The sequence below is a fragment of the Marmota marmota genome, unplaced genomic scaffold (genome assembly GCF_001458135.2).
Source record: "Marmota marmota marmota unplaced genomic scaffold, marMar, whole genome shotgun sequence".
In the NCBI taxonomy this organism is placed as follows: domain Eukaryota; kingdom Metazoa; phylum Chordata; class Mammalia; order Rodentia; family Sciuridae; genus Marmota; species Marmota marmota.
The window spans coordinates 17589706-17651231 of NW_026000101.1; the positions used below are offsets into that span (position 1 = coordinate 17589706).

The window sequence follows — 61526 nt, forward strand, 5'->3', positions numbered from 1 at the left end:
TTTTAATTTGCATTTCCCTAATTGCTAACAATGTTAAACATTTTTTCACTTATTTGTTGGCCATTTGTATTTCTTCTTTTGAGAAGTGTCTGTTTAGTTTGTTTAGTACTGAATCCTAGTTTTTTATTCAACTGTTTTTCATTCCTAACACTTTCCTTTTTCCTTCTTCCTTCAGAACACTCTCGGATCTTGTTCTTTAGAAAAACCTCACTTTGTGTCTGAATGAAGCATTTATCTGGCCCCACTGTCTCTCAGGATATCAACCTCTTACCTTTTTATTATTTTTAAAATATTTATTTAAAGAATCAAGATAAAATTCTCATACCATAGAATTCAGCCCTTTACATAGTAGTTTTTAGTATATTTTACTGTTGTAGCAATCATTACCAAAAAGCAACTAGGCCACAAAGTTAGGCCACAAAGCAACTATTAGCAAATACAAAAACATAGAGATAATACCTTTCATTCTGTCAGATCATGATGGAATGAAATTAGAAATCAAAGATAAAATAAAAAGTAGAAGCTATTCTAAAACCTGGAGACTAAATAATATGCTACTGAGTGAGCAATGAATAGCAGAAGAAATCAGGGTTGATTTTTAAAAAATACTTAGAGGTATTTTTTTTATAAATGAGAATAGTGATACAACATCAAAATCTCTGGAACATTATGAAGGCAGTACTAAGAGGAAAGTTCATTGCATTGAGCTCATTCATTAAAATAATACAAAGTCAAAAAATAAATAGCATTACATGTCAAAGCCCTAGAAAGAGAAAACCAATCAACAAACACCAAAAGCAGAAGACGGGAAAGAATTAAAATCAGAACTGAAATCAAGGAAATTGAATGTAACAATGAAAAAAAATTGACAAGACAAAAAGTTGGTTCTTTGAAAAAATAAAAATAATAAACCCTTGGCTGGAATTGTGGCTCAGTGGTAGAAAGCTTGCCTAGCACAGGTGAGGCCCTGGGTTCAATCTCCAACACCATATAAAAAAATAAATAAATAAAGATAATTGTGTCCAACTATAACTAAAAAAATAAATATTTTAAAAAATTAATAAACCCTTAGCTAAGCTAACAAAACGAAATTTCAAATTACTAAAATTCATGATGAAAAAGGAAATAATAACAATCTTGAAGACATCAACTGTTAGGGTCTGTAAACAAGTCAAGATGGTGCCTGGCATTTTGCCAGGGGGAGTGGTTTGTGAAGTAACGCCAGCGAGCCATTAAGTGTGGAGATTCCTTATTGGTTGACTGCTGTATCTAGTTTATGTTAATTAAGATAAGCTGTGTGTAATGTATATATACCCCTCCTGTCCTACAATAAACGGCTCCCACTCCTGCTGTATCAATGTACACAAGTTGTTCGTCACTCCCCGGTTAGTTTGCTGCAGCTGGACTGCGGCAATCAACAAATTTCTAGAGACATATCACCTCTCCAAATTGCATCAGGAGGACATAGAAAATTTAAACATATAAATTTCAAGCAATGAAATTGAAGACACCTTCCAAAGCCTGCAGAGAAAGAAAAGCCCAGGACCAGGTAGATTTTTTTTTTTTTGGTCTCAAAAAATGAAATTTTATTTTGAAATATTTCCTTTAGAAATCATTAGTATCTTCTAGCTAATCATCCAAAAAGCTTTGCAATTATCACCAGTATTATAATCATCATCCACAGAATTATTATTTCTCCATTGTAGATCTGCAAAAATAGCCCCAATGATCAATTTTGGCTTCATTATGTTGCATTTTCCTTTCTCTTTTCCAAACCCCTGTAAGTTTCTCAAATTATAGGGAAACATAATAAGTAAAACTTGACTCAGAAATTTATTAAATACCATGTCTACTTAACACAATACATCAATTTTAATATATTCAGGCTTCTGAATAGTCCATATGAACAGCAATCTGGCTGTATTCCTTTTACTTCATTTGTAAAGCCTAGATTATAAATGGCAAAAAGAATTAAAACAGCACTTGGTCTGCTGATAGAAAAATCATCTAATCTGCTATCCTTGTGGTCTAGTTTAGAGTGAAAGGACAAGGAAGTTAGAATTTCTAGCTTTGTTAGTATAACTCCCACCATAGAATACTCTCAAGATCTGCAAGGAACTCATAAAACATTTTCCCTTTATAAGCACTATACAATTAGTGACCATTTTTTTTATAATTTCTTTTTTATTGGTTGTTCAAAACATTACAAAGCTCTTGACATATCATATTTCATACATTAGATTCAAGTGGGTTATGAACTCCCATTTTTACCCCAAATACAGATTGCAGAATCACATCGGTTACACATCCACATTTTTACATGATGTCATATTAGTGACTGTTGTATTCTGCTACCTTTCCTATCCTCTACTATCCCCCCTCCCCTCCCCTCCCATCTTCTCTCTCTTCCCCATCTACTGTAATTCATTTCTCTCCTTGTTTTTTTTCCCATTCCCCTCACAACCTCTTATATGTAATTTTGTATAACAATGAGGGTCTCCTTCCATTTCCATGCAATTTCCCTTTTCTCTCCCTTTCCCTCCCACCTCATGTCTGTTTAATGTTAATCTTCCTGCTCTTCCTCCCTGCTCTGTTCTTAGTTGCTCTCATTATATCAAAGAAGACATTTGGCATTTGTTTTTTAGGGATTGGCTAGCTTCACTTAGCATAATCTGCTCTAATGCCATCCATTTCCCTGCAAATTCCATGATTTTGTCATTTTTTAGTGCTTCGTAATACTCCATTGTGTATAAATGCCACATTTTTTAATCCATTCATCTATTGAAGGCATCTGGGTTGGTTCCACAGTCTAGCTATTGTGAATTGTGCTGCTATGAACATTGATGTGGCAGTATCCCTGTAGTACGCTCTTTTAAGGTCTTCAGGGAATAGTCCGAGAAGGGCAATAGCTGGGTCAAATGGTGGTTCCATTCCCAGCTTTCCCAGGAATCTCCATACTGCTTTCCAAATTGGCCGCACCAATTTGCAGTCCCACCAGCAATGTACAAGAGTACCCTTTTCCCCACATCCTCTCCAGCACTTGTTGTTGTTTAACTTCATAATGGCTGCCAATCTTACTGGAGTGAGATGGTATCTTAGGGTGGTTTTGATTTGCATTTCTCTGACTGCTAGAGATGGTGAGCATTTTTTCATGTACTTGTTGATTGATTGTATAGGACCAGGTAGATTGTCAGCTGAATTCTACCAGGCCTTCAAAAAAGAACTAACACCAGTCGTCCTCAAATTATTCCATGAAATAAAAAAGGAGGGAACCCTTACCAACTCATTCTATGAAGCTAGTATCAACCTTGATTCTAAAACCAGACAAAGACACATCAAAGAAAGAAAATTTCGGAGCAATATCCCTGATGAATATTGATGCAAAAATTCTTAATAAGATACTGGCAAATCACATACAAAAACATATTTAAAAGATAATGTACAATGATCCAGTAAGGTTCATCCCAAAAATGCAAGGTTGGTTCAGCATATGGAAATCAATAAACATAATTCATCATATCAATAGACTTAAAGATAAGAATCACATGATTATCTCAATAGATGCAGAAAAAGCATTTGACAAAATACAGCATTCATTCATGTTCAAAACACTAGAAAAATTAGGGATTGTAGGAATATACCTCAACATTATAAAAGCTATACATTTTAAACCCAAGGTCAACATCATTCTAAATGGAGAAAAATTGAAAGCATTTCCTCTAAAAACTGGAACAAGACAGGGATGCCCTCTTTCACCACTTCTATTCAACATAGTACTGAAAATTATAGCCAGAAAAATTAGAAGAAAGAAATTAACGGGATACTAGTAGGAAAAGAACTCTGATGATCCCCATTTGCTAACAACATTATTCTATATTTAGAAGACCCAAAAACTCCACTAGGAAACTTCTAGAACTCATAAATGAATTAAGCAAAGTAGAAGGATTTAAAATAAACACCCATAAATCAATTGTGTTCCTTTACATCAGTGATGAGTCAACTGAAAGAGAAATTAGGAAAACTATCCCATTCATAATAGCCTCAAAAAGAATAAAATGCTTGGGAATCAATCTAACGAGTGTTGAAAGACCTCTACAATGAAAACTACAGCACTCTAAAGAAAGAAATTGAAGATCTTTAGAAGATGGAAATATCTCCCATTTTCTTGGATAGGCAGAATTAATATTGTCAAAATGACTATACTACCAAATGCACTATACAGATTTAATATAATTACTATTAAGGTTTCATTGATGTTCTCCATAGAAATAAAAGCAGCCATGAAATTCATTTGGAAAATAAAAGGCCCAGAATAGTCAAATCAATCCTCAATGAGAAAAGTGAAGCAGATCACTTACTAGACTTTAAGTTATACTACAGAGCTATAGTAACAAAAATGGCATTGGCACCAAAACAGACATGAAGACCAGTGGAACAGAATAGAAGATACAGAGACAAACCTACATAAATACAGTTTTCTCTTACTAGACAAGGCACCATAAACATATAGTGGAGAAAAGATAACCTCTTCAACAAATGTTGCTTGGAAAACTGAAACTCCACATGAAACAAAATGAAATTAGACCCCTATCTCTCACCCTGCACAAAATTCAAAGTGGATCAAGGACCTAGGCATTAGACCAGAGATGGTTGAGCCTACTAGAAGAAAAGTAGACCCAATCTCCATCATGAATTCCTCAACAAGACTCCTAAAGAGCAAGAGGTAAAATTGCACTCCTGTGGGCTGGGGATGTGGCTCAAGCGGTAGCACGCTCACCTGGCATGCGTGGGGCATTGGGTTCGATCCTCAGCACCACATAAAAATAAAATAAAGATGTTGTGTCCACCGAAAACTAAAAATAACTATTAAAAAATTCTTTCTTTCTCTCTTAAAAAACAAACAAATAAATAAATAAATTGCACACCTGTAATCCCAGTGGCTCAGGATTGTGAGTTCAAAGCCAGCTTCAGCAATGGCAATGTGCTAAGCAACTCAGTGAGACTGTCTCTAAACAAAATGAAATTTAAAAAAAAAAGTAAAATCAAGAATCATTAAATGGGATGGTATCAAACTAAAAAGCTTCTTCACAGCAAAGGAAACAAGAACATGAAGAGTGAGTCTGCAGAATGGGAGAAAATCTTTGCCACCTGTACCTCTGAGAGAGCATTTATCTCTAAATTATATAAAGAAGTAAAAAAACAAAAACCAAACCAAACCAAACCAAAACAAAACAAAAAACCCAACCCAACTCAAACAACAAATGAGCAAAGGAACTGAGCAGACACTTCACAGAAGAAGAAATACGATCAGTCAATAAATACATGATGAAAATATTCAACATCTCTAGCAATTAGAGAAATGCAAATTAAAACTACAATGAGGGGCTGGGAATATAGCTCAGTTGGCAGAGTACTTGCCTCACATGCATAAAGTCCTGGGTTCAATCCCCAGCAACGCACACACACACACACACACACACACACACACAGACCTACAATGAGATTTCATCTCACTGCAGTCAGAATGGCAATTATCAATAATATAAGTAACAATAAATGTTGGTGACAATGTGGGGGAAAATGTACACTAATACATTGCTGAAGCAAATCGGTACAACCACTCTGGAAAGCAGTATGAAGATTCTTCAGAAAAGTTAGAATAGAAACACCATTTGACCCCAGTATCCCATCCCACTCCTTGGCGTATACACAAAAGACTTAAAATAAGCATACTATAGTGATGCAACCACATCAATGTTAATAGCATCTCAATTCACAATAGCTAAACTAAGGAACCAACCTAGGTGCCCTTCAACAGATGAATGGATAAAGAAAATATGGTGTATATATACACAATTGAATACTACTACTAGCTTTAAGGAAGAATGATTTTATGGCATTTGCCAGTAAATGAAAAGAACTGGAGACTATCATGCTAAATGAAATAAGCCAATTCCAAAAACCCAAATGTTGAATGTTCTCCTGATATGCAGATGCTGACTCACANATTCTCAGCATTGCATATAAATAAATGAATAAAATAAAGATCCATCAATAACTTATACACACACACACACACACACATATATATATATATAAATTTTAAAAAAATTATTTGTTGTTGAGTTGTAAGAATTCCTATGTGTTCTGGATATTAGTCCTTACAGATGTATGATTTATAAACATACTTTCACTGAGCTACATCCTCAGCCCTTCTTCTTCCTCTTTTGATAGTGTCCTTTGAAGCCCAAAAGTTTAAAAATTTTAAAAAATTTTTGCATAACTGAGATTGAACCTAGTAGTGCGTAACGATTGAGCCACACTCCTAGCCCCTTTTATTTTTTATTTTGAGACAGGGTCTTGCAACATTGCTAGGGTCTTGATAAGTTGCTTAGTCTGGCTTAGCTCATGATCTTCCTGCCTGAGACTTCCTAGTTTCTGGGATTACAGGAGTGTGCTACCACACCTGGCTACAAAAGTTTTAAATTTTGATGAAGTCCAATTTGTCTATTTTTCCTTTAGTCATTCTTCTTTTTTTATCATATATAAAAATCTATTACAAAATCCAAAATCATGAAGCTTTATCCCTCTTCTAAAAGTATTATGGTTTTAGTTTTTTTTTGGTCCATTTTGAGTTAATTATTTTCATCATGATAATATATACATAATATTTATCATTTAAAATATTTGTGGTTTTATAATCCACTGGAATTAAATACATTCACAATGATGAAGTAACCACTACATCTATACCCCAAATCTTCATTATCCTGTACAGAAACTATCCATTAAATAAAACTTTCAATTTCCCCTTTGCTCTGACCCTGGTAACCTCTATTTTACTTTTTATCTCTATGGATTTGCCTATTGTAGGTACTTCATATAAGTGGAATCATGCAGCATTTAGCATATGTCTGGTTTATTTTATTTACTTTTTGGCTATGGTGAATAATGCTACTATAAATATTGGTGTACAAATATCTAGTCAAGTCTCTGCTTTTCGTTCTCCTGGATATAGACCCATTACTAAACTTTTCAACATGGCTGCATCATTTTATATCCAACCAGAAATATATAAAAGTTTCAATTTTTCTACAATTATAAGAAATTCTTATTTTTAAAAAAGGATTGCTAGAATTTAAAAAAGACATTTAAAAATAATTTTTATAATTACATCTTAAAATTTAAATTTATTTAAAGCTATTCATAAAAACACAAGTACCATGGCATTTTGATACATGTACACTTTGTGTTATGTTTAAATCAGGCTAAACATACATGTCTCTTGAAACATTTTTCATTTCTTTATGGTGAAAAGAATTCTAGATTTTTGAGATATACAGTACATAATTGTTATCTATAGTCACCTTACTGTGCAATAGCACACCAGAACTTCTTACTCCTATTTAACTGTACTTTAGTATTCAATGATTAACTTTTCACCATCCCTCTCTCTCCCCTACTTTTTGTAGCTTCTGATAACCACTATTCTGCTTTCAACATCTGTGAGATAACTTTTTTATATTTTGCCTGAGTGAGATCATGCAGTACCTATCTTACTATGCCTGGCTTATTTCAGATTGTCCTTTCCTTGCTGAATAATATTGGAATCTTTCTGAAAGTCAATTGACCTTATATTTTAGATTTTATTTCTAGGCTTTTGTATTCAGTTGGGCTATATGTCTGTCTTATGTCAGAAAATATATATATATATATACACACATACACACACACATACATACACTCTCTGTGTGTGTGGTGCTGGGGATTGAACCCAGGACCTTGTGCACATGAGTTAAGCACTCTACCAACTGAGGTATATCCCCAGCCCTCTATATTGTTTTAATTGCTGTAGGTATGTACTGTTTCAAAGTCAGAAATTTGAGTCCTCTAACTTTACCATTTTTTGAGGCTATTGTGACTACTCAGGGCCTTTTGAAATTCTATATATGTGATTATCAGGATGGTTTTTATGTTTCTCTGAAAAAGGATGTTGGGGGCTGGGGTTGTGGCTCAGTGGGAGAGTGCTTGCCTCACACATATGAGGCACTGGGTTTGATCCTCAGCACCACATAAAAATAAATAAACAAAATAAAGATATTGTGTCCATGTATAACTAAAAAATATTCTAAAAAAGAAAAGGGATGTTGGGACCTTAAGAAATATAAATATTTCATTAAATTTGTAGTTCCATTTGGGTAATATTGATATCATTATTATGTTAAATCTTCCTATCCATGAATACAGGATATTTTCCCATTTACTTAGTGTTCTTTAATTTCCTTTAGCATTTTGTTTTGTAGTTTTCAGAGGAAGCATCTTTCACCTTTTGGTTATAATTTTTCCTTAAAAAAAAAGTGTTTCCCCCCTTTTTTAGTACCAGGAACACTTAACCACTGAGCCACATCTCCAGCCCCTTTTTTTTTTTTTGTTGTTGTTGTTTAGCCAAATTACACTAAGTTGTTTAGGGCCTTGCTAAGTTGCTGAGGATGACTTTGAACTTGCAATCCTCCTTACTCAGCCTCCTGAGCTGCTGGGATTACAGGTGTGCACCAAAGCACCCAGCAAAAGTATTCTTTTAATACCTTTATATTTGATTGTAAATGAAATTACTTTTATAATTTTCTTTTTTGTATTGCTCATTTGTGGTATATAAAAAAACACAACAGAATAGTATGAAAAAAGAACCTCTCTACAACACTTTATAATTAAAATGCCTAACATGCAAGACAAGGATAGAATTTTAAAATCCTCAAGAGAAAAATGTCAAGTCACATTCAGAAGCAAACAAATCAGATTCACTTCTAATTTCTTAGCATAAACTCTACAAGCCAGGAGGACTGGGAATGATGTGTTCCAAGTACTGAAAGAAAATAATTGTCAACCAAGACTGCTATATCCAGCAATGTTATCATTCAAAATTGAAGATGAAATAAAAACCTTTCAAGATAAGCAGAAACTAAAAGAATTCATGACTTCTGAACCAGCCTTACAGAACTTAAAGAAATACCACACAGAGAAGAAATAAAAAACTAGGGCCAGGTGCAGTGGTGCTTTCCTATAATCCCAGAGGCTTAGGAGGCAGAGGCAGGAGGATCACAAGCTCAAAGCCGGTCTTAGCAAAAGTAAGGCACTAAGCAACTCAGTGAGACCCTCTCTAAATAAAATACAAAAAGGGGCTGGGGATGTGGCTCAATTGTTGAGTGCCCCTAAGTTCAATCCCCAGTATCACCCTCCAAAAAACAAAGAAATAAAAAACAAGCTGGGCGTGGTAATGCACACCTATAATCCCAGCAGCTTGGGAGGCTGAGGCATAAGGATTGCGAGTTCAATGCCAGCCTCAGCAAAATCGAGGCACTAAGCAACTCAATGAGACTCTGTCTCTAAATAAACTACAAAATAGGGATGGGGATGTAGCTTAGTGGAGGAGTGCTCCCGAGTTCAATCCCCAGTACTCCCTCAAAACAAACAAATACCAGAGCTCACCAAAGAATAAATTTTATTTGAAGAGTAGCTTAGTAAATGAGAAACAAGACAGAATTAAACACATTAAATAAATCATAATGGCAGGAATTAATAAACAGCTCTAAAATAACATTAAATATAAATGGTCTCAATTCTTCAATTAAAAGACATAGGCTGACAGAATGGATTAAAAAACAAGACCCAACTATATGTTGTTTGCAAGAGATGTACCTTAAAAGCAAAGACAGCCACAGACTGAAAGTGAAAGGATAGAAATTGGTATACCATGCAAATGGAGCCCCAAAACAAGCAGGAGTACTTATTCTTATATCCAACAAAGAATATTTCACCCCAAAATTAATCAGAAGAGACAAAGAAGGTCACATCATATTGGTAAGGGAACAATCAAACAAGAAGATACAACAAAAATAAATATGTATGTCCCAAATGTGTGCGAAACTAATTACTTAAAAGTGATACTATTCAAATTGAAGGCCCAGAAAGACCCCAGTACAATAATACGGGTGATTTCAACACACTTCTCTCACCATTAGAAAGGTCATTCAGACATAAACTCAGTAAAGACTTCTTGGATCTGAAAAATGTTATAAATCAAATGGCCTAACAAACATCTATAGAATATTTCATCCAGCAGCAACTAAATACACTTTCTTCTCAGTGGCTCATGGAACCTTATCCAAGATAGAGCATATTTTAAGCCACAAAGCTACTCTTAGCAAATATAAAAATATTGGGCTGGGGTTGTAGTCAGTGGTAGAGTGCCTACCTAGCATGCATGAGGTATTGGGTTAAGCACAATAAATAAATCAAAATGGCAGGATACCACATAAAGGTAAATAAATAAAATGAAGGTATTGTGTCCATCTAAAACTAAAAATAAATAAATAATTTTTTAATCTTTTCATCTTATCTGATCATAATGGAATGAAATTAGAAATCAACATCAAAAAAACTCCACAGAAATTATATAAACACATGGAGATAGAACAATGGGTGATAGGAAAAAATCGAAGGACTCAAATGTGAATAATGATTCAACTTACCAGAATCTCTGGGACACTATGAAGGTAATTCTAAGAAGAAAGCTTATAGCTATGAGTGTTTACATAATAAAATCAGAAAGATCCCAAGTAAAAAACCTAATGATGCATCTTAAGGCCCTTGAAAAAAAAATCAATTCCAAAACCAGTAGAAAGAAGGACATAATTTAGATTAGAGCCTAAATCAATGAACTTGAGAATAAAGAAAATACAAAGGATTGATGGTATGAAGAGTTGGTTCTTTGAAAAGATAAATTAGGTTGATAAAACACTTAGCTGGTTTATACACAAAGAACTTAAAATCATCATACACATCAATGACACAGCCACATCAATGTTCCTAGCAGCTCAATTCACAATAGCTAAACTGTAGAACCAACCTAGATGCCCTTCAACAGATGAATGGATAAAGAAACTGTGGTACATATACACAATGTACAGCATTAAAAGAGAATAAAATTATGGCATTTGCAGGTAAATGGATGGAGTTGGAGAATATCATGCTAAGAGAAGTAAGCCAATCTCAAAAACCAAAGGCTAAATGTTTTCTTTGATAAATGGATGCTGATTCATAATGGGGGAGGGGTGTGGGGGAGAATGGAGGAACTTTGATTTGGCAAAGGGGAGGATGCGAAGGGGAGTGGACATTGGGGCAGAAATGATGGTGGAATGGATGAACATCATTACCCTAGATACATGTATGACTTCATGTGTGGTGCAACTCTACATCATGTACAACCAGAGAAATGAAAAGTTGTGCTCCATTTGTGTACAATGAATCAAAATGTATTCTTCTATCATGTATAACTAATTAGAACTAATAAAAATTTAAAAAATAAAGTTAAAAAAGAGTACAAATAATAATAAATGCTGGAGAGGATATGGGGAAAAGGAATACTTCTACACTTTGGTGGGACTGTAATTAGTGTAACCACTGTAGAAGTCAGTGTGGAGGCTCCTCAAAAGACTAGGCATGGAATCACCGTAAGTCCTAGCTATAACACTTCTTGGTATTTACGCTGAAGAATTAAAGGCATCTTATTATGGTGATACATGCATACCCATGTTTATAGCAGCACAATTCACAGTAGCCAAACTATGGAACTAGCCTAGGTGACCATCATCGGATGAATGGATAAAGAAAATGTGGTATATATATATACACAATGGAGTTTTGTTCAGTCATTAAAAAAATGAAATTATGGTATTTGCAGGAAAATGGATCAAACTAGAGACCATCATGATAAGTGAAATAAGTCAAACTCAGAAGGTTTAGGGTCATATGTTCTCTCTCATATGTGGAAGCTGGAGAGGAAAAAGGAACACAAAGGGGTGGATCTCCTAAAAATTAAAGGGAGATCAGTAGAGAAAAGGGCTCAAGGGATGAGAGGCAGGGAAGAAAGGAGGAAATACTGGGTAGTAATATTGGTCAAATTATATCGTTTCTCCATTTGTGTACAATATGTCAAAATGCCATTCCACTATTAATAAAAAATTAAAAAATATATTGTTACATATTTTGCATGTACAAAATATGTAGCAGCAAATCCTATCAATATGTACAAATACTACTATAATGCAAAAATGAGGACCTAAAAAGAAAAACACTGATTTTTGTGTGCTGATCTTGTACCCTGAAATTTCGTTCAGTTTGTTGATTTGCTCTAGTGGCTTTCTTGTGGATTTTTTTTAGGATTCTGTGTATATAGGATCATGTCATCTGTGAATAGAGATACTTTGACCTCTTCATTTCTAGTTTGGATGCCTTCTCTTTCTTTTTCTTTTTGTCTAATAGCTCTGGTTAAGGTATTCATTGTTATAATGTTGAATAGCAGTGGTGAAAGTGGGCATCCTTTATTTGCTTCTGATCTTAGGGGGAAACTTTCTGTGTTTTTTGTCTATGAGTATATTGCTAACTATGCATTTTAGAAAATAAATAGCATTTATCAGTTATGGCATGTTCTTTCTAATCCATGTTTTCTGAGTTTTTATCAGAAAAGGGTTGGATTTTGTTAAATGCTATTTCTGTGCAAAATTATCGTGTATTTTTCCCCCTTTCATTCTGTTATATGATACAATATGTGACTGTATTTTCTCTTATTCAAATAATTTTTTAGTTCTCAATGGACCTTTACTTTGCTTATTTATATGTGGTGCTGAGACTCTAACCCAGCACCTCACACATGCTAGGTAAGTGCTCTACCACTGAACTACGACCCCAGCCTTGGATTTTCTTATGTTGAACTACCCCTGCATTTCTGGAATAAATCCTATTTGCTTACGGTGAATAATATTTTTAATATGCTGCTGAGCTCAACTTGCTAATATTTTGTTGAGGATTTTTGCATATATAAAACATAAGGGATATTGATTTGTAATTTTCTTTTCTAATGAAACTTTATTTGTCTTTAGTGACAGGATAATGCTGACTGCGTTGACTAAGTTAGAAGGTTTTCTTCTTCTTTGGTTTTTTTGGAGGAGTTTGAGAAAGACTAGTGTTAAAACTTCTTTAAATGTTTGGTAGAATTCACTAGTGAAGACATCAAGCTCAGGACTTTTCTTTGTTAGAAGGCTTTTATAGTTATAAACCTGTTGAAATTTTCTATTTATTTTTGAGTCATTTTAGGTCATCACTCTCTTCTCTTTTCTTCCCTTCCCTTCCCTTCTCCTCCTCTTCCTCCTCTTCTTCTTCTTCTCCTTCTCTTTCTTCTTCTCCCTTCCTTCGTCCTCCCGCTCCCCCACCTCTCTCTGTGATTTATTATAAAGAACTGACTCACTTGATTCTGGAGCCTGAGTTGGCAAACTAGAGATCCTAGAGACCCAGGAGAGTCAATGGTTTAGTTCCAGTCTGAGTCAAAATGCCTGAGAACAAAGAGAGACTTAAATGTTAACATCATTCCAAAGCACTCAGAATAATATTTCACCAAATATCTGGGAGACTTTTGGTCCAGTCAACACCATCACAGTGTGTTTTCAGGAATTTGTCTTTCTCTTCTAGATTATATAATTTGTTGACATACAATTCTTTGTAGTATTCTTTTATAATCCTTTCTTTCACTGTAAGGCTGGTGGTATTGTCCCCACTTTCATTTCTGATTTTAATAATTTAAGTCTTCTTTTATTCTTAGTTAATATAGCTAAGTTTGTCAATGTTTTCCAAGTTTTCAAGCAACAAAATTTTGGTTTTATTGATTTTTCTATACTGTTTATTTTCTATTTTATTTATTTCTTATCTAGGCTTTATCATTTCATTCTTCTTGCTCAGGACTTAATTTTGCTCTTCTTCTTCCAGTTTTTCAGATTGCAAAGTTAAAATGCTGATTTAAGATTTTTCTTGTCTTTTAGGAAAATGTAGATAATTTCAGTTATTACAATTTCTTTTCTTTTTTCTTTTTTAGAGAGAGAGAGAGAATTTTTTAATATTTATTCTTTAGGGCTGAGGATGTGGCTCAAGCGGTAGCGCGCTCACCTGGCATGTGTGCGGCCCGGGTTCGATCCTCAGCACCACATACAAACAAAGATGTTGTGTCCGCCGAAAACTAAAAAAATAAATAAATATTAAAAAATTCTCTTTCTCTCTCTCTCTTTAAAAAAAAATTTTGTTCTTTAGTTTTTCGGCGGACACAACATCTTTACTTGTATGTGATGCTGAGGTTCGAACCCAGCGCCGCTTGCATGCCAGGCGAGCGCGCTACTGCTTGAGCCACATCCCCAGCCGTATTACAATTTCTTATAAGCACTCCTTTCATTGCATCCAATAAATTTTGGTGTGTTGTATTTACATTTTCATTTGTATCTAAGTATTTTATATTTTTTCTAATGATTTTTTATTTGATCCATTCATTATTTTATGGTATTTTCTTTAATTTCAATATTTTGGAGAATTTTCCAAATTCCCTTCTCATTTGATTTCTAATTTCATTTCATTAGGGTCAGAGAACATGCTTTGTATGATTTCAATCCTTTTATTGATACTTGTTTTCTAACTTAATGTTTGGTCTAGTTTGGAGAATATTCCATGTGTACTCGAAAAGAATGTGTATTCTTTAAAGTGGAATGTAGTATTTGTGTCTATTAGACCTAGTTAATTGAAAGTGTTGGTCAAGTATTGTACTTGATTGTTAAACTTCTGCTTAGTTTTTCCATTATTGAAAGCAACTTATTGAAGTCTCCAACTATTATTGTTGAGTTGTCTATTTCTCCCTTCAATTCTGTCAGATTTTGTTTCATATATTTTTGGGTTCTGTTGTTAGATGAATATATGTTTATACATTTTCTATCTTCTCAATGAGTTGACTCCTTTATTATAAAATATCCTTTTTTTTCTTGTAACAATTTTTGTTTTCTGATATTAGTATAGCCACTCTGTGACTTCTCTTTCACTGTTTAAATAGGTTATCTTTTCCCATTATTTATCTTTTAATCCATTTGTCTTTAAATCCAAAGTGTTTTTCTTATAAATAACATGTAGTTGGATTATTTATTTTTAATTTATTCATATTTAATGTAGTTACTGACACAGTAAGATTTATGTCAACCATTTTGCTTTTAGTTTTTTGTACATCTCATTTTTCTCAATCGCTCTCTTACTGCCTTCTTTTTTGTTTAATAAATATATTCTGGTATGTCATTTTAATTACCTTGTCATTTCTTTTACAATAATTTTTAGTTGGTATTTTATGGATTACAATAATCTTAACTTGTAAAAATTTTCTTAATTTGTTCTAATAAGTTTTATCTTTATCTTAACAAACATAAGTTAAGAAGCTAGTTTGAACTAATACTAACTCCATTTCAATAGTATAGAGAAACTTTGCTCCTATAGAGCTCTATTTTCTTCATCATCCTTTGTTCTCTTTTGGGCATAAAAATTATATCTTTATACATTCCCATTAATACATATTTGTAAATATTGCCATATTCAGGTGTCTTAAATAATATAGAAGAAATAATTACAAATAAAAATATATTTATGCTATATTTTTATTTTATTACTATAATTACATTTACCAGTGCTCTTCATTTCTTCATGTAGATTTGAGTTTCTGTCTAGTTTCCATTATTTCAACATGAAGGACTCCCTTAAATATTTTTTAATAGGGTAGATTTGCCAGCTAATGATTTAAAAATTTGTTTAGTTGTAGATGGGCACAGTATGTTTATTTATCTATCTATCTATCTATTTATTTATTTATTTATACGTGGTGCTGAGTATCGAACCCAGGGCCTCACAAGCACTCTACCACTGAGCTATAGCCCCAGCCCCAGCAAATGATTTTTTTAGCTTTTGTTTATCTGGGAATGTTTTGATTTCCTTTGCAGTTTTGATAGGTAGTTTTGTTGAATATAGAATTTTTCTGCAATTCTTTGAGTAAGTCATTCAATGCCTTCTGGTCTTCATGGCCTCTGATGACAAATAAGCTGTTAATCTTATTGGAGATCCTTTGTATGTGATGAGTCATTTTTTTTCTTGCTTTTTTTCAAGATTTTCTGTCTTTTTTTTTTTTTGGTACCATGGATTGAACCCAGGAGTGCTTAATCACTGCCACATCCCCAGTCCTTTTTATTTTTTGTTTTGAGACAGGGTCTCACTAAGTTGCTTAGGGCCTTCCTAAATTGCTGAGGCTGCCTTTGACTTGCAAACCTCCTGCTTCAACCTCCCGAGTTACTGGGATTACAGGCATGCCTCACTATGCCCAACCTGTCTTTGTCTTTTGATAGTTTGATATGATGTCTAGCTGTGGATATCTTTTTATTATCCCACTTGGAGTTCATTGAGCTTTTAGGGTGTACAAATTAATAAAAGTTTTTCACCAACTTGGAAAGTTTTCAGTTGTTATTTTTTCAAATATTTTTGCTCCTTTCTTTTTCTCCTCTCTTTCTGAAATTTTCATTATTTATACATTATTATGCTTGATAGTGCTACAGGTATTATAGACTGTTTTTCTTCTTTCTTTTTCCCTTCTGTTCCTCAAATTGAATAATCTCAATTGACCTATCTTCACATTCAGTGGTTTTTGTTCTGCTTTTCCAATTCATTCCTGTGCTTCTGCCAAATTTTGCATTTCAGATACTGTACTTTTCAACCCCAGAGTTTCTATTTGATGATTAAAAAAATTTTTTTTTGCAGTGTGGATTGCTCTTTATTGATAATCTCTATTTAGTGAGACATCATTTTCACGTTTTTCTCTAGTTTTTTAGACATGATTTTCTTCAGTTCTTTGAATAGATTTTAAATAGCTGATTTATAATCTATCTAGTAAGCCCAATTTCTGGGCTTCCTCAGAATCACTTGATTATTTCCCCACTCCACCCTATGTATATGCATAGGACATATTTTTGTTTGTTTGTTTCTCATAGTTTTGTGTTGAACACTGGACCTTCTAAATAGTATAGTGTGACTTCTATGGAAACCAGATTCTCTCCTCTTTTCAGGGTTTATTGTTGTTATTGTTTGTTTGTATAATAATTTTCTGAACTAATCCTATAAATTCTGTATTGTTTGTTGTCTGGGGCCAGTGACCAGCCAATGACTGCAGAGAGATTTCATTAAATAATTGGAGTGGATGTGTCTCCCAGTTCTTGTTGAGGGAGTGTGAATTCACAACACACTTCTGGCACTGTTTTAGAGTTACTTGCTGACATGCAGGACACCACAGGCTCTCAGCCACTGTGGAGCATTGAAGAAAAACCAGGGCAGCTACACAGTCCTTAGCTACTCCCAAGTCCCAAACCTGGGGAAGCATTATAGAAGTAATAAAGCCATATATTGTAGGGTCTCCTCTTTATGTATAGTAAATACTTGGTGATTATGTACTGGTTTCTGATTACTGTTCTACACTAGAGTGTCCATTTGTTTAATTCAGTATAATCTCTTAATGCCCATCCTCACCCCTCTCCAGTTTAAATACAGGCTAATGTTTCCCCACTGCTTCCCCAGCCCCTACTTAGGTCCACCTTCAATCTTCATTCACCTTCTTATTTTATCCACTCCAGGTTAATGCTTCTGCAGTATCTTTTCCTAAGACCCAGGATGAGATACAGTCTCTCATCCCAGCTTAAACTGAATAACTGCTTCTGCAAAAGTAGAATGAAAATTTCTGGGTTTTGCTCTCTTTGATCTAAATATCTTAGTCTTCTGGCTCCTAAGTGTTTTTGTTTGTTTGGTTGATTGGTTGGTTTTAGTTTTTGGTTTTTGGTGTAGAGTTGGGAATCAAATCCTTGGTCTCATACGTGCTAGGCAAGCACTCGACCACTTAGCTACTGAGCTAGATCCCAGATCTCAACTTACAAGTATAATCTGGCCTTACAGATCCATGTGCAATTTTCCATTCTTCCTAGATAATTTCCTACAAGCAATAATATTTGTAATCAACCAGAGTCTCACCTTTGAAAGAGCCTTATATAACACTGGTGCTTTTTGATCTGCAGGACCAAGGGTCTCTGGCACTGATGCAGTCTCAGGACACTTAATAGATAATGCTCAGCTAAGGAAAAAGCATAGGTCCTATGAATACACTCTAGGTATTTATAGGTTAAAGCAGTGAGGATCAAAGAAAGATTTGATTGGACACCCAAGAAGCTTCTATGTGAAGGGCCTAACAAAGTTTCAGTTAGGGAATGATCTAGGGAAGAGTCTGAGGCATAGATTGAAAAACGGTCCCAAAGGCATGGAGGAGTTGGTAGTGTGCAAAGTTACCCAGGTTTTAGGGACTGATTTAAGAAGAGAGAAAAAACAAAAAACCAAACAAACAAAACTTGTATGTCATTCAAGTAATGGATCATGAAAATGACATTAATGTGTTCAGGAGAGAACTAGACCAGAAGAAACAGGAAAATATCCTGAAGTTTTACTTGAGCAAGAAGATGGACAAATCTATCAGAGTAGGTCCTTATAGAGATGTATTCATGTTCATGGCTTACTGACAACCATATACTGTCCTCTCCTGGTAAGTTCTATAACTGCTTGGAAACTAGACTTTCAGTACCCTCAGTGAATCAGGAACACTGCCTGCATAACTATTGGAAGTTTATCTTCCTTGACTCAAGAATTACACACATATTAAAAGCCCAGATGTTATGGTTTTTAGTGTGGAAGAGGTAGAACTTACTTTTCAAGGTCTCTGAATCCATAAAACAGTTAAAGTGATATAAGTCCACTCATGACCCCTTTCCCAGACTACCTTTCTTTTTTAGCCCCCCCCCCCATGTTTTAAGCATAGATAAATCAAGGTTGTTTAGCTCCTTGAAAGAAAGTCTTAGGCAGGGAGATTAACACCATAAAAAACTCAGTCCCTGGGCTGGGATTGTGGCTCAGTGGTAGAGTGCTTGCTTAGCCCGTGTGAGGCACCACATATAAATAAATTAATAAAATAAAGGTTCATCAACATCTAAAATAATATTTTTTAGAAAAACTCATTCCATGCCCTGGATAGTCCTTTCCCTGTCCCCTCAGGTATGAGCCAAAAGTCTAGAGGGCTCTGAGGTACTTTACGGTCATGGGTTCACAGAGAACTCTCAGTCCAAGGAAGAGAGAAGACAAACTTTTTGGTTCATGACACTGTTATCATGGATAAACTTTGTTGGGGATAAGAGAGACAGTCAGTCCAGAGTCATTCCAAGTCAAAAAATAGCAGGAAAGGACCCAAGAGATGAGAGTGGAGTTGCATCCCATCAAAATGCAGCCATGGAGGAGCAGTGCCCAGAGGTGGAGGTCAGAGAGGAGAGGATCTGAAGGGGCTCACCACAGACAGGAACATCTTTTCAGTTTCCTCTTTAGGAGAAGGTTACAGAGACTTATGAATTCCTTCAAGGGCCAAAGATGCAAGGGAGAAATGAAGTCCAAGGAGATCCCTAATCCATGATTGGAAGATGTCTGGGAGCCAGTAAGCTGAATTTGTCTAGTAAATTGAGAGGTCAAAATCTCTAGCGACCAAGAAATGCCCTTCCTCAAGAGTGCCAGTGGTCTAAAATCCAGGATGGCCAAGTCTTAAAGAGAATATTATTGTCATCCCAAATGAGCAAATGATTTTTATAGTTCTTTCATTACAAAATTACACAAAAATATATTCAGGGGCTTGTCAAAGTGAGAAAACTTAATAAAGTGGTTTAAAGAGTAAGCACATTCCCCCATCCCATCTTTATTGTCTTGACTTCTATAAAGCTCTGTGTGTATATGTGTGTGTATGTGGGGTTGCACAAATATTAAAGGACCAGAAAATCCCACACAGCCTCTAAGAAAGGTGAAGTTCAATTTGCAGGTGAAGCTACAGAGCTGGCCTCAGGGCATTTCAATGAAGTGTCCCTTACTTCAGATAACCTGATTTCTAGGATCTTCTAATCCCATCCTCAGTGTGTGTTCCATGAAGACATGAAAATTTCCCAGGTCCTGTGTTTTTATATGAGGGCCAGAGGGAGAAGTCTAGCTTAGCAGATCCAGATCCCCAAAATTCAGCCAGGACCAGAATTTAGCCTTGTGTAAAGAGAAGGTCTTCTCTGGAGCCCCAGAGCAGGAGGGCGTGGAGTGGATATAGGATTGGGGTCTCCCTGCCCAGGCCAGGGGATTAGAAGACACTCTTGTGAGCAAGGTTCCTTACAAGGAATAGCCCCTGGCAAAAATAACTGGGGTAATAGGAAGAGGATCCTTTTCCAATGACTCCGTCCTGGGATGAAAGGTGAGGCAGCAAGGTCATGGTAAAGCCCAATCAGTGTCCACTACTGTACAGGGCCAGGCTCAGCTGGAGACAGCACTGTCTTTATGGCACTGAGAACACTTGAGCTCAGGAGCACATAACTGTCCTGGGCCTGATTCTGGAGACGAAGCCATCACACTTGGAGGAAGGATAATCCTAGGAGGAAGTCCAGGCCCAGACATCTCCTGTGGAAGGGCCTCCTGTAGCCCAAGGGCTCCTTCCCACCCAGACCCAAGGGAAAGGACAGGGACACCATCATAAAGGTCACTCAGGCCTTGAGAGCCAGAGTTGTCTCAGCAGGGACTAGCAGTTCAGATACCAGGACAGATATCTCTAGAAAATTGTGAGATGCAAGGATCGGCAAATAAATTCAGTACCTCCCATGGGGCCCATGTCCCCAACCCAGACTCTGCCAGCTCCAGCCAAGGATTCCAGGAATCTCTAGCTACCCTTTCTGTTGCCTGACCTTGGTCTCTGGGGATGTCTCTCTTTTGGTCAGCCGCAAAGTCCTCCTCCATCCCCTTCTAGGAAGAAAATTTCTCTAATTCACAGAAATTTTGGACAAGAAGAGAAAATCTATTCCATGTCATGTTGATATATCTTCCAAAGAGGATGGTCTCTGTTTCTTATGACCAGGGATTTTTTTTTTTCTTCTCAAATGGTCTGATTCTTCTAATATCTGAGTGATATCTTCTATCTTTCTTGTGTTTGGGTACATGTTTTAGAAATCCAGAGTCTGAGTTTAGAGAAAAGAAGGAGTAATCCTCAACTTATATCAAGGGCCTGCTTGGGCTTCTCAAAGGTGGCCTGGGCCTTGGAGGGAAGTTCACAGTGGCACTACACACCTGTCCCCATCTCAGGTTAGTTGCTCCTGCTCAGAGGCCATATTTTTAAAATACTTTATTTTTTCCATAATACTGTCATTACAAAAAAATACAAAAAAAAAACTACTATAAAAACATTCAGGGGCTTGTCAAAGTGAGAAAACCTAAATATCCCACCCCAGGACTGGCTAAAGCAGTCTGCTCCCAGCTCCTTCACTATTTGATTTTTATACAACGGTGGGAGTGGGGTGGGGTCACATAGGCATAAAAGGGCTGGAAGTTCCCCACACAGCCTCTAAGAAGGATAAGAAATAAGTAGCTTCACATATCATAAAAGTGGGATTTGGAAGTTTGGGGTGGCTAGACCCTGAGTTCAGAGGTGTGGGGAGAAACCTGTGACCCTGAATCTCCTGGTGAGAAATAGCTGCCACCCAAAGCCCTTACCCTTCTTGATGAAGGCTGGGAGATGGACCCTGCCCCACCTCTTAGCTTTATACCTTAGGCCCCTCTTCCTTCCCTCTGCCCTTGAACACTCTCAAAGCAGCAGTGAGGACAGAACTTCCAGCTCTGTACTGTGTAGACTGAGCAGCTGTTAGGAGGCTGCTGAGGGCCGGTTTACCTCCCTATCCCAAATGAAAAGTGTCTTGTGCTCAATGGCCCTGTTCATGGATTGCAGACTGTTCCTTCCTATCTCGTCTCCTCTCTATCTCCTGGAGAGGCACAGACAGCTCCAGGGCTTTGTGTGCATGAATATGGGTGTGATAATCTTGGACACTATGGACCTGGGAGTGGGGGAATGAAAGCAATATCCTTTCTATCCTCTTCCTCCCCCAGCAGGAGGACACCAAAGGGAAGGGAGAGGAAAGGGATTAGCAAGGCCAAGAGGGGAAAAAGGACATGCTATTTACAGGCGTGGACAAGGAATCTACATCTTCAAGTAGCTCTCAAGTCACTCTCCAGCCACTGAAGTGGGAACTGGATTCAAAGCTAGTGACATGAAAATTGACCCCTGGCCTGGGCTAGCTAGCTCTCCCCACCTCCCTCCCACTCCCCCAAAGCAGCCCAGCTCTGAAAGGGGTCAGGAATAGGAACATTGTCCTGAAAATCAGTGTTTTTTTTGCATTTTAGAAAAACTCGCCAGTGTCCAGTGGACATCAAGCTGGGTGCACATCGGGTGGGGTGAGTGTGGGGTATTGCTGTGGTAGACTCTGCACTAGCTTGGGCAGAGCCTAGGAACAGGGTAGGTGCTGCTTCAGGATCTGTCGTGTCTGTGGTGTTAATCTGTCTGGGAAGCGAACTTTGAATTCCACAATGAGGTCTCCCCGCTGAGTGGGCACCTTGGGGAAGGGAAGGCCTTCCCCACGGAGTCTCTTCACGGTGCCTGGCTTGATGACATCATTGCAGGGTAAAGGGATCACCCGGCCATCAATGGTGGGAATGTTCACGGTGCAGCCACACAGTGCCTGGGCAAAACAAAGCAGAGAAAGAGGAAAAGGTGGGGAAAAGTTAGTGAGAAGAAAGGAGAAAGACTGAAATGGGGAAGAAAGTGCCACATGCTAAGGAGGTAGGGAGTTTCCTGTTACCCACACAACACACACACACACACACACACACACAAAATCTGAGCAGGCCTCACCTCCTTAAGGCTTATCAGGGCACTGTAGAGCACATTGGTGCCATCTCGGCGGAAGTGTGCATGGGGCTTATCTTTGAGCACGAAGACAATGTCAGCAGGGATGTTGTCAGGTGTGGCATCACCCTCTTTGGGGAAGGTGATTTTGGTGCCTTCCTTCCAGCCACGCTTGATGACGATGTGCAGGATTTTGTCCTCAGTGCGCACAGTTCGCCCATCAGGGTTGAGGCGCCGTCTAGTGATCTTCATGCGTTTGGTGGAGCCGTGGTAGATCTCTTCCAGGGACACCCTCAGCTCATGCACCACAGGTGGGTCCTGAACCTTGCGTCGGGGGTATAGTGGTTCTGGGGCTCGCCTTGGACCCCTACTAAGCCCATTGAAGCCAAAACGGCCAAAGGCACCAAATGGGTCCTCATCTTCATCCACATCCATGTCATCTGGGTCAAAGCCACTAAAGGGCCGAGTGGAGCGGCTGCTGGCAAAGAAGATATCGAAGGGGTTGGAGCCACCAAAGAAGGAGGCAAAGGTGGCATGGGGGTCCCCATGAAAGGTGTAGTGAAAGGAGCCACTGGAGCCACCTGACGTACCACTGCCGGTCTTCAGGCCTAGAGGGGAGGAGAAGTTAGGGGCATTTTGGCCCATCCTGGCCCCATACCAGTCTCTTCCCTCTGCCCTCTAACTCATAGTTCCTGGGCCTAGGGAAAGAAGCAACCTTTAACTTCAGAGAGGGCCAGGCTAACAGTAATAAAACCTTCTGGCAAGATTAATTAATACTCTTAATTAATTACATATTAAATAATAATGTATATCTTGAAGTTTGAGGAGGCTGGGTTACCATTAGATGAAAAAGTCAGAAGTAGGGGACTTAGAGGATGTGACTTTCAGTTCTGTCATCTTTTCCATGTACTCATGGCCCAGAAATGTCTTATAAAGCCTTGAGTGGCTGGCCTGGTGTTACATTACAAGTCATACCTGACTCCCAAAGCTCTGCTTTTATTTCCAAAGACATGCAGGGCAAGAGGCAATCAGGCAGGATTTGACCACACAAGGGGTTAGTAAGTGATCTGCCCTAGATGAGATGGGGACACAATCTAGGAGGAAACCCACTTTTACTCTGCTTCTAGTAATGCTTCCTCTTTTCTTGACTCATGCCAAATGGGAAATTAGAAAGGCTCAAAAACTCAGGAATGATTTTTCTAGAAGTTCTCAAATATTTCATTCTCATACTCTGCTTACAGTGCTGCATAGCTACAGGGAGTGTCATTCATACATTGTTCAGACATAGACTACAATGGAAATGGAGCTCCCTCAAGTTATGCAACATCAAGCCCTAGGACCCACACCTAATGTAGACAAACCACCATGCATGAATGGCTGGCACCTTGCAGGCTGTGACCCCAGGTGCTCTCTCTGGAGTCAGGTCCTGTTTAGGGTTCAGATTCCTGGATGGCACCTTCATGGGTGTGGTGGTGATGGTTATGGAAGTCCTGGGGGCTATGGGGAGGGGATTAACATTGAGAGCTGATCCAGAATAGGTAGATGCTGAGGTGGGGCCCAGGCTAGAGGAAAGTTTCCTTCTCTTTGAGGTCTTTTATCTAGAATTTCAATTGGACATATAAACCTGAGCCTAAATTAGCCTCATTTCCTGGGACCACAAGGGTAGATTTGGGTTTCATTAGAGGGGCCAAGTGTCAGGCAGTTCAGGTACTTGTAGCAGCCACTCCTTCACTTCTCTGTCAAGACTTAGGGTCTGTTCTTTCCTCCTATTAAGTGATTATCAAGCAAGTTCAAGAAGCTTGGCAGAGCTCAGTGAGAGAGGGATGTTGAACTGATGATAACAGAAGGGGGTAATTCTCCCTGTGGGGATTCCTCCTTGACCACCACCACTCCCTTTTCAAGCTAGGAACAACTTGTCCCATCCCAGAGCTGCACACAGACTCTATGTGCACAATTGTTCTGGCTGGCTACTGTGGAGGGGGCAGGGTGGACAGAAATATAACCAACATTTCCAAGGTGGCCTCTCCCTCCCCAGCTGGGTGCAGCCTTAGGGGCCCCTGGAATGAAAATCTGCACCAGAACCTGGTGTCTGGGCTGATTCTGAGCATTGCCCTACACTTAGGCTTGGGCATGCAAGTGGTGGTAAGGTGAAGTTCAGGGTAGCTGTCCCCACTCCAGCCTGCTTCCTAAACAAAGGTGAGGCTGAGTGGAGGAATGCATGCAATTCCGAGACAGGTCACATGGTGGCATGGTGTCTGCACAGCTTCCCTCTTTCCCACCCCTACCATTCCCATTCTTCTACCCCAGAAAAAACAATTTTTTTTTTTCTTAGTTGGGAGAATGCTAGGGACTCCAGGAGGTGGCTGGCAAATTTGGGAGTTGGTAAATCTAGGAGGCAATCAGAAGAGATAAAGGGAACTAGAAGCCTGGAGAAGAAGAAGGAGTGGGAGGACTGGGACACACAAGAGGATAAGGGTAGAGAGAAATGGAACACAAAGCAAGGAGGATGGAAAAAGAAAAAAAGAACATTCCTTTGAGTCCCCGATCAGTACAGTATATACCATTAACCCATTTCAATTTGAGGATAGGGTGGGGAGGGTGAAGAGGAGGAGAATGTGAAAGAAAGGTGGGGAAGAGGGATAGTTCCTCCCAGGAAGGAGAGTCCTCAGCTGTGACAATGTCTCTTAATATAGCCTGACAGGTGCCTGTGGCTGGCGGGTGGCAGGCAGCCCTGAGGGGCAGGCCCAGAATTAGCAGCTACATCATGCCCGTGGGATGTGCTGGGAGGGGCCACCCTCTCAGAGCCTTTATTTGGGCCTTTCCTGCCACCCGCCCTGTGTTTGGCCACCAGCTGCCCCTGGGAGGGAGTAAGATGCCAGTAGCAGTTCCCCTTCCACCCTTGGATCCCTGCCACTTCCTCTGGGAGGCAAAGCTCCATTTCTGTTCTCCTGGCCTAAAGTGGGCTGGGTTGGGGGGAGGGAAGGGGATAACCATTTCTACTCTGGGCTCTCAGGGTTAATCCCCAGGCTGTTTAAGGGGCAGACTTTTATGCTGATGAATGTAAATGCTCTGTCCTCAGAGAGCCACAGGCACCCTTTCCCTCACCATTCCCATCAGCCAATGAAGCAGCAGGGACTTCAGGCAGGACTAATAAGGCTGGGAAGGAAAGAGGGAGCAGGGAGGCCTCTGGCTCCTGCTTCAGACCTCTCTAAGGCCCGAACTAGAGTAGGGTGGAGAGAGGCAGGAAGAACAACAGTAAGCTGAGGTTAGGTGGTCTCCTCTCTCCCCGGGGTGTCAGTGCTAGGAACATTTGCCACTCTCACCCCTGCTCAGTTCTCTACTATGAGAGCCAGTTCACTCAGGACTGTTCACTTCATCCAGACAAACACAGGGGTCTGGGACTGGGCTGCAGTGCAGCCCTCTTACCTTCCTCCCCATACTGGTCATACAGGCTCCGTTTCTTAGGGTCACTCAGCACATCATAGGCTTCTGCAATCTCCTTAAACTTCTCCTCAGCATTGGGTTCTTTGTTCTTGTCTGGGTGGTACTTCAAGGCCATCTTCCTATAGGCTTTCTTGATCTCATCCTCGTTGGCCCCAGATGAGATCCCAAGAATCTTGTAATAATCTTTTCCCATTACAGCCACTGGACCGGCACTGGTCTCCTTATTTCTGAAAGAAACCCAGGGCCAATCCTTGGTGCCCTTATTCTCTACTGCTCAGAGCCCTGCTCCCAGTGATCCTGCAATCCCTAAATGACTTCCTGTTTGACCTTCAGTAGGTCATGCCTGTTCTGTGGGCCTCGGTCTCCCCATCTGTAAAATGAAAGGTTTAGACTAGATGATCTCTTCCAGCTCTGACATCCTAGATTTCGTGAGTCCTTCCTCAGCTTCTGGGTTTTCCCAGCAGGAAGCTGAAGGTTATGGCCCACTTGTTGGGGCTAGGCTGAGGCCCAGGCCCTTGGGCCAGACTGAGGACCCCTGAGGTCCTTTTGAGTGAGGAGGCACCGTGGACTGACAGACCACACACAGAAGCTGGTGAAGGTCAGTGCACTGGGTGAGGTCACCTGAGCATCGTGGTCTCCTACGCCACACCTCAGGCACAGTGCCCAGGCTAAGGGCAGCTGGGGCAGTGGCACAGGCTTGGGTCTTTGGCCAGCTGTCCTGGACAGCCAGGCTGAGTCAGAGTATGGGTGTCTAGAGTCTTCTCTGCCATTGGAGACCCCAGGTCTCCCTACCCGTCCCCCAGACTATGCTAAGCTTCACGTGTGACTCAGATCACAGGGTGACTCACAGTCTTAGGAAACTGCTGTTTCCAACACCCTCATTAGCAGGGGGTGGCAATGTCCTTCCCCCAGTGAGGGCAGCAGTTGCCTTTACTCATTTCCCAGTGTCTACACACAAAGCTGTGTGTAAAGACTTGTCTGTGCGCCCGAACACCAGTGTTTGTGAATAGAATTGTCTGAGGATAGGGCCTTTTAAAACCTTAACTGCTAGGAGACAGCTGGGCACTAACCAGTAGTCCTTAGTTAACCTTCCCTGCAAGACTCTTCTTCCCACTTGCCTTGTAGTTTAGAATCTGGCCCAGAATTGGACCCACACTCCTCTGATAACCCCTTTTATGTGGGTGCAGGGGCATCTGTTACATGAAGAAGAAACATAGGGCTCTTATTCTTCTACTTGAATCCCTCCTCCCCCATACATGCATCTGTGGAGGATATGAAGGGAAGGGGGCTTTCCTATATCTAGAGCTATCTGGGGGAAGGACCAGAAGCCATTCTCTTGCCCTTCTGAGACTTGGCCAACTCATGCCAAAGCTAGGAGAACCAGAGTCTTTCTAGCAATGTCCTGGGCTGGCAGCCATAGCTGAGATCTGCTTCTCTGCCTCTGACTGCTTCAACGCAGTGAGGTACACAGGGTGTCCTGGCAGCAGTGAGGACTGTGACTTGGTAAGGGGGAGGCCTCCAAGGCCCCAGATAGGCAGGGACAATGGCCCTAGCTCTTGCCCCCACAAGGCTCACTGAAGGTGGCTGGATTGACTCACGGTGCTGGGAGTCACCTCACTCTGATGAAGAGAAGGCACCATAAAGACACTCCCCCATTTCCCCACACCAGCATGTCACGTCTGTGGGGGAGACTGGCATTGGGGGAGGCAGAGAAGAAAGAGCATCTGAGGGAGGGTGGCCATTTTCAGAAGCAGCAGTAAAAGCCATCTGAGAGGGAGCTGGGGGGTGGTCTGCCATCTCTGCCTCAGCCCATACCTTCTTTCCCCTGGGACTGGGAAGGAACCCCAGAACATCAACAGGGTGCCCCAGAAAACTATAGCAGCTTCTAGGCAGAAGGCAAGTCAGAACAGCTTACCAGTCCACCCACTCTTCTTTTGCTGTCCCTGCATTACCTTTTCACCCGGCCAGTGTCCTCTTTGGCACCCACCTGCTAGCTATTCTAGACTCATAATTCTCTTGTCTCCACAGACACAGGGCAAACTCACTCAAAACCTGCCTCTTTTTCCTTCTTCTCCTTTCTACCCTCCCTCACTCCCCCTACCCACAAGCCGCGTGGTACAATGACAAAGGAGCCCCATGGTATGGCACTGCCTTTGATGGAGAAGAATGAGGAGGATTTAATGTAGAGGCAGGAATGAAAAACGGGGAGAAATGGCAAGAGGGCCTATTGAGGTAATAAGGGAGGAAAACTGTTGATATAAATGAGGTATTGATGGAGGGAAAATAATAGGGGACAAATGGAAAATGGGTTTTGATGGGTGGAGAGCAAGAACTGTAGGAAGTTGAAGTGTTGGAGATGTTTGTGAAAAAAAGGATTTGAGAGATGAGATGAATGAGGGGGTGCAATTCATTCAAATGGACAGGTGAGATAGAAGGGGGTTCTATCATGTAGTTGAGAATGAGATGAGGAAGCAAAGAGGTGATGCTCAGGAATGGCTGATGTGGAGAATTTGACTTGGCATGGGTATGAGCGCCCTTCTCAGGAGGGACTTACCGAAACTTTACAAACCCATTCAGCGTCCACGCTCGAAGTTTTAAGGGCTCCAGCTGAATTTTAAACATCAAGCTGGCTAAGAAGTCTTCTCCCCAGAAGTGTGGGAAGCTCCGGAAAGCTCCTCGAGCCTGTAGTGGGGGTGCTGCTGGGGGTGGGCAGGAGAGCACTGTGCGCTTAAACATGCCCAGCCAAGCCCCTCACCTCTGATTGCTCCACCGGAGCCTGCTTGGAATGCTGCAGCTCTGGAAGCCACCTCCTCAGATTCGTGGAGGCCCTTGCCCAGCAAGGCCTGTCGGGTGCTTCAGGAGCTGGACCTGATCCCCAGGTGCTGAGAGTGAAGGCCGAGGGTCCAGTGGCCACCTGCTGTCAGCTGCAGCAGTGTCTGGCTGATTGTGAGTGGCTGTGTGGCAGTGTGACAGTGAGGCTGGCAGTGGCAGCGTGTGCTTGTGAGTGGCAGTGTATGTACCTGTGACAGGTGTGATAGTGAGGGCCTGAGAGACAGCGAGCTCCTCTCGCCTATCTGGGGAGGACCCAAACCCAATACCCAAGAACCTACTCAATGAAGTCACTGACGGGGAGTCTCCTCCCCCGCAGATGGGCGGGGAGGGGCGGGGCAGAACAGAGCCTGGCCAGGACAAAAGGCGCTGCGGGGAGAGGAGGGGAGGGGGTTCCGATGGGCGGAGGAGGGGGTCGGTGATGTCACCCGCGCTGGCTGGCTGGCCTGCTCAGAAACGCCTCCGCCAGATAGAACCCAATCCGACCCGATACGACCCGACCCTCTCCCGGCTCAGAATCTGGCTGGCGGGAGAACCAAGCCTGGGGTGCGGAAGCTAAGTACCTTACAGACCCCCGATTTCCCAGTCTCCGCACCCCAACAGCAGAAGAGCCGATGGGCCCTTGGTGTCCCAACCCCCGATACCAAGACCCCCGATTCCGTGACACCCCACTCCCGGGACCCCTGAGTCCTGGCTCAGCGCCCTCACCGGTGGGGAGCTGCGGGTGCCGCCGCGGTCCGTCACACAGCCGCTGCCCCCTCCCCCGGCTCCGGTTCCCGCCGCCTCCACTAGGGACAGGAGTCCCCTGCCCGCCGGCCGCAGACAGCGGGACCGGGAGCCCGCCCCCACGGCTCCGCCTCCGTGCTATCCATTGCACCGTATGCCCGTCAGTCAGCTAAGCCTTTGCTGTGATTGGGCAGCTTTCAACGAGCGGCTCAGTGTTAGCCACACCTTCTCCGCCCCTGTCACCCGGCCACACGCGCACACATTCCGGGCAGTGATTGGTGTGGGTCTGATTGGTGCCCTCTGGGATCAATCAACCACACCTCTTCGTCATCTCGTCGTGTCATTGGTGAAAAGGATAGAGGGTGACAACTCCACGCGCCCTTTGATTTTATTGGTTCGTCCGTAGGACTCAGACCCCTGCCAGGGGGCAACTATATTAGTCCAATCTCCAGTTTGAGAAGGTGGGACGTACTGGCCATCGCTCGAATCCTGGGAGAACCTTCTGGAACTCGTGCAACGTCAAAGGCAGCCTTAAAGGAAAACTGCGCCCACCAGTTGGCCGTGGCACCAGGCATTCTTTCCTTTCTTCGTTTAGGAGAGTAGGAGGGAGAGAGAGAAAGAGAGAGAATAAAGCACTCCGGGAGGTGTAGTCCCTGGACCAGGGTTAAAGAGTCACCCGGAGTTACCTGTCTTCCTTAGAACTGTGAACTGACCTCGTCCTGACCTTATTTAAGTTTACTTTACTTGGACCTGGGGTTGACCTGACATGGCCTAACTGAATCTCATGTTTGTAGAGTTTAGGTGCCCTTCCACTCTCTCCTTTATCAGTAAACTGGCCTTTTGCACCAGGAGTGACACCTCCATGATTCTCTTCCCAAGCAAACTGCCTTTCCATCCTCTCAATAATCCTTTCACCCTAGTTCCCTCCTGAGTAGCTGCTTCTCAGCAACCCCCACAGCTTCCATTTCAGGCTACTTATAATCAATCTTTCCTTTTACTTCTTCTTTGAGAGTTCCTAAATATTAACCCTTTTTACTTGCTCCTTCCTTATCCCTTATCATCTCCTGACTGTCCTCCCCCCACCCTTTCTGTCTTGGCCTCTTTCCCCCCCTTTTATTTTCTCTCTCCTTATTTTTTCTCCCCCCACCCCTCCTCTCTTTCTTGTCCTATTCTTAATCCTACCTCTTTATCTCTGGTCTCCCTTATCAGAGCTTCCCCTTTAACCTTTCATGTCAGTACCCCATGATACCCTTTCCTAACACCCTCAGACTCTCCTATCTCACCCCCCCCTTAAATAATTAAATCTCAGCTCTAGTGTCCCCCATGCTCAGAGCAGGCGGGGCTGCGGAGGCGGTCGCCAGCGGAAGCCGCCGCTCCAGCAGACACGGAGCCTGGCGCCCACGTTACTGTCTCCCAGGCCCATCTGTGCTCGAGGGAGCGGGGGTGGGTAGGGGGTAATCTGGGGGTGAAGAGGGGGAGGGGATCCTTTTGGGGGTGTCAATGACAAGGAAGGGCCTGGGAAGAAGCTCTTACCACTTTCCTGAGTTTTCCAGAGAGAGTTTAGATACCCATGAAATCATGCAAACTGGTTAGAGCTGGAAAAGCAGGCTTGGAGTACCTAGGCCCCAGAATAGAGAATGAGAAGGGTCTAGGGGTCCTGGGGTCAGGTCTCTAGTGTTCTTCATCTGGGCCTTCTTTTATGGGGCTCCCCAGTGTAAAGGGTGTGAGTTTAAAGTAAGAAAGGAAATTAGGGTGAGAAGAGTATGGAGAGGAAGTGGGGTTAAGGGATGAGGAGGGGGTGGTGAGATGGGATGATCAGTATGAGATGAGGGAGACATTGTTGAGGTAAGGAGGATGGGGGTGGGGAAGGGAGATATGGTGGGAGGCTAGGAGGGGAAAGGAATGAGGATGGAGAGGGAGGTGGGTTGGAGGATGAGGGGAAGGGATAGAGGGAGGGGATGTCATGAGCCACATAATAATGGGACAGGGACATGGGGTAAGATGGAATGAGGAAGGGGAAGGACAGTGGGCAGTGAAGAGAAAGGAAGTGTGACATGGGTATGGGAAGGTTGGCATGAGGGAACCCAGGACTGATGCTGGCTCTTCAGATCTGAGGGCTTTCACTCCCCTTCCTCCTGACTCCTGGGGGCCCAGGCTGTGGGTGGCTGTGCTTCTTCCTATTCCAGTTTTGTCTCTTTTGCCTCCCCCAGCCTTGCCTATGCCAACACGGAGGCAGAGTTTAGTCAGCAGCTCTTACCTGGCCCCAGCTAATGTTAAAATGTAGGCTTGGACCTTAAGGGCTGCAGGGTTGTGCCCTTATGTGTTGATGGCTTGAACTTTATTATCTGCCTGGATTGCTATTGCTGCCCTCTGTCCCATTGTACTGGGCATCAGGGATGTATATTAGGGTGCATAGTGGCATAGTCTGTAAGAATGTGGGCCCTAGAGTCAGACAATGACTGTGTGAGGCCACTTCCACATCTGTGCCTCACTTTGTCCTTTCTAAATGGAGACTGGCAACAGCAGTACTTCACAGTGTTGTTGTAAGGGTTAATTAAGGTAATACACGTAATGTACTCAGTTCTGAACTTAACATGTAGTTAGTGCTTAACCAAGTCAGCTATTATTCTGTGTTCACAGATATCTGAGTGTGTGAGTGTATCTATAATGTGTGAATCTGGGAGTTATTTATACTATTGTATTGGTAATTCAATTTGTGAGTGAGAGTATATCTGTATGATTATTTTTGTATGGTAGTATATCTAGCTCTGTATTCTTTGCTATGGGTATATGATTTTGTGTCAGGGTACATATGTGATTAAGTGGCTGTGGAGGCATGTGTCTCTATGACAAAGAGTGGATGAAGCATGTGGTTACCGAGACGCTGACACCATGTCTACCAGTATATGCATGTATCTGTGATCCAAACACCCCCGCTCACTCTTCCTCCCTATAGAGACGTCATAATCCTAGGTGTCCCTCATTTCCTCACCTTGAGGGAACCGGAACATGTGGGCAGGGGTGGGGGTGGGTGCCAGTGAGGAGGTGTTTAGAGAGGAGCCTATGTTCCCTCCCAGACTGTATATGGGAGGCGGAACCCCCTATTTTGCATACATTTCAAAGCCTCCAGAGGAAGTGCTCCCTTCCTTTGGTCTGTTCTCAGTTCCCTGTCTTGTCACCATGGCAGCAGTTGCCAGGGGCTGCCATGGTTGCTAAGATCTGGATGTGGGAGGCTGCCAAGTACTGTTGCCAGTAGAAACAGAGAATCCTGGGGGGGTGGGGGGAGGAAGACTATCCCCACAGTTGCCAGCTCTGTTCAGTGACAGGACTGGCCTTTGGTCCTGCTCTTTCCCCAAATTGTACCTATGATTTTTATGTGATAGTAAACTGGCTGCGGGGAGTGAGGGTGGGTTATAGGAAGCTGGAACTGGAATTCCACTATTTGAAAAGAAAGGGCCTGTTACCATCTTTAAAATTAGCAAGTCCTTAGAAATTAGTGACTGCCTCATTCTGTCCCCCTGTCCCTCATTCCTCTCCCCTGGAAAGTGTTCTTGCTTGAATTCTCTGTTGACTGGGTGCTTATCATCTGATGTTTCCTCCTGGGCATAAGAATGCTGCACTGACTCATTACCTTGGATGCAGACTGACTCCTTGTAGTGAGACTCTTAGTACCTCTCCCAATTCATACTTCATATTGACACCTGAGCCAAAGTTTTGGTCCCATACTGGTTACAGCCTGAGACATTAACTCTGATGATAGTCCAGGATGAGACAGTACCCCAAATCCAGTGTAAGTCTAAACCCTTTTCTTAGACATGCTGAAATCTAATTTTGATTCCAGGTAACTTGAACTCATTCTTAGGGTCATTCTGATCCTGCACACTGTCTGAGCACTGACCAGGGATCTGACTTCCTGGTACTTTCAGGTTCTGAAACTATACTGATCAGTACCATAGCATTTAAAGGGGCTATTTTTGGCTTTGAGATGAGATGGCAGTGCTAGGAATGACCAGCAGAGGGCGTGCAGCATCAGGTTCTAGAGGCAAGCTTCCAAGACTCCACCTGTGAACTAAAGAACAACAAAAATAAATAAAAATTTTAAAAAAGAAGTTTCAAGTTTTTGATGTCATGTGACAATGTCTGTGGGTTCTTAAAGTTATGGATATACTTCTTCCATCTCAGTTGGCTCAATCTGGGCACGTGACAAAAGTTATCTTAATGGTTCACGGGCATGTCAGGTCTCAGAAAGACTTAATACCTGGTAAGCTATCTCCCTCCTAAGTAAGCATCTTCTGTCATGTGATTACACAGCTTCACTGCCTCTTCACAGACTCTTTAGGTGCTAAGAGTCTGACTATAAGGAGTCAGTCTGCATCCAAGGTAATGAGTCAATGCAACATTCCTGGTATCCAATTATCTTTTGTCCCACTGAGGATAAATCTGCCTTTCCATAGTGTCCACCTTTTGTCTTAGTTCTTGGGACTATATCATCAACTTTATTGGCCTATCTGCCAGACATCTATCTGTCAGATATTTGCATGCCTCATGTCTGCCCCTTTCCAGGGCTTGTGTCTTCATGGGTTCCTCTTCTACCTTGTTCAGCTCTAACCACTAGGTCCATGTTCCTCTTCATACATTTTAGTTTGTAGTACCTGGCTCTGATCAGCTTTTTAAATTTTTTTTGTAGTTGTATATGGACAGCATACCTTTATTTTATTTGTTTATTTTTATGTGATGCTGAGGATTGAACCCAGTGCCTCACATATGCTAGGCAAGTGTTCTGCCATGGAGCTACAGCCCTAACCCCTCTGATTAGCTTTTTTCCGGAGTATTGATATAGTGTATAAATGAGGCAACCTGCCTCCCTTCTCTGACTCTGAACTTCTTTCTATGTAGCTTTAGATTACATTGATTCATTTTTTGGTAGCCACCTCATATGGTTGCCACCTCATTTGGTTCACTCGTATCAAGACCACAAGCTCTATTTTCCCCTGAGCTGCTAAATTACTTCCTGCCCATTTGTACCTGTTTTGATTTTGAAAAACTAAAGATACTTGAAATAAATATAACACATTTGACAATAAATTTTGTATTTTAGGCTAATCTTTGAGCTTTGAAGTCTCTGCATTTGATGTTTACTTAAAGGTGGGACAAAGAAGGATTGAAGGTCCTCAGCTGGCTTGGCTGTGACTTCAGCACTTTGGACAGAGGCCACTGGCAGTACCCCCCAGCTATGCCTGGGACTGTGGGAGGGTGGAAGATGACATACTTAGTTTCAGACGAAGCATAAATCATTGCTGCTCACTCAATGCCTTAGAATGTTTAAAGCTCTCTCCTTTTACCAATTTCACTCTGTCCTCAACTCAACTACCAACCAATTTAGGAGGCAGACAGGACAGGGATTATTTTCTGGATTTTTACAGCAAGGCCAAACTCCAAGCACCCTTGGAAAGCATGATGGGGTGTAGAGGGCACACTAGTTACTCCATGTTTATTAAATTTAGCAGCCACTGTTTTCCTTTGGGGGATGAATTTACTTAGGGATGGAAGAGTGCACCTGAGCCAGAGCAAGTGGCAGGACAAGGTGGGTAGAGGTTTGTGTGGAGCAAGTGGCAGTTGATAGGAGGAACAGTCTTGGAGGGTCTAAATCTCTAGCCAGGATTGCTGGACTGAGGATGGAGAAACCTTTTTCTGGCCCACAGATACTCAATCTTTATGCCTCCATTTCTGTCCTGATATTCAGCTTCATTGAGTCTGGAGACAAGAAGAGGTTTGTGTGATGGTATTAACTTACCTTTGAGTCTGATGGACAATTTTCTCCATGGGAAAACTGCAGGAAGAGAGATATGGGCGCCCAATGAGTGAGTGGGATGAGTTGTGCAGGTGGAGAGAAATCTGTAATGTAACTACAGCCTGGTTACCTGTTTAGGTCTATTCCCAGACACAGAAGGGGTATGTCCTAGCCCCTTCTACAGTCATTCCTTTTAGGTGTACTTTGATAGGCAGTACAATAAAGTGGCTAAGAACATGGGCACTGAGGACTGACTACTTGGTTCCTCCACTTCCTACTGTGTGATTAAACAAACTTGAGAAGTGCAAACTGTTCATATTTCTCATCTGTAACACAAACCTCACAGGGTCTGTTGTTGTTTTGTGGTTCTGGGGATGGAACCCAGGGATTTGAGCTTGCTAGGAAAGTATTGTACCACCTTACTCCCCACACAGGAGTAGTTTTGAAGATGAATGTGAAGCACTTAGGACTTCCCACTGCATAATACATATTTAAAAATGTTAGCAATTACTTGTTCCTGGGACTTCTGTGGCTTTGGAGGTAGTGTCAGCATCTTATCCACAGCGTAGAGAAGCTGAGGTACTGGCTTTTCTAACCAGGTAAAGGGATGAATGGGGATTTCATAGTCCTCCAAATGCCTCTATAAACCTTAGTTTTCCCAATTCTATCATATTACACTAAAACAGTTTGTAAAAGTGGGAAGGAATCTATCAGTCTAGGGAGGTCCCAGAAATTCAGGAGAAAACAGCCAACTAGCTTCCATATTTTGTAGTTTAGCAGGAACTGGAAGAAGTGTCTAAAATGAACCTTTGGTGAGGAGGGGGACAATATATAGCCGACAGGCTGGAAGCCTTTATTACTTCTTACTAAGGCTCTCCCCTTCAGTACTCCTGCTGCATTTCCCTTCTGTGTTTGTATGTGTGGTGCTCCTACACACACCCTCATTATTCGATTCTTGGGAAAGCCAGGGCCAGGAAATCTCTAGAAAGAGAGCCACAGTTATCTTATCCCCAGACCCAGGAATTGGTCAATGATGGGAAACCACAGAGAAATAGCCTGCCCATTTCGAGGTTCCCCAAACAACAGGAATCAGGAACTGGAATAGCATCACATTTTCTTTATTATAGTTTCCACTGTGCCCAGCTTCTAGGTGCTCCTTCTTGGAGTGCTGTGAAGGCTGAGCCATGGAAGGAACATGCAGCTATAGATGGGAAGACAGGGCTTGGGATGGTCCCCCTTAGCTTACTGTCAAGTTACCTTCTGCAGAAAAGTAAATGGGAAAGGCATGAGGGACCAGAGGGCACTGGATCCTTCACTGTTACTCAGGGGCTCTCAGAGATCCCTCTCACAGCCTATGTTTGGGAGACAGATCAAGGACATCCCTAACAGTTGGAGCTAAGCTTGAAGGCCTTTGTTCACCATGGATATGGGAAGGCCCACCCAGTGCTATGCAAACTGAAATGTGGTTGGGCTTCTTAATCATTGGTCCAAATGAGACCTGGCCCCCTCTCTATGCTGTGGATCATTGGGGAGTATAGCCCAGAGGGTAACAGTTTTTCCTTAGTGCTGATTGGGACTAGTGGAAATTCTATAAACTGATTATTTTCTTTTGAAGATTGGCAAAAATAGTGGCAGCAGGAAAACAACATCAGGGAAAATGCCCAGCTCCACTCCACCCTAGGGTTGAACTGTTGGGAACACAATGCACTGATAGGGCCCACTCAGGAAATCTCCATTGTCTGGGCTGCAGCCTGGGGCTGAGAGAGATATCCTGGGCAAATTCAAGCTAACTGGCAGGAGAAAGTAGCAATTTTATTCCACTGTAAATAGGAGAATACAAAGGGACTTCGGTTACAAATACTGCCAGGATGACCTGAAATTCTGGCAGAGATTGTCCTGCCTTTTAGTGGCAAATTCAGAAGAACAATCATGTGATGCATAATGACATTTCAACCAACAATGGACTGCATATGGTCCCGTAAGACTATATTGCCTAGTAATGCCATAGACATTTTGGTTTGTGTAAATATATGCTATGATATTTGCATTGTGAACAGATGGCCTAATGGCACAGTTCTCAGAATGGATTCCCACTGTTAAGTAACACATGACTGTGTACATCTGCCTTTACTCTGCTGCTTTGAAGGAGACATACCTGCAGGAATATTATGGCCTGCTGTCAGTTTTCAGACCTGCCTAGAGGTTACTCTTGGCTATGGGGTGGTCATGGCCTGACCTGGGCCCTGCTAGACAGATTCTTCTGAGCCTCTCTTTTGGTGTTAGGGCTTCCTGGCACCACTCTTTCCAAAGGTGTGATGCCTGCAATAGTTGAAGTTGTGCTTTGGGCTAAGAGGCCTGGGTACAACCCTGGAGCTTACTTCCCAGTGAGGTACCCTCTTCCCAGGCAGTTTGATTCTGTGCTTTCCATATTGATGAGAGGAATTGGGGAGCCCTAAGATTCAGCCATTTAAGCAAACCTGGGGTGACATCCTATAGGGAGCACCAGGGCCAGAAAGGTGGGTGTCTGCCCTGCTAGCCCATTGCTTGGGCTGAGGGTAGAAACAGGCAATGTATTCGTGGCTTCTGCTGCAGTTGTCCTCAAAGAAAGAGCACTTGAGAGTTGGATCAATATCTAGGAGTGAGGAAACTGCTCCATCCCTGGGATACCATAGGGGCCACTGCTCAAATGTTCCACTGGGGAAGGCAAAACAGCAGACCTGGACAGTCACTTCCTCAGTGACCCTCAGTATCATCCAGATGCCCTTTTATTTGAATAAAAGTGTAGAGGACAGCTGTGTGAAAAACAGGCTTAGGTTAAGTGGTCTTCAGGGGAGCATATGTGTAACTCATGCCTCCCATGGCTGGTGTCTGGGTGGGTGGTACTTGGGGAAAGCACTGGTCTCAATTTTCAGCAGCCAAGAAGAAAAGGCTGAAACATTCTCTCATTCCCTTATTAGAGCCAGACACTATTTTTTATACTTGGCAGAATTTCAGACAATCACAGTGATGGAAATCTTGAAGAGGGAATGGGCCTTACAGAGGGTCTCTAGGGATTAGGACACTCCAAAGGGAAATTCTGGACAGGGGGATTGGGATGGAGTTTCTGCAACTCTGGACTGAAGAACAATGGACCCTTCCTCTGGTACAAAGCTAGATGTTTACACAGAAGAGACCAGCCTCCCTTGTGTGATTTTTCTGCTTCCCAGAACTGTTGTGGATTTGAAACTCTATTCTTTGCTGGGGGCAGTGTTCCCTAGGCCCTCTGTAGCAGGCTCTTCACCAAGAAGCTTCCTGACTTCAGACAGGGAGAGGAGTGATTTTAAATCAGCTTTTTCCCATTTTACAAGAACTCTGGGGCATGCTATGCAGGCCCTGAGACAGAGCAGCCTGGTCCGGCCCACAGTCTCTCACCACTCACTCATGGAGAGGTAGAAGCAGCAGCTCCAGAGCAATGAGAATCACCTTCATCTCTGAAGGATCAAGAAGCAAGAAGTTGGACTTTTAGTCTCTGTATCAGATAAGGAGTCAGGAGAAAAAAAAAATGTCCAGCTCTCAAAGCCCAGAGCTTGTCTCTACTCAAAATGTCTTGTCTGTGAGACCCAGCAGCCCAGGGCCACTGGTATAGAGGATGACTTGCCAGGAAAGTAAGAGCCCTTGTGTTTAACGTGCTTTAATCTTCTCAGTGAAAATTACCAAGTCTGGCAGCTTTGGATACAGTTCTTGGGTCCAGGAGTCATGTGTTTGCTTTCCTTTTTAAAAAATAAGACTGAATAATGGCCCCTCTGACTGGATCAGTCCAGGGAGTATGGTTGATGAGTATTTACAGGGCTGTGAGTTTCAAAATGTTCAGGGCCATATATATACATTATTCTCCTGTTCATTTCAGTCCTAAAGAATCCATCCCCAGCAGTTTTTCACCCTGCGTCTAGCTCAAGCCATTCCTACAGAAGGAAACTACACAGGGCTCTTACCAAGCCCCTGGTGGCAGCTTCCTGCTTTCCTCTGAGTATCTCCACACCAAGTGGTATTCCTTCTTCTGTAAGCACCCAATTTAGTAGAAGTGCCATGGAGCTTTTGCATGATTAAACTCAATTCCCTCTAGAATAACTCTTGGTAGTCAGATCTGGCTAAGTAATTCAGTTGACAACAGAAATCTAGAACCTAGACCCCAGGCCAAGGCTGACCCACACCACACACTGACTTGAGAACTTGGGAAGAAGGGCTGAGGCTTGCAGGCCAAACTTGGTGCCCTTTTGGTAGGTTCTGCTTATCTCTCAGAGTCCTCCCATGCCCAGGCCCCAGTATGGAGAGAATGACTGTAGAGAGCAGTGGGGAGAAGCAGCAACTGAAGCCACATCTCAGTGATGGGGAAAAGGAGAAACTTCTTCCTTCTGTGAAGTTCTACTGGGACGTCCTCTGCTCGAGAGAGCTGAGACGCAAATCTTCACAGGCCCTAGTTTTCCCCTAACCTCATTGTCAGGATGGCTGAAAGAAGACCCTGCTCAGGACTACTGTAGCATTGCTCTCTCTTCGGCTGGGAAAGAGGCTGGCTCTGTTCTCCACACAAAGGCACACTTTTCTAGGGCTATGGTTGAGCTGGAACAATGGAAAAGAATGAGCCCTCTCCTTTCCTCTTCCCTGCAGACCTTGTCTTCATTGGTCTCTGTGGTAGCTGACTTGGGTGTGGCATTTAACACAGAGGGTTGTGATTCCTGCCAGCATATTTGTTCCATTCAGGTTCCTTGGGTTTTAGGCCATGTGCTAACAATCTGAAAAATGGGGGCCAGGAAGGCTCACATTGGGTTTTTACCATTCTGATAAAGACTTTTTTTGGATTTGGATGACCTGGCTGTGAGATTCCTAGAATTCTGGTCTCCAGGAGAGGCTGTCTCAGGATCTCACAAGCAGTTACCTTATCTGTCTCAAAGAATTAGAATCTAAATAAATAATGGGTTAAACTGAAGTGGTAGTTTTGAACAATTTTTTCCATCTTCACCATACTCAGGGACATAACAGATACCTACTAGTAACATCGGCTCACCACAGAAGGGGTTTTCAATGTGGGCAGAGAGGGTCTCTCAGTATCCTCAGGAGGGAATGTGAATCTGATATGCTCCTTTGTTAATAATAACTTGGCCATAGTTTTGCCTATTGGAAATCAGAACTGGACAATAGAAGAGATGAGTAGACACCTTTCATCCACACCAGGGGTTTCACAAAAGAACTCTGATCCTTTTTCAAATAAAAAGAACCAGCTTGACTGATATCCATGTGTGTGACTATATGTGCATGTGCACACTTGTATGCATATGGTGGCAAGTCCAGTCTATGATGTGAGGACAGGGGATGATCCAGGAGTGGATGCTGCCACAATTCTCAAGGATTTTCCCTGTGGCAATGTACTAACTGCCTCTGTTGTGAGGGGAATGGTGATTTCAGTGCCATAAAGCTTAATGACAAATTAAGATGCTGGCAGTGCCCAATCCCCATGAGTCTCAGAGCCAGAATTTGGTGGAAGGAAGAGGAAAAGGGAAGAAGGGAGAAGATGCCAGTGCTCCTGAACCGAAACTTCTCTGTGCCATGCTATCCTGGGGGTTTCAGGTGAATGGCTGCACTATTAGGGCGAGCAGCCAAGATGTAGACAGCATTCTCTCGCAGGAAGGTGGGCCAGTCCACAGATCTGCAGTAGACATAAATAAAGAATAGGCTCATGAGGCTTGATGCAGAACCCAAAGGCTCACAAGACCTGATCCCAATGGGAGCATGGCTTAAGCTAGACAAAATTCAGGAAAGCCAAGTCTCATGCCTCTCATGTCTGACTGCTCTACCAAATCAGCAGATGGGGTGGCTGGGTCTAGAGAACTGGGGTCAAATGTGTACTCCTGGGGTCTGATGCCTGTGGAGAAGGCATTTGCTATTCTTCAGTAACTGTGGGTGATGCTCTCTCTTACTTATATATGTGTATTAGAGAGGGGAGGGTAGAGAAAGCTAGGTAAGGAGGTTCTACTCACCTGGACTCGTGCTCTGCAGGTAGTAGGGGCTTATCCTGACTTTTGCCACTGCTGCTGGCGGGGCTGCTGTCTGCTAGGGGACCCACGTGGCTGATACTGCTAGGCATAAGCACATGTGGTTAGGAGTAGAATAGTGAAAGGCCTGACTGCTCCCAAACTCTGGTGAACCCATGGCTCTGGATATGCCTCATCATGCTTTTCTGACATATGGCAACACAGTTCACCCTGTGAACTGGCCAACAGGAATAACAATCCTCTGCCTAATGCATAGGAGGATCCTTTCCCGGCTTTTGGTAGGACTAGCAGGAAGGTACCTTTCACACCAAGGGCCACTGGCATGGGAAAAAAGAGAAGGAAGACTAAATGGGGGCAGAGATGGAAAGGAGCAGACCTCACACCACAAGAAGGAGCCTCTATTAGGCGTTTGCAGAACCAAGAGTGCTGGGCCCAGCGGCACTCTGCCTCACTGATGGTGTTCCCGCTGCCCCGTGCCAGGAAGGTGGCTCGGGCTCGTTCCCGCTCCTTGACTGTCAGAAGCCTCAACAGTGAATTCTGGGGAAGAAGAGACACATTAAGATCTTGGAGATGAAAATATCTTATAAACTGTCAAGCCACAGAGAATCCTACTCCCATTACCTAACCTTTACAACCTCCCTTGGAAGTTTCTAGAGCCTTTCTGGTAGAACAAACATTTTTAGGGGAGCTCAGTGTAAACCAATCTTTCTGGGGCAGTTTCTCCAGCCTGGGCACTTATCATCTGTCACTGGATGGAACCTGAATACATTCCTGATATTGGTTCCTGCTCAGACAGTATCCAGTATTCCCCCAACCTGCCCAGAATGCTTTCCAGACCTCTGTCACCCAATATCCCATGGAAATTCATCCCAGCTGCCCCTCACCTGGGGACGCAATTGCTGCAGGAGTAGTAGGGATTCATGGGACAAGAAGTCAGGCCACTCTATGTGGCCTCGATGTTCAGGGTCCATGGCTGCAAACTGGCGGGCTGCCTGCTCCTCTTGCTCGTCACTCAGTGCCCTGTCACTGTCCCCCCGCTTCGCTGCTTGGTGGCGGTAGCGAAGAAAGTCCTCCAGCGTCAGGGAGCAATCTGTGGGAGGCAGCTCTTTTTTTTTTTTTTTTCTGTATTTGGGATTGAATCCAGGGCCTCACACATACTAGGCAAATGCTCTACCACATCCTCAGCTTTTTTAAAATTTTGAGACAGGGTCTCACTAAGTTGTTCTGGCTGGCCTCAAACCTGCAATACTTTCTTCAGCTTCCTGAAGAGCTGGGATTACAGGTATGTACCACCATGCCTGGCCATAGGAGGCACCTCTTGCTGGTCATACCCACCCTTACTCAGCCTTGGGCATCTCCACTTATTTCTAGGATGTCCTTAGTGCCTCCCAGCCACAGGTCTTGTTAAGTCTTTGCTTCTCATAGCCAGGTTAGTTCAGGTTATGCTGGGGTGGGTGCCTCTGCTGGCCAACAACTGAGGAACAAGAACCCATTTACCTCCTATCTCCTGAATCCCAGAACACTCTATTCATGCATGGCTCATCCTAGAAAGGATGAAGAAGAAATATGGCCCTTCTTCCTCCTGGTAGCACTGGCCAGCCTTACCAGGGATGACTTTACACTGCTGAAAGGTCTCTGTTAGGCTATACATTTCTTCCTCAGTAAGCAGCAAGTTGAGATTGTCCTGAAAAAAAAGAAAAGCTGAGTCAGTGGCCATATAGGCCAGTAAGAAAGAAATGCTAAGGATCAAGAGGAACAGAAATAGTATTTCAACTGGAAGGCAATCCAAGATTACCTAATTCCTGCTTCCCATTATAAATCAAAGAGATTGAGGTCCCAGGAAGGGGAAAGAACTTTCTCAGAGTTGGCTAACTCTGGGGCAGAATTTTCTTCAGAATCCAGATGTCCCCTTTACCTAAATATTAGCTTTCAAATTATTTACTGAGCTAACATCAGGGTTTCTTGAAACTACCTTAGAAAGGTGCTGCAGGGGATAAGGAGGCTAGTGAGTGGGCACAGTTATAAATCCTTGTGCTCCTCAAAGAGAGCAGCTCCAACTTTATACATTTTATTTATCTAACTTCTGTGTTAGGTTGTGCCCAAAGAATATTTTAGCAAAAAAATGAATTCTAGCTCTGATCCTAGTGGATTATATTGCTTTAAATGAATCTGGAATGGTTTTAAAAGAGATGCCATTATGACAAAAGATTCCTAAAACTAAATGAATTTTTTTGTGGTGACACATAAGTTTTAATTCCAAACAAGCATTGATATTTTGTTTGTTATTATTATTATTTGGTACCAGGGATTAAACTCAGGGGTACTCAACCACTGAACCACATCCTCAGCTCTTTTTGTATTTTATGCAGAGACAGGGTCTCACTGAGTTGCTTAGTGCCTTGCTTTTGCTGAGGCTGGCTTTGAACTTATGATCTTCCTGCCTCCACCTCCTGAGCCTCTGGGATTACAGGTGTGCACCACTGTACCTAACTTTTTTTCTTTTTTTTTGGAGGGGGGATACTGGGGATTGAACTCAGGGGCACTCGACCACTGAGCCATATCCCCAGCTCTATTTTCGCTTTTGCTAAGGCTGGCTCTGAACTCACGATCCTCCTGTCTCAGCCTCTCTAGCCACTGGAATTACAGGCATGTGCCACTGTGCCCAGCTCTTGTTTGTTATTATTACTATCCAGTCCTTAAAATTATCTAAGATTTTAACAGAAGATCAATTCCCCCCTAAAATGCCAGCAAAGAACAGAAGCAGTTATTTCATTAATATTCATTTGTGGATTTCATAAAGAAACCAGTTTTTCAATAAACACTTATTGAGCACCTCATATATGCTAGGCACCACCACAGTATGTATGCAACACTGTGAGATAGTCAGAGAGTATATGTGTGAGGGGGTGGGGTGCAAGGAAAAGAAGTAGTTTGACTATAAAGCATCTGAAACTCCCTTGATTGAGCCTCTCAAGTTAGGTCTTTGTTCTAAAAGGAAAAGGAAAGAGGGGAGGCACCAAAGGAGAGTGCCATGTTCAAATCTCTGATTGCTGTGGGAAAATGAATTAGATGGGCAAAGTCTGGAGGCATGCAAAGCAGTTAGGTGGCTATTGCAATAATATAGGTAAGAAATGATTGAGTGGTTAAACTCATACATGAGAAAAGAGAAGGGGGAGGCATGTGAGAGATATTAGAGGTAGAGTCAACAGAGCTTGGTGACTTACTAGATATGAACTATGATGGAAAAAATGAGCGAGGACTAAATTGGGGGATGAGATAAGGAATGGAGGAAGGGCAGGTTTGGGTAGAAAGATGAGTTCATTTGAGGGCATGTTGAGCATGAAGTACTTGTGAGACATCAAGATGGATAAGTTCAAGCAACAGGAAATTTAAGTCTGGACACACAGATATGGGAGTTGTTAGTGTTTCAATAGGATGAAGTAACCCAAAGAGAAAGAAAGAGTATAGTGAGAAAAGGAGAGTGTTAGCAATAGGACTGTGAGACACACTAGCATTTAAGACTGAGACAAAAAAACTAAAGATATTGAGAAAGAATTGTCTGAGAAAAAGGCTGCAGGAGAATCAGTAGAGAAGATGGTACTGGAAACGAGGCAAAGAGAGCCATACAATGTAGGAGGTCATCTTAACAATGGTAATACAATTGTGGGGGGATTTTATTGAGTTTCTATCTTTTCTAGTTTCCATAGCTAATAATAATTTCCACAAACCATACTCAAACCCTAAGAAAGTGAGGGAAATAAGCACTAAATACTTCAAAAAGATCAAATAAGATGCCTGAGAAAAGGTTATGAGACTTGACAATGAAGAGATCACTGGTAATCTTAGGAAGAGCCAATTCAGCAGGATGATGGATGAAGAAGTCAAGATTGAGGGTGACTCAGGAGCCACAAGGAGATGATGAAGTTCTTTTAAGAAGCCTGGCTGAGAGATAAGCAAAGAAGGGATGAACTTGGAAGAGGCCTTTGTAGAAAGCCTGGTGGAGAGTGGTGATAATGTTGGTAGGACTGTGACAGAAAATTAGGAAGGGAGCAGGGCATTCCTGGTAGTAGGCAGGAGACACCTTCAACTCAGTCCCATGCCAGCAGCACACTGCAAAGCAGAGTTTCTGGGCAAAAAGAATGGGATCTCAAGGGGTGGAAAATGGTACTAGGGAAGGTTATTCGTAGAGCTGGGTCTGCTGTGGCATACTCTAGTGGGGAAGGTGTTTAAGTAGCTGGACATAACTGTTCTATAATCCATTTTTATAGACAAGCCATAGAGAAAGAGAGAGTGGCAGATCTCTTGTTTTCTTCTAGGCAGCAGGAAGAGGGTAATCATCCAGTGCTTCTTACTCTGAAATAAGAGAATAATGAAGATATATGCAGCGCAACGTATAAGAGTTGAACTCCATTCAGGTGTGGTGAGAAAAGGACATGAATATGGCTTTTAATGGAAACCTCAGATTCTGTCCATTGAAAGTTGGAAGACATTTGTTATAATTTGCAAAGTTCTGAATCAATAGAGCTTTGTTATTTAATTCACATAACCACCACTTCAGAGATGAAGAACAAATGCTTCTAAGAGCCAGATAGTTGGTCAAGTAAGGATCATAGGACTAAGGAGTTTTACTGTGATGGAATCTATTCCTTTTGGAAGCAAGTTGCTTAGGATCTCAGGTTGATGTTCAGGTGAGTACAATAAATGACAACTACAAACTATTAGAGGAAGCATTGCTTTAGGCAATATTACTTTTGAGTAATTAGTCTCGTTCTATCAGTCCACCCCCAGCTCCATGGTTCTCAAAAAGGGGTGATTTTGCTTCCTCCAGGACACATTTTTGGTTGTCACAATGAGGGGCATGTGCTACTGGCATCTAGTGAAATAGAAGCCAGAGATGCTGTTAAAAACATCCTATAGTGCATCCAGCTCCCACAACAAAGAACACCCTAACCTCAAATGTTGAAAATACTGAAAACCCATCCTAGCTTTAGGACTCCTGCTTGTATGTACTATTAGAAAACCCTTCAGGTCACTGCCTAGAAACACGCATTATAAGATTGGGTTTTCAAAGAAAGTGCCAAGTCCTCTTCTATACAACAGCTCACTGTCCTTGCAGTCCAGGCTCACACAGTAGTGGCAGCTCCAGCCTGTTTCTGTGTGGGCCATCTCAGTCACTTCTGCTGCACTGTCTCCTTGGATGTAGCCCATACGGCGCAGGCAGCCATCATGGAAAACCCTGGTGCAGACCCGGCACGGGAAGAGGCTCTCAGCTGTCCAGACCTCACAGATATCACACATCTCATCGTTGACAATCTGGGAAAAGATGGCAGGAATGAATAGGGATGTGAAAGTTCAGGCAGCAAGATCCTATGGCCATTAAGCACAGGGCTACCTGCATGGGGGCTGAGTCTCTGAAGCAGCCTAGAGGATCAATTCCAACTGAAGCCCCTGTAAGGTGACAGAGCTGTCTTCCTGATAGACAAGAACCAGGAGACTCTTCTAGATGCTCAGACCTTTGTGACTATGTTTTCGAACAGGAATGCTATTAGCCTCTTTGGAGAGAACAATCCATTATGAGTGATTGTCCAAGGCACTGCAGGACATTTAGTATCCTGATTTTGGCACCAAACACCAGTAGGAACTCACAGTCATTGTGATATACCCTAACTCCCTCCTCCCAAATTTCTAAATGCTTCCTATAGGGATTAGTACTAAACTAATAATTTTATTCTTATGGAAAAAATTTAAAAAGATTGTTCTGAACTCAGCTCCATCTTTCTGTTTTTGAGTCTTATCTCAACCACACTCATAACTCATATCTCTTTGTCCTGCTCCTTGGTCATCAGAAAGACTAAGACTGAATAACCCTGCTCTAACTAAACACTCACAGGCTCTCTGGGCTCCAAGCAGATATCTGGAGGCTTGTCATCATCCAGCTTCCGAGTGGGGCGGATGAAGGCAGGGGGTGTGAATCGACTGGTCCTGTCAAACTCCTCAGGCTCCACTCCACGTCCATCTCGTAGCCGTTCCCAGGCTGCACGGTTGACACTGCTCTCTTCCTGGACCACTGGGGTGCCTGCCTCTGCTTCTTTATCTTCCAGCACCTCCTGTACAGAGCCCTCTACAGTGCCACGACGAGACCCTGGTAGCTCACCCGTGCGTCGGAGGGAAGGCCTGTCCCGCAGCCCATCCTTGAAGGCAGACACAGCCAGGCTCACTTTCTGTACCTGTTCTACTGTCTGTCGCTTGGACATCAACACCCCCATGGTTCTGTGGACAAAAAGCAGAGGGAACAGACTCAGTCAATGGCTGAACATGTTAGGCCAATCTGTTTCAACTATTATTGAAGCACTGACTGTTATTAAATGGTGTTCCCCTCTTATAGACTCAGCAGCATTGAAGAATGGAGAGAGTATGTGTTAAGGAGTCAGAGAGGAGCCAGGTATGGTGGCACATGCCTGGAATCTCAGCTACTCAAGAGGTTTAGACAGGAGGATTGAAAGTTCGAGGCTAGCCTCAGAAAATTAGGAAGGCCCTAAACAACTTAGAGACCCTGTCTCAAATAAAATATAAAAAGGGCTGGGGGCTGGAGTTGTAGCTCAGTGGTAGAGTGCTTGCCTAGCACGTATGAGGCACTGGGTTCAATTCTCGGCACCACATATAAATAAGTGAATAAAATAAAGTCTATCAACAACTAAACAATATTTTTTAAAAAAGGGCTGGGTATGTGACTCAGTGACTGAATACCCCTGGGTTCAATCCCTGGTACCAAGAAAAAAAAGGATTAAAAAAAAGGGAGTCAGAGGATGTTTTACTTCTTACTGGCCCTTTTTCGTGGCTGTCATAAGGATAATGTAATAAAATGGGTTAACAGTGCTTAGTAAAGTGGAAAGCACTCTAATATATGAAATAATATCTCCATCTTCCTTCATATGCTAAAGCAAATTTGTCCAGGAGTCCCAGTCCTCTATACTTTGAGATGATTGGAGACTTCAGAACTCAGGTTTCTCCCCTATTCCACAAGAAGACTCAAGGCTCAAAGCATACTTGCATAACATATTTCAGGCATTCAGACTGAATAAAACTGCCTCCAATAAGTGTGGTACACAATCCATCCAGGGATAGTCCTCATCAAATGCCCACTATGTATTAATCAGTGAATGAACTCCTATTGTTAGAAGACTCCTGAATCAGGTAGTCAGGAAACTCTGCCATTCCTATGCATGTGGTAAAGATCAAAAATGCTCCTCTGCCCTTCTAATTTGTAGCTGTCTTTTTGTGGATCTCTTTGTTTATCTCATAATTTGGTCTATTATAGGCTCTACAATATTTTCCACTCTTCTAAGACTTCATTAATGTCATTCCCACATTTTCAGCTGTTTTTCTGAACTGATTTTTTTTTCTCTCCATACCAGGAATTGAACCCAGGGGTGCTTAACCCCTGAGCCACATCCCTAGACCTTTTAACTTTTTATTTAGTGACAGTCTCACTAAGTTGCTTAGGGCCTCGCTAAATTGTTGAGCTGGCTTTGAACTTGCAAACCTCCTGCCTCAGCTTCTTGAGTTGCTGGGATTACAGGTGTGCACCACTGTGCCCAGCTTTTTTCCAAACTGTGCAAGAAAGGTCCAAATCCTTTAAAAAAGAAATGTTATTTCTGACCTTCTCTGCAGGACGGCGTATAGCACTGGAAAGTAAGGACATGATATGGCACATTGCAAAGCTGGTCTGCCACCTCCTAGTCTAAGGAACCTTAGTGGAATTCAGCTGGAGAATACTTGTTCTAAGTGGAGCAGAGTCCATTTTAGCTTTGCCCTCAATCCATTATAATGGAGGCTTATTAAGTAGTATTAGGACAAGGCACGAACTGCTCATCATAGGAAACAGAAAAAGGAGAACAGCATTTTACCACTTGATCTATTTAATACCAAAATTCAAAGAAGTCAAATAAAACACTGGGAATATCTAAAAGAGGGTAAGCTCATAGTACTAGGGGTCACAGTGGACCTTAAGGGATGAGTAAGAAGTTCACTTGCTTGTTTGGGGAAAAAGATAACAATAGGTAGGAGAGGAGGAAGCAATTAGAAGGCTATTGTCCAGACAAGAGGTAGAGGGCTTAAACTGAAATTATGACAGTAGGATACCAAGTGTATTTATTACCATGGAAACAGAATTAAGGAAAGTTAGGGATAAATCACTGATTAGATAACTGATTAGATGAAGGATAAAGGAAGAGAATGTAGCTTAAATTGAGTAGTGAGAAGAGTGGTAGTATCAGTTACAGAAAGTAGGAAATAGTAAGTTGGATTCTGTGCAGGTTGAAATAAGGCTATCCCTGGGACATAACCTTATTCCTGATTAAATTTTTTCAATGGCTTTCTACAGCTTTTAGGAAAGGTCCCCTAAATCTACCCCTTTACCATGGCCCGTGAGGCTCTGTGCAGTTTGACCTCTCTTCTTTTTGTAATTTATTTTAATTTATTTTTTAGCTGTAGATGGACACAATGCCTTTATTTTATTTATTTATTTTTATGAGGTGCTGAGGATAAAATCTAGTGCCTCACATATGCTAGGTAAGCTCTCTACCACTGAGTCACAACCCCAGCCCCTCCCTTCTTTTTTTCTCTATGTTCCAATCATACTACCCTTTATTTGCCATGCTCCCTCTGTTTGGGAGAACCTTTGAATACCCTGTCCCATTAGTACCTATTTATCTGTCCAGCTCAGCTCAAGTATAACTTCCCTGGGAAAGTCACTGCTGACTCCAGTCCAGCAGTGCTCACAGTGCCATACTCTTTGGCTGTAGGGCACTTCATCATTACATATTTAACAGGATGATTATCTGATCAATGTCAGCTTCCTCTATTATACTGCATTATCTTGCAGAGTATCTAGCTCTACTGCCTAGCAAGGTGTCTGAACAGAATAGATGCTTGATAAAATAGTTCCCAATTAATTAATTCATTGTGGAGAAGTCTTGATTTTAAAAATAAAACCTTAATATATATTATATCTGATGACAGCCACATATTTTTCCCCGAAACACTGCTTATATGCATCACAGTGATGCAGATTTCTATCCTGCCATCTATGTTACCAAGGAAACCCATGAATTTATAAACTGACTGATAAAAAAGGAAAGACCTATCTCCCCCATTTGTAAATGTGTAAAATTGAAAAATATAGCTGAAGAATATTTACTTTGAATAAGAAATTCTCTTACAGAGTAGTCAGAGTAGTGGTAAAGATTTATTGAGCAAATTTAGGAAATCATGCTTCAGTGGACAATTAATAAATTGTGATTAAGAATCCTTTTTTTCGGGGCTGGGACTATAGCTCAGTGGTAGAGCTCTTGCCTAGCATGTGTGAGGTACTGGTTTGATCCTTAGCATCCACATAAAGAAACTAAACAAATAAAGGCATGCTGTACATCTACAACTATAAAAAAATAATAAAAGAAGAAATTCTTTTTCTTTCAATTGAAAACAACATTGGACATTAAAGAAATGGTTAATTTATGGTACAAGGGAAGTCTTAAACAACATGACAAACAGAGGTAGAAGTATAATTATTGATGTGGAAAGATTTTCAAAATATGTATTCGTAATGAATAAAGCAAGTTATAAAAATGCTATGATCTATCTATCTTTTTTTTTTTTTTGATACTGAGGATTGAACCCAGGGTGCTTAACCACGGAGCCACATCCCCAGCTCTTTTTATATTTTGTTTAGAGACGGGGTCTTGCTAAGTTGCTGAGGCTGGCTTTGAACTCAAGATCCTCCTGCCTCAGCCTCCTGAGCCACTGGGATTACAGGCATGCGTCGCCACACCCAGCTTATGGTCTAAGTTTTTAAAGACTCCATGTACATTTTTAATCTTTTTGTTATTCTGTATTTTCTAATTTTCCTACATTGCACATTAGTCATATATACATACACACATATATGTGTATACACACACAGACATATATACACACACACATGTGTATGTGTGTGTGTGTGTATGTATGTATAAAATACTAGGATTGGCATAAGTCTTATAATTGTTTGGATATGCTGTAATGTGAACCAGAACATGCTGCTTTATTGCTTAGGGCTTTGGGTCTCTGCCTGATAAAGACAGTGTTTGAAGCATATATTCTTAAGCATTTAGAATGCTCATGTTTTTTCCATATTTACAAGGCCAACTGACCTAATGAGGGTATACAGCCCGGTGGCGGTGGGAGTGGAAAGGAGAGTATATATTAAGGTTTTTGCTGAGGCTTTGAACTGGGGGTTCTTGAAGAGGCTATGCCTACAGTCCTTAGACACTGCCCACTTGCCTCATGGGCAATGGTTGTGCTCTATGGCTAGGCAGGAAGGCAAGTCCCAACTTGCAGTGAAGGCATCTGAAGGGGAGAATGCAAAACTGATACTCAACCTTTCATTTCATATTTTCATTATGAGCAATTACATTTTCCAGAACCACTAGGTTTTCTTCAGAAACCTTAAGTGGTATGTTTTTCAAATCTCTGACCATGACTGAGAAAGAAATATATTTTATGTGGTGATCTATATATGCACGTGTTTATAGAACTAAAACTGAACCCAAAGTTTTGTAGAACCAATCGTACTTTTACTATATGTGATGCTCCCTGATATTGTCTGTCCTATTTAATTTATTCTCCTGATAATGACTTTCTGTAACACAGACTACAAAACAGCAGAGCTTGACAGTATCCTCTTGGTTTGGGGGGATGTACAGAATATACTAGCTCTCCAATAGACAGGGGCAGCCTCCTCTCAGAAGTTATATCAGAAGTTTTAGGGAACAGTCATAGACCTATGTTTATCAGAAAGAAGGAATGGGTTGGGTTTGGGTGGCTGATTGCATGTACTACTAATAGATTTGAATTTTCCAATTGAAAAACCTAGCTTTAGGATCATTTAAAAAATTTTATTAAAGAATTACATATTTTTTTTAATTTAAAAATGGCCACCTATAAAGACAAGAGTATTAAGAAAGCTCTGCCCTGGACATGACTCATGCAAAATTAACAGTTTACTCAAGTTTGTCTTAAGAGTCTTTGTGGTTGGAGGGTCTAGAGGAGAGGAATAGCTACTAATATAGCTTTGACTAAAGAAAACTTGCTCTCTATGATAAGACATGAGAAAGACTTGATTGGCCATTGCTGGCTTCAAAGAAAGAGGAAGGGGCCATGAGAGAAGAAATGCAGATGGATTCTAGAAGCTGGAAAAGGCAAGTAAACAGACTCACCCCTAGAGCCTTTGGAAAGAAATGCAGCTTTGATGATACCTTGATTTTATCCCAGTGGGACTGTGCTGGACTATTGACCTCCCAGAACTGTAAGATAACAAATTTGTGTTAAAAGAAAGGAAGGAAATAAAGAAAGGAGGGAAAGAAAAGGGAGGGAGAGAAAAACCTACTATATACAAGAGGTTGGTGATCCTTTGACCTGTGGGCCTATGTAAAACAATATTTATTGGGGCATTTTAAAATCTCACTAGGGAAATTACTGAATAAACTGTGATACATTCAAACTATAAAAAAAGTGAAAATTGATTTTAATTTTTAAATACAAAGACTAGAGCAATGATTCTAAAATGGTGAATTGTCTACATTCTGGGGCAGGTTGCAGGGATCTATACCAGAAACCACAGGAGGGATACGGTGGGTTGAAACAGCAGATCAATTATAATATGTATTTGTATTTGCAAAACAGATATTAAAAGTCATCACTTTTTTGTGTAACAGACTACAGAACAGCAGAACTTCATAGCATCCTCTAAGTTTTGGGGATATGCAGAAGGTACTAGCTCTTTAAATAATTGGGAGCAGCCTCCTCTCAGAAGTTATATCATAAGTTTTAGGGAATAGCAATACAACTTATATTTATCAGAAAAAAGGCACAGTTGGACTCGGGAGGCTGAGGCACAAGAATTGCAAATTCAAGGCCAGCCTAGCAACTTAGCAAGACCCTGTCTCAAAAAAGAAAAGAAAAGAAAAAAAGAAGGCATGGGTTGAGAAAAAAAGTTTAGAAAACACTTATCTGGGGATCTGGAATAAATAGACTAAATTAACTTTTTCATGACTAATTCATTAGAGGAAAAGCAATTGCATGCATTTGGTTCTTATTGTTTTTTTAAGATGATATAATGAGAGTTATAAAACAAAGGCCAGCCAATTAAGAGGGTTACTTTCTAAGTGAACAGACTCATTAATAGTGTATCAGCAAACTAACCACAGATACTTCCCAATACACTGCAGTGCTGCTTTAACCCACTGTCATTGTAAGGATACCATTATTGTCTTTAAGGATACCAAGACTGCTACCAAGCTAACCTAATTGATAATAATGCTAGTGCAATGTTTGGGGAGTTTATACTTAATAAAATTCCCATGAAGATTGAACCTGACATCTACCAGCAAAACAACTAAACAAATATAAAAACAAAACAAAACAAACCACTCTTTAGCTTGACTGCAGACTTTTTGATCACTACTGTTTCTTTTACTTGAAATGGCTCATTTTTCTAGACTACATTATGCCTGTAGGGGTAGAACATGTAGAACAGAACCATGAAAAGGAAATCATAAAAATCCAAACAAGACTCCAAGTAAGTTTTTTTGTTTTCTCATCATTTTGAACTGACGGTAAACCGTGAGGATGCAACAGAATTAAGACTTTAGAGTGAGATAAATCCCTTACTTTTTAATGGAGAGGATTGAAACTATATATAAAAGACCCCTTGATTAAAAGTGAGTGTGCTGAAATCGCCAAAATGTGCACCTGGGGTGTTTGATAAATTAACACAATCAGCTCTAATTTCTAGACAAACAAGTGGTACTGATTAGTGATGAGTAAAAACAAATGCCTGGTGAGAAAATCCTGGCCTCTCCTGTGCTGAAGAAATCCTAGGAAGAAGAGCAAGTGAAAAGGAAATCAAGTTGCCAGGATCCTATAAATGGTTCATAATGACTACTTTTTTGGCTGGTGGATGGAACTGAGATTTTCAGCTTCTTTAACAAGGATAAAAAGATGTTGTCCTAAGAATGATATGACTATCTAAAATTTATGGTATAGGGATGTTTTTGGGAAAAATCTTGAGGAATAGGAGCAGGTGCTAGAAAATAACAGTGGGACAAGAAGGTAGAACAGGGCCATCTGACAACACGAACTAGAATAAATGAAAACAGCAACCACCAGAGTCTTTCTTTCAGTAAGAAAAGGCTGTCTGGATGTGTTTGTCAGGCAGTAAGGCATATGTGGGCAGCCTGGGATGTGTGTGTGTGCAAGACACACCCATTTTCTGCAGAGTACCTACTTATAATGCAATGGTATTATTTATAAGGGTAAAGTTGTGGGAGTAAGGAGGAGGGATTGCTCCACAGCAGGAGCTGGTGGAGAAATCAGAAAGGCAAAGGCAGCTAGGGAACCTCGTTTCCCAGGAACTCTCTATAAAGCTTCTTAGCTGTGGAGATCTGAGGAGCAACCCTCCTAATAGGCAAGAGTTGCCTCATTCAGCATGCTAAATGTAAAGTATATTTACTTGTTTTAATCTGATTCTTGATATGGGAATGGCAACTGTTCAAAAAGCTCAAATGCAATTAAAAGGGATTTCTTGAGCTTATGAGGACTTCTCTAGGTAGGAACAAGACAAAGAATCTCTGGGGAGGTGGGAGGTGTGGAAACAGCCAAAGAGAATGATTAATCAAGAGGGAGAAAAGTTTGAATGGTTCCCTCTGCCTTCCATAGAGCATCTATTCTATAACTATTTTTGAATGAATGTTTCAGAGATGACTGGGCAACATAAGAAGTTTATTTGAGATCATGGTGTCAGTACCTTTCTCTTTATCAAAGTTGGCCAGATAACTGGTCAGACCAAATCTCTGGAACTCAATTCTAGAAACTGTGAAGTCAGTTCATCTCTTTACATTCACTCTGCTTTCCCAGAGGCGGAGCCTGAATGATGAGTCAGGACTTGAAGGGATGAGAACAGGTACCATACAGCAACTACAGGCGATTTCTTTTACTACAAAGGAGAGCTATGAAATTTTGGGATTTAGCCAATTTCCACAACCACAGGATAAGACAAGAAAGACTCATATTACCAAAGTCAACAGTTCCATGAATTTATGCTGTGTCCTGTGGACAGTACCTGACCCACAGGAGAGTACCTGCCTTAAAGGCACAAGCAGGAAGCTTGAAAATCCATCTCCTCTGTCCCAATTTTTGAGAGAGAGAGAGAGAGAGAGAGAGAGAGAGAGAGAGAGAGAGAGAGAGAATTTTTTAATATTTATTTTTTAGNAAATAATAAATAAACTAATAAATAGTAATATAACTATGATGAGAGAGAGGAGAGAGAGAGAGAGAGAGAGAGAGAGAGAGAGAGAGAGAGAGAGAATTTTTTAATATTTATTTTTTAGTTTTTGGTGGACACAACATCTTTATTTTATTTTTATGTGGTGCTGAGGATCGAACCCAGCGCCCCGTGCATGCCAGGCCAGTGCACTACCGCTTGAGCCACATCCCCAGCCCCTGTCCCAATTTTGAGCAGGAGAAATTTAGCATGAGTGGTATCTGCACGTTCAGGTGAAAAACTTCAGAGTGGTCAACAACTGGCTCCTTGAAGTATGCGAGTGTCTGAGGGACTAAGAGCCTAGGGGAAACCATGTACTTAACATAGAATAGCCACAAAGGTATGGAAAACCAGCAGAACCAGGGTTTATAAAAAATGCAGAATGCTTAGCATAGAACCTGAGTTTACTGTGCACATCAGCATCAAGCCCAAGACTTTAAACAAAAACCACCAAAAAAAAAAAAAAAAAAAGTCCCTTACCCTTTGCTGATCTTTTGAGAAAATCCAAGCCCCAGATGGTCCAGTTGTTCTCCACTGACTGGCTGTTCCTTTAGGAATCCAGTGCCTCCTACAGTGCTCTTGGTGCCTGTTCTACTCAGTCATTCTGGCATCTGGTGGTAGGCTATACACTATTTTTAGATTTCATATCTGTAGACCCTGAAGGGGTTGAACTATTATCTCCCCATTTCCTTCCATTTACCTCTGCTTATGCAGGAAGACAGAGTCACCCTAAACTGCACAGTTTTTTCTGGGGTTTCCAAGGAGCAGATGGGCTAAAGATTGCATAAAACTGTCTTCCTGGCCTCAGCTCAAGACTATGAGGCATGAGGGAGGTCCTGCTGCTACTTAATATTTACTGAAAGCTCACAGAGCTCTAATATACACGAGAACAAAATTATGGAATGATCTTCAGCCTCTGGGGGACTGGGCTGAGTCTTCATTAAAAGCTACAGCGCTGACTTCCCACAGAAGCAAAGCAACAGTTAAGGAACATCACACCATCAGTGATTGGCTGGTGTGAGCAAGCAGAGTTTTTCAGCAAGATGGAGAGGCACTCCCTGTTTCTGCTGTAGGTCCCCAAAGCACAGATTCAGTTCCATATAATGCAGTTGTTATACTTTGATTATCACCATTAACTTGTTTGTTGAATCTACAAATGCTTGCTGAATGCAGCCTACTATGTGTCAGGCACAGATCAAGTGCTAATAACTGTTGGTAGAATGAACAAATGGAACCTCACTCAGTCTGTGAGAATGAAGTAAGTATGTGCATGTGTAGGGGGCATAAGTATAGGATTAAAAAAAAAGGTGTTGCTTGAGCTAAATTTTGAATGTGAGTGGGAGTTACCCTAGTGGATAAGGGGGGAAAAAAGCATTCCAGGAAGAGGTAAAAACATATGCCAAGGCATGGAGCTATATGGGGACTCCATCATGACTTAGATGATACTGAAGCCAGCCTGAGTGCTGGATAGAAATAGACAAGGAAACCTGTTTTCCCATATGAGTTAGCATCAGCTTAAAGGACTGGATTGAGGTAGTATTCTTAAAATATTTGTTTAGAAGGGAATATTCATTTGAATTTCAGGCAGAAAAACAAAAATTCAGAGAATTGGATTTCCTAAGACTAGGAAAAGGTACACCCTGAAAAGTCCCAGGGCTAACCAATGAATACACTGCTTAGCCTTAGGACCCAACAGGAAACTCTTCAGAACCTACAAGCTGGTAGGTGGTAACTGCAGTGAAACACTGGAGTTTTCTCTATGGGAGATTCATAAACTTCAAAAACAACCAACCTACCCCTCCCCGCAAAAAAAGCCAGTTACTTAATGCTCTTAATGCTGTTTTAGTGAGAACCCCCCCCGCCAAAGAGGAAACATTTCTTAAAGCCAAATAGAGATGACATATACTCATATATACACTTCACAAATTATAGCATGCTATCGAAATACAGAGTTGTTCCATATCTTCCACATTTGCTATAAGGCAAGAGGATGACCAGTTCACTCAAAGTATATGGACAAGAGTAATTTTGGCAGGGGTCTAGAATGTGGTTGCTTAAGGTGGCATAGAGTAGCAGTTGAGTTGATGCCTGGGAAAAGGCATACTCAACATTCATTATAGTAAATACTCTGTAAAGCTGTATTTCTCTCTTACTGTCCCTGTTATTTATAGTAAATGATTAGAGAAATGCAGACTGATTCTGTGGGAACTTCTCAAGGGCAAGAACTCTCATATTTATACAGTATAGTGCTGGCAAGTAAGTAGCACTTAGTATGTATGTGGGTCTCTGAGGGGATTGTTGGAACTGGAGTGGAGGAGAATGGAGAGAGATACTATAATGGAAATAGCAATCATGTTTCCATCTGAACACTGATAATCTAGGTTTCTTGGTCCAAAGCTGATTAGCAATTCCTGTCAGAACTTGGTCATTAAGATTGAGGGGTGGGGCCTGGGGTGGGGCTCAGTGGTAGAGTGCTTGCCTGGTACGTGTGAGGCACTGGGTTTGATCTTCAGCACCACATAAAAATAAATAAGATAAAGGTATTGTGTCCATCTACAACTAAAAAATATTTTAAAAAAACCCAAAACCAAGATTGAGGGCAGAGTAGACAATGATATATTCCCATCAGAAATGAACAAGTCAGCCAGGTGTGATAGTGCAGGTCTGTAATTCCAGCAACTCAGGAAGGTGAGGCATGAGGGTCGAAAATTCAGGCCCAGCCTCTGCAACTTAGCAAGACCCTGTTACAAAATAAAATAAAAAGGGCTGGAGATGTAGCTCAGTGATAGACAGCCCCTAAATTCAATCTCCAAAACTGCAACAAATACCCGTTTCCCCAAAAAACCCCAAAGAAATTCATAAATCAATTTGGAAAATGAAGATAGCAGAAACCAAACAACATTGCTGGAGAGAAGCATGTGAGACTGAAAGATAATAGATTTTATAGCTAAAGAGATAGGAAACTATTTGCATAAATATGATCCATTTAGGAACGGGAAAAAATGCAAAGAGCGAGGGAAATAGACCTCATTATTTGGTTTTACTATTCGTGTTCAAGGAAAAGGAAGCACTGTTAAAAATATGGCAACTATTGGAAAAAGAAAAACCATAAAAATGTGATCAGAAAATATGTGGAAGACCAAAGACTGAGAAATCCAGACGGTAAAATCCAGACACATTTTGTACATACTCCAATGAAACTGGGTGAGCCATTCTCTCTGTGTTTTTCTTTGGAGACAGCATTTTTGAGAAGATTAAGGCCACCTGGTAATTCCTTCACATACATTCTAAGATGATTTAATTTGCAGACTCATACTGTGATTAAAGGGGAGTTAGGAACTATTCTTAGACATTTTGAAATCTTAATGTTTATCCAATGCTAGACATCAGGAGATGGTATTCAAGGTCCAAGATTTGGGGAGCACTTAGATCAACCAAGCAATTTTTCTCCAGAGTCATGAGGGGTACAATACCAAGAGCCCTCAATAAAAAGCAATTTAGGAATAACACTGCAAGGAAAAAACTCTGAATTAGAGCAAAGATATTGTTTACAGACTTGATGCTTCTGATTTTCTTTACAAATAGTATATACCTTTGTTTATTTTGGTCTGTTAAGATGATGAGAGGGCTTTGAAATGAGAGGATTATAAACAACTTTATAATGGGGACATGGGAACCAATATAAACCTCTGTCAGAGTTTACTCCATTGAGCTGTGCAATAAGTACCACACCCATCCTTCAGGCAGCCATAAAATTAAAAAAACAACAACTTTCACTAGGTGAAGTAGGTTGTTCTGTCTCTTACTAACTGGGTATCTCAATATGTAATCCCAAGAGACTGAGGAAGCCAGTTTTATTAAAGGAGGATGTCTCTAGGTTTGGATCCGTGTAAGAGAAGAAGGGTAACAGGAAAAAATTTCCAGAATGGTTCTGTGGTCAATTTCATTGCTTGGCCCAGAGTCTATCCTGGGGCCCAAAATTAAATCCTTGGAATTCACCTGGAAGGAAAATGTTGAGGGGAACAAGACAAGGGGGTATCAATGTCAGATAGAGACACTTTGCTCCCTAGACAACAGATTCCCAATAAGCCTTCCTTAGCTCTCAATTTCCTGCCCTCCTCCTCTTCCTCATGCAGAGGCACAGTTGTACAAAAGTATCCTGAGTGGTATTTAAGGATGAATGTCCACTGGTATGCAGACTGAGAAGGCCTAAACAATAGTGGGCAACACTCTTTCTTAAACATAATCATGTCTTTCCTTCCTCTTCCTGAAGAGTTCTTTGGCAGAGAAGATGGCCTCAGGACACTCCATCCTCTGAATTGTTTCTCTAGTTTCCCTGAATAAGTTCTGTCAAAGATCACACCAGAAGCCTTTCCTAGACCCAACCATGTCCAGAGCCACCTCCAGTATCATTACAGTGGGGCTGCCAATGAAGGAAGCCCCACACTGAAATCTGGGGATTCAGTTTCCACTCCTGTGGCAGTCTCATCTCCAGTCAAACTGTCCTCACACTTGTTTAATCATCATATTTATTGAGCATATAGTATTGCAAAGACCTATGCTTGGCACCTTAATGTAACTTATTAACAAACATTCATTCTTTCTTCTGCTTTTCCCTGGTATTTTTTTTTTCAAACAAAATTTGAAGAACAGATCTCATGATTCCAAGCTTTGTGATCTTGGCAAATTGCTAAACCTCTATCAGTCTTGAGTATCTAAGGTTTCAGAGGGGATAATTTCATGATGCTGTTGTAAGGATTATATGAGATGTTTAAATATACCAGCATGGTGCCTGCCACACTGGTACTCAAAAATCCTTTGCATCCTTTATTTCTTCCTTCAAAGAACTTTCCTTTTAGGATGTGCCAAACTCAGTTATTTCACCCAATTATATTGCTTCTGGATGATCGGGCTCAAAGGCTCAGATCTATCTTTGCTTCAGAGGCTTGGCTGGTCCTCCTCTCCCTTGACCCCTGTGCTCTTATAGTAGCTTCTGCCTCCACTAAAGTCCAGCTTGGAGCCAAGTCCAGCTTGGAGCCAATTGGGTTTATCACCGAAAAATTCTAATAGAGGAAGGTAGAAGCAGGAAATGAACAACCACCAACAGCCCCAGAGTCCCCACCTCTGAACCATGTTGGGGGTGGGGGATAAGTGAGATGGAGCCCCCTACAGGAGGACAAGGCCAAAGTCCTTGGAGTAATGGGAAGTCACTCAAAGATCCCATGGCAGGATCCCCCTCTCCTCAGTCAGAGGTTCCTTCTCTGGGCAGCTCTAGGGCACAGTCTAAGGTCCTTCTTCAGAGGCTTCTCTCTGGGATCCACCATGACCGCACAGGCTCCTGGGGGCTCCCTTATGTTCCCACAAGATCTTCCATGGAGTTAACTCCAGAGACCACCCTGGTGCTCACTCCCCAAATTTCTCAGGTCTCCCTAGGGACAGTGCCCTCTGCACTGGGGCTGGTGGCCTCCACACTAGGGCACCTCACGGCAGTAAGTGCACAGTGCCCTGGGCGTCTCCATCCACGCAAGGAGTCTCCCACGGGAGCGGTCACTCGGGGTTAATCCTTTTACAGAGGGACCCCCTTGGGGGCGCTCCCACACTGGCACCTCGAGAGTCCAAGGGGACAGTCCGGGCCCGCAGACCCGCCCCTTCGAGTGACGGCCCGGCCCCCGCCACCCC

The 61526-nt window shown here is 41.9% G+C and overlaps 2 protein-coding genes across 12 annotated transcripts; both read right to left on the reverse strand.

Annotated features, from left to right (window-relative positions):
• Nucleotides 1-21103: 21103 nt before the first annotated feature.
• Dnajb5 (DnaJ heat shock protein family (Hsp40) member B5) lies at nt 21104-29807 on the reverse strand. Of its 8 annotated transcripts, none has more exons than XM_048783449.1 (5): nt 29654-29800; nt 28872-29136; nt 26099-26343; nt 22679-23280; nt 21104-22505 (listed from the first exon to the last, which is right to left on the reverse strand). In XM_048783449.1, exons 3-5 carry the CDS (start codon nt 26307-26309, stop codon nt 22272-22274), a joined length of 1047 nt encoding a protein of 348 aa, XP_048639406.1. In that variant the 5' UTR covers nt 26310-26343; nt 28872-29136; nt 29654-29800; the 3' UTR covers nt 21104-22271. The 8 variants fall into 8 exon arrangements, with proteins under 8 accessions (XP_048639406.1, XP_048639404.1, XP_048639405.1 ...); XM_048783447.1 differs by lacking the exon at nt 28872-29136 and adding an exon at nt 28671-28815 and having other exon boundaries at nt 29654-29786; XM_048783448.1 differs by lacking the exon at nt 28872-29136 and adding an exon at nt 28671-28812 and having other exon boundaries at nt 29654-29777.
• Nucleotides 29808-37253: 7446 nt separating this feature from the next.
• On the reverse strand, nt 37254-56730 carry Phf24 (PHD finger protein 24). Of its 4 annotated transcripts, XM_048783453.1 has the most exons (9): nt 56328-56730; nt 52744-52830; nt 47377-47758; nt 46616-46801; nt 43094-43172; nt 42373-42578; nt 41865-42025; nt 41474-41572; nt 37254-41142 (listed from the first exon to the last, which is right to left on the reverse strand). In XM_048783453.1, exons 3-9 carry the CDS (start codon nt 47752-47754, stop codon nt 41046-41048), a joined length of 1206 nt encoding a protein of 401 aa, XP_048639410.1. In that variant the 5' UTR covers nt 47755-47758; nt 52744-52830; nt 56328-56730; the 3' UTR covers nt 37254-41045. The 4 variants fall into 4 exon arrangements, with proteins under 4 accessions (XP_048639410.1, XP_048639411.1, XP_015347996.1 ...); XM_048783454.1 differs by lacking the exon at nt 52744-52830; XM_015492510.2 differs by lacking the exons at nt 52744-52830; nt 56328-56730 and having other exon boundaries at nt 41474-41569.
• Between the last annotated feature and the right edge of the window lie 4796 nt (nt 56731-61526).

Bases quoted from the DNA above. Each gene is read 5' to 3' on its own strand.
- Dnajb5 (XM_015492397.2), bottom strand. From the start codon at position 28,852: ATGTTTAAGCGCACAGTGCTCTCCTGCCCACCCCCAGCAGCACCCCCA. The intron at 26,344-28,670 runs GTAAGTCCCTCC...GGTTTCTTTCAG, and splicing joins AATGGGTTTGTAAAGTTTCG to AAATAAGGAGACCAGTGCCG. The intron at 23,281-26,098 runs GTAAGAGGGCTG...CCTCCCCTCTAG, and splicing joins TGACCAGTATGGGGAGGAAG to GCCTGAAGACCGGCAGTGGT.
- Phf24 (XM_048783454.1), bottom strand. From the start codon at position 47,754: ATGGGGGTGTTGATGTCCAAGCGACAGACAGTAGAACAGGTACAGAAA. The intron at 46,802-47,376 runs GTGAGTGTTTAG...ATCTTTTCCCAG, and splicing joins GCTTGGAGCCCAGAGAGCCT to ATTGTCAACGATGAGATGTG. The intron at 41,573-41,864 runs GTCTGCTCCTTT...GCTTATGCCTAG, and splicing joins GCTCCTTCTTGTGGTGTGAG to CAGTATCAGCCACGTGGGTC.